Raw genomic sequence first — 69,804 nt, forward strand, 5'->3', positions numbered from 1 at the left:
TATGTTTTACTTTCACCAACCCTAAAATATAATATTATCCAAAAGATTTTTGCTTTCAAGAATACAGGCACGATAACGGCAGATTTAACTTTTCCTAAAATAGGGTTGCACTTTAAATATAAAAAATAAAGTTACAATTATTAAACAAAAGTTGAATAAATAAGATTTTAATAATTAATTTATTTTATTTTATTACCTGTTGAAGACTTAAAAATGGCAAGTAGTTAGGTAGCTAGAAGTTACCATATTTAGCAAAGACAAGCTCCACTAAATTTTACAATGTTGTGCCACTTTTTCTTTCAAAATGTATATATACCACCCTCAGGGACCCTGGACCTCCCAACCCACATATATCTCATAACTCTTACTACTTGAGCTATCATTTTGGATAAACACACATTTATTATATTTCATTTACTTATTTGTATTTATGTATAAATTATCAAAAAGATTATCTCTTCTTTAATTTTTTAAAAAGATTTACCAAGATTGACACAAGATTAACTCTTTTAAATTTGAAATAATGCAACTATCTCACTTTTCTAACTACTAGACCTCAACCACGATTTTTTAGCTTACATGGAGATATTTTATTTTACTTTTCACCTCATTTTTTTGACAACATAAACATATTTTATTGAAAAGCCTTAAAACAGACAAAGCAGAACAAACATCTGTTCAAAACCCACTCCTCAGGTGCGTACAAAACCCCTCATAATTTTTAAGCCTATTCTCCTAATTTTCACTATTTTTCCGATTTCAAAAATAAAATCTAAGGCTAAAAATTAATTTCCACACAACAACTACTACATCAACCAATCAAATTTTATCATAAGAAAATATTAACATTTTTTTATGAACACCATGTGTTTTAAGCATTTCTCATTAATTTCAACATAACAGCCACTAGTCTAACATCACAGGCACAGCAGCATTGACAGTCAACAATCCAGCAATGCATATTATTATTATAATAATATAAAATAATAGTAATATTTAATTTTAATTAAACCAAAATTGAGAGTGTTACAAGAGACATGTAAACTGACCCTTACCTGACAGTTTAAACTTTTGGGATAATTGATTATTTGACACTTATTTTTAATATTTACATTAGTACAAGTGACAAGTAAGTCACGTCGGCTTAGACGGATAAGTAGGTTATAACGCCGACTTTACCCTGTTAATTAGTCGACACTGATTTTCATTTTTCTTGTAGTGCAATATTTCAAAATAATTCCTTAGAATAAAATTAATTTTTGAAAGACACTTATTTATATATATATATATATATATCAAAAGTGATTTGTTTATTATTGAAATAAAACTAATTCTTTTGACTCACTTTTAAAATCAAACACAAATTAATTTTTGTTTTTGTCATAATTCCTTCTAAAGTAGTAATACTTTAACATCAACTATTTTAAAAATCATGTCTCAAAGTCATAATCTAATACAATTGAGGAATTGTTAGCGACATACAAGGAATATTTCAATGAGAGTGGGACTGACGAGCATAAAGTGACCTAGGAGTCAAAAACCAATTATAGAAGCTTACTAACCGCAAATTTAAAACATGTCGCAAGTGGAGTACTCCTTTTTTTAACTATTTAAATTAAAGGCCTTATTTTTTCAACAGCAATTTTTTTTTATTGAATAAGAAAGCTACAAAATAAATTTTGTATAGTTGAATTTTGATATTGAGAAATGAATATTTTCCTCATAATTAAATTGAAAAATCGTTTTTTGAAATTAATCAAATTGAAAAATCAAAAAGTAATATGATGAAATATTTACATTATATATCCATACATAACTATATTTGTGAGAAAAACTATTAAATAAGTTATGTTTTACTTTTAACAGATTTTTGCTTTCGCAGGCACGTTAACGACAGATTTAACTTTTCCTAAAATAGGGCTGCACTTTAAAATATAAAATATAAAGGTACAATTATTAAACAAAAGTTGAATAAATAAGATTTTAATAATTATATTTTATTACCTGTTGAAGACTTAAGAATGGCAAGTAGTCAGGTAGCTAGAAGCACTACAAAATATACGAGATTTAACGGCGGTTAATTTTGCCTTTAGCGGCGGTTCTAACCGCCGAACCGCCGCTAAAAGGAGCTAAAAACACATAGCGTCGGTTAAAAAAGCGACGTGAAATCTGGCGACGCTAAATTTTTTGCGGCGGTTCTGATAGCGTCGCCTCTAACCGCCGCTATATTTTACGTTGTGTTTTGGCGTCGGTTACAACCGCCGCTATATATAAAGCAGTGCTTTTTTATTTTTTCATCATTTAGTGGCGGTTTGAAGGGCCACTAAAGCCAAACTTTATTTTTTTGCGGATTTTAGACACGTTTTTTATATTTGATTTCTTTCTCTACCATTACATAAAAAATTAAATAGTTATACACATCATATATGATAAAATTGTAAATAAGACAACACTTTTTAATTGTAAATTAAATTTATATGGCAACATATGTATATATAGGTATCATTTAAGCACTGTTGCCAATACCTGATAAAAAAAATTCATTTTCAATCTAATCATACCTCTCACTCTCCCTATATATATATAACTATGTCAAGCAAAGAAAACCATCAAAGATGAACATCAAAGAAAAGGTTGCAAACTACGTTCCCTTATGTAAGGAATTTGGTAAAACAATCAAAGATGAATTTTTATTGTAAACAAGACTACTTGTAATTGTTACATATGATTCTGACATGGAGTAGATCAAAAGAAAAACTGAAATGCACAAGGTTCATAAAAGTAAAAAGACATTTCTACAGGAGACTTTAATTGGACTCACAGAGAGTGTCATTGACTTGAAACAGTATTTTTTGCGCCCAAAGCCTGTATTCTTCTGAAAGCTTCACCACCTAGCCATCTTTGCCTCCAACAATTAATTTTGAATGCTTGAGAGGATGATGAAGAGGTGAGAATCAACATCGATATAATCAAAAGAAAAGATACAGAAATTGGTGATGAGACCTCATAGACTTTGGCTCAAATGTTCTATACCTGGAAATAAAAAAATGGTATTAGTAGAATAAAAAGCAAAATTTGAGTAAATAGTGACTTTGGCTCAAACAGAAAAATCATGTTATTCTCACAAAATTTGAGTAAATACTAAATAGTAACTTACACCGGTACATGGGCATGGTAGGAACAGAAAGAAGCTTTTCAACGACAAGAGCACTAAAAACCTGAAAATTAGCCAGTCTAGGATATTGATATATCAATTTTCACAAAGTGACTTCATACATGTTTTTAAAATTGCAGCATGAGAAACCAAAGAGATTCTTATAGCTAACCTGTCATGCCAATTTGCTCATATAAGCCTTTCCAAGGAGTGAGTCCCCCTAATCAGATGAAGATACAAACTGACAATATTAAAAAAAAAAAGAGGCCCTTTACATTCGGTAGTTGTTCAACATGAGAAGCAGTTGCTACTTCTTTCATAAGTTTTCATTAAATAGGAAGCATATCTCCGTATATAGATTAACTACCTCTGATTTTCCAAATGTAAAGAAGTATGGTTCTCCTTCTGTAAGTTATATTACCAATTTCCACGCAACTGCCTTTGCAGAAATCCTAGAAATGACCAAACAAAATACCATCAGACTTCCACAAAAGCCATTTTACATTCTGGTGAGCATCAAGGTAACAAAAATTTGTTTTACCAAGCCTTTACTTCTTAAGGTTCTCTTAGAAATACCCAACCCTTCCCTTCACATACCTCCTGAATCAAAAGAGTCACTTGTTGAAGCATAATGTTATTCAAGTAGTAACCCTGTGTCATAAAAACCAAAAAAGAGGCCACTCATACTTGAAGAGATTTAAAAAGAACGTGAGATCAAAAGTCGTCAACATATATCGCTGACTTCAATTCATGCTTTAATTCCTTGTCTTACACCATGAGGGACCTTTGTTGAAATGTGCTGCTCTAATTCTAAACCAGTAAATAATCAATAAGCTGATAATCAAACAGAACAAAAACTAAGAGAACTACCAGAGGTCCAGAGCCTAGCAATGCAAAGAAAAGAGGAGCTCTTTGCTTCCTATCGCTACCTACAAAAATGAGGCAACAGAGCCCTTCCAATCAAACCAAGCAAAACACCATCCCTTTAAAAAAAAAACCCACAGACCCAAGGGACTAGTAAGATTAAGAGCCCTTGCAAACATATAAACACCAGCAAGCAACACAGCCTCAAAAGCCAAAAAAAACATTCCAGAATCTCATTAATCATTAAGAGGCCCTAACAAGACCAGCAAAACATCCACAAGAAAAAATAGGATAACAGCACCACGAGTCTCTCTTCCAGAAGCAAAACAGCACAACCCCAACATTCCAGACTTTGTAATGAACAGAGAGAAGAAAGGGCCTTAAACCTAAACGGCGTGCCAAACAACAGCAACTAACAAGTCAAGTAACAACGAACAAAGTCAAGGTCCAGAAGTGTTATTACCTGAGGAAGAAAACCCAGTGCAAATGGAAATTTTTTGGCGAGCAGAAACAAAGCTAGAACGGCGAACAAAGATGGAGCTCGAGGACATCGAATGGAAAACGAAGGAAGGGATCCGAGGGTAGTGATGAGGAACTGAGGAAGCTTTGAAGCCATGAAGACTCGACGAAGTTGTGAAGCGGTGAAGGAACTGGGAACATGGTGAAGCTGGTGCATCCTCTTGCTTGTCAACAACGAAAGGGGGTGAAGCAGGGGAGCAATGGAACGGTTTCAAGGAAATAGGGAATGTGGATTTGGAAATTTGGGGGAATAGGGTTTCAATTGTTTATTTTGAGAAGAGGGTCGATTGTTATCAAATTGGGGAAGGCGGGGATTTAAAATCGTGACCGCTGCTTGGAGCGAAATTTCGAGAAAAATTTAATATTACAACATAGCGGCGGCTTAAACCGCCGCTAAAATACAAACCTTAAAGTTAACTTGGTGTGCTAGCGGTGGCTACCCCAACCGCCACTAAAAAACCGCCGCTAAATTCCGTTTTTCTTGTAGTGAAGTTACCATATTTAGCAAAGACAAGCTCCATTAAACTACAATGTTGTGCTACTTTTTCTTTCAAATGTATAAAATAAAACATGCCCGAAAATGAATTTTTAAGAGTACTACAAAAGTGCACATGTGCATGCGAAAAAAGTTGATTCTGGCCAAATTAACTTATATTTGGTTGCTTGTTGTATATATACGTATTCATTAAAAAAAAATAACATAATTCTTATATTATGTTAAATTTTATTAAATTTTCATTTGACTAGTATCAAACACACATTTAGTTATGTACCTCTTATGACATTAGAACGTTATACACACATTTTTTTATCACATTTTATGGTCTTAAAGAATCATCACAAACAAACTGTATGTGTTGATTGAATGTCATAAAAATGAGATGCCCAACAAATACTTAATTTTTTATTAATTGTCAAAACACAATTAATAAAGGTTTTCAGTTCAGCTGGGAATGAATCTTCTCAATTTTATACAATGGAAATTTGTGGCAATTTCTAGCCGCCATAAATGTTGCCAATATTTCGCAATAACATTTGTGGCGGTCTGACAATATTTTGTGGCGGCTGTAAACCGCCAGGAATATCCATGATAGAAAATTATAAAAAATAAAATTGAGAGGATCTTCCAATTCGGCTAGACATCATTGGTTTATAAAAAATATTATATGCAGGAGAAGAAGAGTCATTTAATTAATTGAAATAGAAATAAAGAAAAGAAGCAGTACTGGAAGGGAAGTCGTTGTCAGTGGTCATAGTTTGTTCCTCGTTACAGAACAGACCCATGTATGTATAATGTGTACCCCCCACCTCCAAATGGAGGGTATTTGACGAACGAACGATCTTCCTCTTCCTGCTTAATCTCCATTCATGACCAGCAAGTAACCAGCTAATCAAATTTGTGTGCCTAATACGTGTACACTATGTGGCCTCATTTTCCATTTTATACTACAACTGTCTCAAACCCAAACCCCAACAATTTACTATATTAATTAATCAATTCAATTAACACAACACACACACACACACATAAAAGTCGTCCTCCCCGCGAGTTTTCCACGCTCCATCCCCTTTGGTCTACTCTTATTACCCTTTATATCGATTGTGACATTTTGTATCATTCAGTTTAATGATAAACAAGGTAGGATACGAGTTTAAATTTTAAAAAAGACATGTATTCATATGTTGAAAGGTAATTATATTTTGAACGAATAACGATATCTATATCTATCTGTAAAAGATAAAAAATATCTCACCCTTTATAGCACTAAAATTATATTATATTAATTAAAAGTATATATAAATACATGATTAATGTTTAAATTACAAGCAACAATTTGATTGATGATGAAAGAAGATTGGGGATCTCAAACCCTTTTTTATATATATACCCCCACTCAGCCGGTCCAACCTTAACTTTGATGCCTCCCACTAATCTCAATCACACTCACACACACAAACACTGTTTCTTTTCCTCTCTTTCTCTTTTTCACTCTCAGAGCCCTTAATCACCACTAACATAGCTAGCTAATCCCAACAACATTCATTCATTCATTCATTCTATGTGCCACATCTACATGGATAGCATTGGCAACAACCCTCCCTCTCCCCCTCAACCTCCACCTCCTATACAACTCCCATCTGTAAACACTCGTTTCTCCTCCTCCTCCTCAGTACCAACCACACCCTCATCTCCGTCACCGGGTGCTTTCCGCTACCGGGGAACCCGTTCCCGGAGCGGAAAGTGGGTGTCGGAGATAAGGGAGCCACTTAAAGCAAAGCGCATTTGGCTGGGCACATACCCCACGCCAGAAATGGCAGCCGCCGCGTACGATGTGGCTGCCCTTGCTTTAAAAGGACCAGACACCCCTCTCAACTTCCCCAATTCCATCCTCTCCTACCCCATTCCAGCTTCCTTGTCCGGAAAGGATATCCGTGCCGCCGCAGAAGCCGCCGCACACGCCAGGCTCGTGAACCAAACCACTGAGAGTCAACAACAGTTACAACAACAACAGCAAAACCCTTGCTCAAATTATCCTGTTGAGGGTTCTTCTTCGAGCGGTGGACAACTTACAAGTGGTGGTGGTTGTGAGCAGCAGTATATTGATGAGGATGAACTTCTGAACATGCCGAATCTGCTGGATGATATGGCGCGTGGAATGCAGGTTAGTCCACCCAGGATGACTTCCTATTCTTCTGAAGATTCACCTCCGAATTCTGATCAAGGAGATAACCTTTGGAGTTATAGATTTTGAGAAGCCCACGTTAGTTAATTTGTTGTTGATTTTGATTTGATTTTCAGTGTGTTTGTACGGCTTTTTTTGCCCTCTTTTACAGTAGGCACCACTGCTACTGTGTCTTCCATTGAAGGTTTGGGTTGCTCTTTCTGGTGTAATATAGTGTATAGGACCGTTAATTCAAGGTCACTATCATGTTGATGACACAGATTTTAGTGATTGATCTCTTGATCTGATGAAATCCGTAGTTCAGTTTGGGGCTCCTAGCTAGTACCTACATATGATTTCCTTTCCTTCCCTTGTAAACTCCTTTCTTGTACTTTTGGTCATTGGCATGTCCTCTCTATCAACATCTTTGATTATTCTGGATGTGGGTTTTTGCCCCTTTCTTTGTATTTTGCGGCTGATTTGTGTTCAATTAGTCGTTTGTTTAAGCTGGAAGTTGTAGATGTTTGTAGAAGCTAGCTAGTTTGAGGATGTTTCATATGTGTAAGCTCTTTTGTACATGATGGATGATCCTAAAAAAAATGGAACCTGTGTTATGTTTATGATATGATCAGTACAAGTTTCCAGATATTTCATGTTTCAAGAATGGCCATATAAGTAAAAGTGATCGGTGCATCTTCTTATCTCTTGAACTATAAATTACAACTTAATTACATGATTTTTGTGCTTATGGGAGTATTAGCTAGGCATGGTTGAGTTACTTCAGTTTGTTAAAACAAATTGTTAGTTAGTTATACATTTGCAGTTTTAACTAACTAACAATTAGTTTGTTAAAACTGAACTTACTAATATGAGTAACTGAACTAACTAATATTAGTTAGTATGACTTAAGGTTCATCAAATCAAACCATATATAAGAATGACCAGCATCAGCATGTTATAAGTTAGGAAATGGTTGATTCCAAACCAACTGACCTCTTTGAATGCTTCTCTATTATTTGATCAGAAGAGTTAATGATAGTACATGCTCTCCTTTTTCTTGGCTTTAAATGAAACCTGAACTCTGGAGGCTCTTCCGGGCCTGTGTTGGTGGAAACAAGAACATTTCTGAGCCTGGATAATTGATAATATTTAATATATAGTACATAGATTACAATGTAGCAGCTGCTGGTTTCTGCTTCAGATGCATTTTATCCATAAATAGAATAGACTTCATAAAATGCATCTATGACGAATCATCACAGATGGCGCGCAATTGCTCCATTTCTTTTGGCTTTCCTCCTCCTTATCGTCTGACCAACTAGCATGAGTGCCAAGAATTTTCTGGAGCATGCTATGTATAGATAACCAGATTTTACATGAATTAATGTAGAAATTGAATCATGGAATCAAGATATCTATACAGCACTCTTGTCTATGATTGTAAATTATTCTACATTTAGCTTTTGGAAGGATTCCCGTATCAACATTTGCCGACATGATGCAAAGTTTGTGCCGACGGTTATGGCAGAATGTTGATTATTGATCATACCAAGGAGCCTCTATTTGAACAGTGCTAACTGCTTTTCCTTTGCAGTCTGCAGATAAGTCTCATTTATTAATTCAAGTATGGTCATGTTTGAGTTTCTAGGACAGATTTACCAATTTATACATATCTGTTTGACAGTTTGTTTGAGTGTGAGAGATGAAAATGTAAATGTACTCTCTTATCTTATGATATGGTACGGTACAATTCTAGGGAGATTGATGTGATTTGTTAATCAACAATTCAAATTTGAGTTAGGGAGGTACTCTTAGAACTCTGGATTCTTTGATTCTCTACGGTGGTGCACGATCTTGAAAGGATATTGCACCATGGTGGTATGGTGTAGAGGTATATGCAAAGACACATGACCACTCAAATTACAAGCAGAGCAATGAGAGAATATCTTAAAATTATAGAAGAATAATGAAACCACAAATGAACAATCAAGCATGTATTTATAAGTGTGATAAATGTAACTCAAGACGCTGCGTCTTAATAAAGTATTTGCATAAGTCTTTTGAGTTGATGGTTGTTTTGTAAGCAACATTGCAATACCATTGTAATGTGCCACTCGAGTCCACTCAACTATAAGTTTGACGAGATGAAATTTACTTCTGGTCGTCTCTCAACTAACCATGGTGAGTCTACTTGGTTGCGGATCCTTTGGACCGCCTTTGTCAATATTGGACATAGACACCTTTTGGACCAACAAAAACCCATGCTATCGGAGATGCAAGAATAACAATAAATGTTTAATGACCCATTAGGCATGTGTGTTTGATTTGCACGTTATAAAGAATTTCAACGTATTCAAAACACGATTCCAAGGAGAATAGTAAATCTATATGAAATCCCTTGTTTACACTAGTTTAAATGTGCTTTGAAAAGTTCATTTCGACTTGAATACAAACACATCCTAAATTTAGCTAATTTTAGCTTCATTTGAATTAAGATTATTCTACATACTCCTGTGTGAGGAGAAGATCGAATATCATATATTTTTTCTTTTCCTTTTCACATTTTGTTTTTCAGATCTTCTTCATAATATGATAACAGAAATTAAGAATGCTGGTGTATTAGATCCATAGTTTAGGGGGGGGGGGAAGATTTTATGGGGGCAACAGGACCTTTAGTTATATTATAGGATATACAATCAATTTTATGTTTTAGAGAATATTGAAATGTCTACATCAAATGATATATGTGCACAAAAAGATATCTTAAAAAGACAGATAAGAATAATAATCTCATTATGATCATATCATAGTTATATGTTTTTTCTCAAATAAAAGTGTCATATTTATAATCTAATCTCAAAATGGTTTCAATAATTATTTGTTCACACCTCTAAATGAGGTGAAAAGAGGTGGGGAGGAGAGATAGGAAGAAAAGAAAAAGTAAGAGAGAAAGTATAAGATGTAATAGATGATAAGAGGAGAGAGATAAAAATAAAAATATGTGGAAATGAAATGTATAAATAAAAATGTGTGTTTATATCATTACTGAGAAATAAAATTTTGAATTTAATTGTTGGTTTACTTTAAATTATCCAACACTAGAAAAAGAACCTTAAAAAGATAAAAGGTTACAATGTGTTTTTTAATATTTGTGGAAGCTAATACAAACATACACTAATGAGAAAAAAATATTGGACTGACGGTGTAAAGTTTTTTTTACATCGTCAACCAATCAAATTATAAGGATGTGCAACGTCAATTAATGAAATTAAATTAAAAAATAGATTTTCTTACATCTTAAAATATGATTGGTTGAAGGTGTAAAAAAACTATACACTGTCAGTGCATAAAAATTAAACTATACACCAATATAAGCAGGTATCCAAACATCATGATATAAGTTGCCGCTTCAGCAAAAAAAAAAAAAAATGTATCAGAATGTGTTATTTTTTTATTTTCATATTTTTAACTGGTATCCAAATGTATACTATATTACATGATTTAAAGTTGGGCAAAACTTAGATACAGTACCTTATGTACTGTTACTACTGTTGTCCAACCAAATTATTACACTTGGACACTTTTTTCCATGTCATCATCATCAACCATCTTTCCCCTTTCCCTTAACCTATGCGCCCCCTTTCCCCCTTAACTTCTGCGCACTGGAATTTTTAATTGATGGAGAAAAAACCATTTCTATGGAATTGGTTATGCAATTTCACCATTTACGGTGACAATTGCCAATCAAAGGTTCCACCCTCTATGTCCGGCTACTTTTTATGTGCACCGGCAAAGTAAATACCTAATTTTGTGGCCATGTGCCTTCTCCTCACTATTATGGATCTCCAACGTCTCATTACTTGTCATGTATGGGTGTGGGTGTTGAGTAGTTTTCAGAACCATGAATGGAGGTTGGGTGCAGAGTTTTGTCCAATTTAATCTTCAATTTCATGATTAAAAATCCCAAAAGTAGCGAAAAGTGTCACAGGGGAAGAAAGTCGAGTGTATATCTTGGAAAAACAGATTTAATCGCTTCACAGGTAGTCTTGAACGCTGCTCCAGAAGTATTTTTCTGGTGCAACAAAATGCGTCCTAATTGAAGATGGTTGGTAGTGGTGATGATGTGGAAAAAGAATCCATGTGTCTTTTTTTTATTTGAAAACAGTAAATACTAAATACAGTAGGTATGGAACTGTAGGTAAGTTTTGCCCTTTAAAGTTGTGTTAATTTGTTTTTTTTCTAACTTGGTCAACACTTAAATAAATATTGAGGAATCCATCATAGCTTACATTGAAAATTTACAACTACAATTTATTTAAGAAGCTGAAGAGTGTTCAAGATAATCTTGCATCAACAAAGTAAATAAAAAATATATTTATCCTTTTTATATTTTTATTTATATTTTATTACTGCATTTATCTAAACAAATAAGTTTTATATTCTTATGTTCTTATTTTTAAAATATTTTTAATAAATTTTACATTATAAGAGTAGTGGACGTACTCCACTGTTTTAATTGGGTTTTTTTTCCTATTGGGTTTTTCTAGTAAGATTTTGACGAGAGTCACTTCTCTCGGTTATCCTCCAGGAACTTCAGTTTATTGTCACTTTCTCCTACCACATATGAGAGGGTTTGTTGTCATAGTTCTTTATCTTTCATCAATAAGATTGTTTTTGTTTTGAACAAAAAAGAGTAGTTGACGTACTTATATAACACAGATCAATTGGCTAGTGTTTTTGAAACAAAAGAGGACAAGATTAAAGGCCAAAGTCGGGCAATCCCTTTATGAAATATCTTACATAAGATCGGTGTTCGATTATGGAGATCCAAAAATCTGAACACTTGATTATGAAAGGCATGTGAAAACTTGTCTTATATAATTCATCTGATGCATGTTCAGAAGTGAAGTCCTCTTAAAATGATCATTGTTGAGGAAAATACAATGAATTGTTTCAGATTTCCCAACTCCGGGTGCACTATTTTGGAATAATGGTAATGATAGGGGTACATCAATTGACTCGGTTAGGCTAAATGCATGTTTGTTTTTACATTTTGTCCCAATATTTTCTTTTTTGTTAATACTTGAATTAAAATTTAAAATAAAGATATGGACCCACAAAAGATAGACAGAACCTCCTATTGTTTATGGGTCACACTCTGTCCGTTTGAAGGTGCAACGACACTTACATTACATAACACTACTTCTAATGGGCAACATAAAATTTATTTATTATTTTTATCATATCCATTATCACATTTTTCTCATCACTTTTTATCAATCACACTTCATTATTTTATATTACTTCGATTTCTATTTAACTATTCGGATAGATAAGAAACACATATATTAAGTAGTGCAATTAATTTTATTAATTTTCGTAAAGTATTATTTGTTTTTTTACTTTACCTTTTAAAATGTGGGTTATCTTTTCTCATTTATTGCTCCTACAAGGCACTATTAGAAAAAATATCATTTAATTTTATATTTTTTTTTGTCTTTACTAAAGTATCATCACAGCCGACAGCCGTGAGACTAATCTCTCGCCCCACGGTCAGCGCACAATTATATATATATATATATGATGTATCATATGAGAAATATATTCTTATGTGAGAACATGAGAATAAATCATGACCGTTATATCATATTATGAACGGTCCAGATTAAAACAATTTAATGCTCACATAACCACCTAAAAAAGTCATGTGACTTTCTTAAAAACTCACATGACTTAATGTTTTAATCTGGACTGTTCATGATTAAATCTTACGATTATTATTAATTTTCATGTTCTCACATAAGAATACATTTCTCATATGATACATCTTCTATATATATATGGACATTTTTTTTCCTTTTTCTTAGAAATGAACATTTAATAAGTAACAAAGATAATACATAATTACATAATTATACATCTTCAATTCCCGCACCAACAATGATATATACACACCTCATTTTTTAAACACTTCATTTTCACCTAATTTAATTTTTGTTTCTATCTCTCTCATCTTATCATCTATCACATGTCATACTTTCTATCTCATATTTTTTCTTTTCTTTCTATCTCTCTCATTATTCCACTTCTCTTCACCTCTATAAGAGGTGTGAAGAGAACATTATTCTCAATTGACATATACAAAATCTCAATGGTCTAACCTGCAATGGGTTCAGAACATACCCCCTTAAAAGGAGTTATGTCATGGCCTTTTCATGCTGTCAGAATTGGAGTGTAGATATATTTGGAGAATATCTTTGCGTTTGTCCTCTAGTGCTTTAGCTAGTTTATAGTATCTAACAATATCGGTTAAATGGTAGGCTTGAAAAAGGTAGAAATTGTTGCATAAGCCAACCTAAATCTTTGACCATATTAATTAGACGCGCCCAAGATTAATAAACTAGTTATTGGTATATCATTAATGAGTTATCATTAATTGTATCCCTTGAAAAATTGTTTTCATCAAATTGAATACTTATTTTTAGTGTTTTTTATAGGATATGGTGATATACATTGCCATGTTACTATATTTTATGAGTTTAATATGTCTGTCAAAAAATTATACAATTATTCAATTACAGCCAATTCCAATTAAGTATCCATATAAATAAATTTGAGTAAAACAATTTTTAAATGAAAAGTTTTTTTTTGTGCATCGAAAAAGTAACAAGACAAAAACAAGACTAAGGGATTACTAGATAATCACTCAATAGGAGGACCTATAGCTATGAGAAGGGGATGTCTACAGCAGAAACCCCAATCAACTGCCTTGTTCTGATCTCTGCTTATCTTGGCAAGTCTCGTTCGCCAACTTCTGTTTAAGAGTTCACGAATCTCATGCAGCAGCAGCCCATGGACGTGGAAGTGACAGCTACTGGAATTCGACAGGAACCTCACCAGATCAGCGCTGTCAACTTCACATAAGACGTTCCTGAGGCTTAAGTTCCACGCCATGCTCAGCCCTTCTCGGAGAACTGTTGCTTCGATCAGGAAAGGATCACCACCCACACTGGTTCAAAGAAAGCCACGAATCCACTTCCACATGGCATGTGATTAAATTTAAGTGTAAAATTATTTACAATACATATAAATTAAATCCGTGAGTATTCGTAAGTGTGACATGGCATGTGGTTCCATTAGATCCTGGACCACATATCTATGGTTGTTTGGACTTTATGAAATGGTATCACTGGGAGGTGATGAGATGAGAGGGTTGGCCGACTAGGAAGAAATTAATTAAAAGATTTGTTGATAAAGGCCTGGTTGGTGCTGCTGCTCATATCACGGCCATATATGTATAGATTTGCAATGAAAGGATCAACCTTGAAATAAGTAGCTACTACCCACCACTTAACTAGCTAACGACATATAAACACTACTGTTCCTAATGCGGCTATATACCTCCAAAAGGGATTCCTCCCTGACCTCTCTGTCTTCATAAAGTTGAAATGAAAACTAAGGTTCCTTCATAAAATGGATTATTGGTTGATTTTGGAAAAGCTAGCTAGTTCAGTCAATGCGTTACAGTCAAAATTGCAACAAAAATTGTCTGTTTTAATGCTAAAAAAAATCATAAATTAGGGTTGGATGCCGGTGCTAATTTTTCTTTGATTTCGACCAAACTGATGCAAAACTGATGTAAAATATTGATTTTAAAATTATGGTCCATTAAACAATAGCATAGTCTTAGTTGACAATAAATAGTGGTACGTAGTTCTCCATTATTAGTGGTGTGAGGTTCCTAGCTGACGTTAAAGTTCCTGATTAATACAGCGCTTGTCTGTCGTTCATTAGTGGTGGTTCATAGCCGATGCAAAATTCATCGACCAACTAACGCTAAGGTGATCCAACCAGTCTATATTAGGCATGTAGGTTAGCAATTGCACTGGCTTGGCCAATGCTAACCTTCAATGATTTCTATGCCCGGTCGACTTTAGAAGCCTCATATTCTCCCCATAAAACTCTAACACTTACACTCTCCCTCTATAAACCCATACGCCCTTACACTCTCTCTATAAACCCTAATGCTATCTACTGCTGCCTCGTCGCCCGCCGATCCGCCACCCCGCCCTTGCTCTAATTAATTTCTTGTTCCTCATATAATGGAAAGGGAAATAGCATTGATCATAGAGTCAATGTATGCGACCGAATTCAAAGCCCTCAATAACGATACATAGACTACATGTATATATATCTGAATGTCAAAATAACTCACCTAGAGAAACAATTGAGAAATAAACAAGGAATATATATAGAGGAATTACCAATCTGAACTTAATTTTGGATTTGATTTTTTGAATTTTCTAGTGCAAGATGAAGATTTGTTAAATTTGATAATGTGGGAGGAGGCATGATATGCCACCTCTTCGGTGTAAGTTGATGAAGATGATATGAGATGGATCACTTGTTGTTTTTATGGTTTTTCCATCCAGTGGAGGATGTAACCCTTCATTTGGGTGTGCCCCTCATTTTTTCATCAGAGGATCGATGTAATAATTTTTTTGTTGAGTTTTTGGTTTTTCTCTTTATTTGAGCGTGCCCCGTTTTGGGCAAGTGTTTGCATTTGTGTTTAGGTGAGATTGACTAGTGTGGAGGTTGAGTTTCTGGGATTAAATTTTTTTTTAAGTGAGGGTTTTGATATGAATTTTGTGGATTTTATTTATAAAGATTAAAGATGAAGATTGATAGGGACGAGTGATTACAAATTAATCATTTCAGTTTATAACTTTTTATTAATTACCCACATGTAATTTAATTTTTATTGAAATTACATGTAGATGCCACATAATCTCATTAAATAACGTGTACCATGTCGTATAAGATCACTTCATCGAACACGTATGCTCATCCACCTCCGGTGATGACTATGATCAAGAATTTCAAAGACCTAGATGCAATTTTATTCTGATGATAAGACTAAATTCGGTAGTCAATATAGTTAGAATAATGACAAAAACATATTTAATCCACAATGTTCTAAAGTTTAACTAAAGTAATGTTCAAGGAAAAGAAAATTTGAAACCAGAGTTGCTATATTTTATCTATCATACGAATAATAAAGAGGGTCGTAGCAATGGACCTTTGGTCGGGCGTATTTCCGACATACTAGATCCTTATGAAGATGCAAGTGTGTAGAGCATATTTTATATCTTTAAGAGCCATCTTCTTTGGGTCTTAAAGATCTATGCATAATAATAATAATTAGGTTTTCAAAAAGAAATTAACTTTTTTTAGAAAGACTTGCTTATTAACACAGGCTTATATTATCCATGACCCATGAGTATGAAACTTGATGTCTTGCAAATGAGGAGAAGAACTCTTTGAATAGACAAGGAAGTTCAAATACAACAAAATACATAGCATCGTCATTTATGTCAACAACATTATAGTGAATGCTTACATCTGCACTCTACATTATTCCTGTTGTATGTATGTATGTATGCATACGAGCTATATGTTGTGAGAATTATGCTTTTATATAACAATATGAGAATAAGTTGCGAATATTAAAAAGGATATAGAAGTCATGTCAAGAAAAATAGAGGAGTGAATAAAGCTATACAGCAACCCTGAGACAGGAGTTGCAGTGCAGTGCACCTGGGCTATTTCCTGAAAGGCTTAAATAAGTTTTTCGTCCCTAACCTTTCCATAATACCTGGTTTTCGTCCCTCGCCGGAGCAAAGGTGGGGTTTAGTCCCTAACCTTTGCCAAAACGTTTGGTTTTCGTCCCTCCGGAGCTCTGGGTCAACGCCGGAGCTCCGGTGGCTCATGTGGCAATGCCACATAGGATTAGTCAGGCCACGTGTTATTATTATTATTATTGTTAAATTTTGGATCTCATCCTCATGTATAAAATTGAATTTGGTTTTAGTCCCTGGAATAGTAATCATGATTTGGCATGCATCCTTACATAGAATATTGATCTGTGTTTTGGTCTCTTATTGGACATTAAAAGGCTACTTAGGAAGAAAAAACGTGTTAAAGTATGACAATTGCTAAGGCCACAACATAATTTAATGCATAAGTCAAAATATTCTTACAAAATGATAGTGGTCCATCCACAAAGACATAAATTGCACAAGTGGCTTAACTTGGCTACATCAATAAAAATAGTGGTCCATCCACATTAGCACGCACAGGAGCAAGCTGGAATGTGACAAATCCTCAAGAACCAGCACAAGAGCAAGCTGGAAACCAGGCACCAACAACAGCTCCAACCCCTCCAGTAAGTTTTCACCATTGACTTATGCATGAAATTATGTTGTGGCATTTGCAATTGTCATACGTTAACACGTTTTTTCTTCCTAAGTAGCCTTTTAATGTCCAATAGGGGACCAAAACACAGATCAATATTCTATGTAAGGATGCATGCCAAATCATGATTACTATTCCAGGGACTAAAACCAAATTCAATTTTATACATGAGGATGAGATCCAAAATTTAACAATAATAATAATAATAACATGTGGCCTCACTAATCCTATGTGGCATTGCCACATGGGCCACCGGAGCTCCGGCGTTTACCCAGAGCTCCGGAGGAACGAAAACCAAACGTTTTGGCAAAGGTTAGGGATTAAACCCCACCTTTACTCCGGCGAGGGACGAAAACCAGGTATTATGGAAATGTTAGGGACGAAAAACTTATTTAAGCCTTCATGAAATTTTGCGGCTTCTAGTAAAAAAATTGGCCCACCTGGCACCTATTTTTCTTGGTCTTGGTCATGGTCTTGATTTGGTTATAGCCTCAATATTCTTATCTTGATAAAAGGCCCCAAGTGAATGGACTTTTGGAGCCTATTTTCTGCAACCGCCAGTCACTTTCACATTCTGTTGTTTGTTTGTTTGTCAATAAAATCAGCAGCGTTCCCATGTGTTGCTGTTATTTTGGAAATGAGCTAAATTTAATAATGTCTTTAGAGATTTTACCTTGACCAATAATAAAAGAGATTTTACCATCATCAATATTCAATTCTTTTTAAAATAAATGATGCATATTGAAAAGAATATCTGAATTTAACAAGCGTGTAATCAAATGAGCAACATTGATCTTGAACATTTGAATTTTGAAGGTCAAATTGTAATGTGGCACTAGCTAGTGACAGTGGGATTGAAAGAGACAACACCACAAGGTGCATGGAAATAGTAGTCATTGAAAATATATAAGGTGGGCCCATCAGGTGAGATAGTTGAATGAGTCTTGTGGGAGCCCATAGCTTTTTGTTTTGGTGAGGGAGGAAAAACAAATACACGTACTCTACGCGTTTGGGCAACAAATATCCAAATTCAGAGAATACTATTACTTGATTGGATTTATTTAAATAAGATAAAGATGAGTACTATATCTTAAAAAAAAGAAAGGACGGTTATTAACTGTAAACCGTGTTTTGGTGGAAAGAGTGTGGGGAGTTGTAAGATTGAGCAAAAGACACACAAGTCAAACAAACTACCTCACTTCACTCAACTGCCACCGTCCCAAACTATATATTGACAAAAGCCTCAGCCCCAACATATATATGAACCTTCCTTTTTCTATTCTTTGGGCTCCAGTTTTGGGCCAAGCCTAAAACAAACAATATACTTAGACCCGAAAAGAAATCAAATGTTTGACAAGAAACTAAATGTTATTTTACACTCTTACCAAACATTAAAACTAGAACATCACATGGTTATATATATGTGAAACTAAACTTATAATTTTATTCTAATGAAGTTTGTGTGTCATGGAATTATCAAACACAATATCATTGTTTTAATTCACTATGTTATACTATGTTTATGTTTATGTTCATGTTCATTTACAAATACTACCTAATGATAACATTTTAAAAAATTACACGACGGACAAAATCATCTCCATTACTCCACTCCCTAACTTGTTAGGAAAGTGTGAGGTGAATATACAAATATATTTTCCAAATCCAACTTAGCTTCTTACATCCATTAGCATTTTAACCTTATAATGTGTGCGAACAGACTTAGAGGAGGAAGCCAATGAAGATACATATGGCCTAATTAAGTTAGGCATAGAAAACTTGTGGAACAATTCTATTTTAATAAGAATTAAAAAATTGAACTAGTAACCACACTGGCCATATAAAAGAAAAAGAAAAAAGCCCACTTATGAGTCATATGCATGCATGGATGGATTACTCGAAATAGAATTATTGAAAACGTACTTGTACTCTTTGAACATGTGCTTACGAAATTTCTACACTAAGCATGAGTTGTCTATAATCCAAAATATCAATCCCCACGCGCAAATCCAGCTTATCATAACACATCATGGTGCACTTAAAATAATCTTAACCATCTCTATCAAAACACTAATTAGGGGCGAGTTGTACCATTTTACGTCGCCTAAAACCGGTATAATACCCTCAAAACCAATTAATCAATAAGACAAAACCCCAAAACCCTTTGACCATGACTGACACACAGATTCAACTTGACAACTTTTCTTTCTCTCTCTGCCACGCACTTGACTCACACACACTGCCCCTTCTTCTTCTCTTCTTCCTCTTTCCTTTTCAAGTCAAATTTCCCTTATCCAAATTTCATAATCTAGAAAAGGTTCCCATCTAGGGAAACAAAATCACACACGTGTTGTACATACAGATCCTGACAAGTACCACAACAAGTAGCCATGCCCCACTTTCAATTCCTTAACCATAGTCCATACCGTGGCTAACCCCAAACTTAGCTGGCTCCTCTTCATTCACTCACCACTTTGACACTTTCCTTCAACATGCTCCCTAACTAGTCATCACTCTTTATATAAACCTATAAATATCTACCATCTTTCAATTCCATGTTCCAACTTTCCCTCTCAAAACTACAACACAAATCAAACTCAACACCAAATCACAACACAACACAAACCAACCCAAAAACACAAACAACAACAACTTCTAGTAACTACTAGCTAGCTAACCCTTTTGTGTACACTGTTCCATTCAGTCTAATAACTTCAAAGAACGAAACTAGCTTTTTCCTCATTGACATGTTTACCCTCAATCAATTTCCCGACCAGGATAACTCTGAGGTATTTTTGGCGGCAAGCAACCCGAAGAAGCGAGCAGGGAGGAAGAAGTTCAGGGAGACGCGCCACCCGGTGTACCGGGGAGTGAGGTGGAGAGACTCCGGCAAGTGGGTGTGTGAGGTCAGGGAGCCTAACAAGAAGACCAGGATTTGGCTAGGGACGTTCCCAACGCCGGAGATGGCGGCGCGTGCGCATGACGTGGCGGCTATTGCGCTTAGGGGGAGGTCAGCCTGCCTCAACTTCGCGGACTCTGCTTGGAGGCTGCCGGTTCCGGCCACGAAGGATGCTAGGGGTATCCGGAAGGCTGCTGTGGAGGCAGCTGAGGCCTTCCGTCCGGTGGTGGAGACGGAGACCGGTGAGGGGAGGAAGGGTGGTGAGTCGTCGGAGACGGTGCCGGCGTTGACGGTGAAAGTGGACCAAGAGGAAGAGGCGGTGCCGGAGTTTCTGAGAAACATGGCGCTGATGTCACCGACACATTGCTGGGGGAGTGAGTATGGTGCTGCTGACGTGGAATTTCTAGATGCTGAAGTTTCATTGTGGAGTTTTTCAATTTAGTTTATTTTATTACATTAAAAAAAAGAATAGTTTATTAGTTTAATTTTTTTCTTAATTATTTGAGGAATAAAGAGGTTGATTAGGGTGGAAATTAGGGAGTAGTGTCCGTACTTGTGTGTTTTTTCAATAGTACGGATACTGATTAGGGTGGATATTAGAAAAATCAACACAACAATGATATATACACACATTATTTTCTAAACACTTCATTTTCACTCATTTTTATTTCTATCTCTCTCATCTTATCATCTATCACATCTCATACTTTCTCTTTCTTACTTTTTCTTTTCTTCCTATTTCTCTCCTCCTCCACCTCTCTCCACCTCATTTTAGAGGTGTCAACATAACATTATTCTTAGAAAAATGCTTAGAGATATTTTCAGGTTTATGATTTTGTCTATTTTCAATCTGTAATTATACTATAATGTGATGTAGTGACTTACATACAGTTTGAAATTTCATCAAGACGAAGCAAATAAAGAGAATATAATTGGCATATTCCCTTTGAGTCTTTTTACAAGACTTCCTCATTCTTCTTTCATTCTTTCATTTTTGTTAATTTTGACAGCATTTGTTAATTATCTCTGTTCAATTCCTGAATTACCTCTGCTACTGACACTAACTTGCAACATCACAGTACATTGTTGTCTTAATCTTATATAAGTAACACTAACCATGATCATTAATATATATAATTTCTAGTCAATATATATGGTGAAAACAAGCACAAGAAGGAAGTACTCTCTTTTGGGACAGTTAAGATTAAGAACACACAAAAGCTCAAGGTATCTTATTCACTATCCTGCATATGTAACCATTTTTCTAATTGACTATGTGGGGTAACTCGCTTCCTGACTAACATTTCAACTGTAGGACATACTCTCTTTCTCCCTCCCCTGGCCCTGGACCCTGACCTGAATTGTCGGTCAGCTTCTTCAAAATCCCCCTGTATGAAGGAAATATAAATGAGTACATCAATGCTAAGAACAAGCTACAACTTGTTAGAAAATGTTTTACATGACTATAGAAAGGAAAAGTAACTTACAAGGGTAAAAACATGTTTGCCAGTTTGTTCATGATTATCTCTCACGTGTTTGTAAGCAAATCTCATGCCACAATCAGGAAACCCACACACAAATGGTTTTTCTTTAAGGTGCACAGCCTTCTCATGCGTTGGAAGATTAGGTTTCTGTTGATGTATAATCACAATGCAATAAAAAATTAGAATAAGGTTCAAATTGCAACCAGCTTGGGAATTCAATTAGAATGTATGTATGGTATGCAATTTGAAGACTAAGGAGTCTTACTGATGAGAATGTGCAGTCACAACCCTGAAATTCACATCGAAACACCTCTGATGAACTGCCTGCTTCATGTGCGCGGAGGTGCCTCTTAATATTCTTCTTAAGTTGCTTACTCCCACAAGTGTCACAAGTCACATATTGATGGCAGGACTTCACATGGTTTCTAAGACACTGGGCATTAGTGAAATGTTTCATGCAACCAGGCTCTAAGCACACTACATCTACAGACTCCAGCTTAACTGCAAAACAAAGGCTTTCTTCAAAATTGTGCCATCACCTTTTAAATAAAGGACCAGTCTATAACATTCAATTGGAAAATTTCCCAATTCATACAGAAAATTGAAACAAAGGAAACTTGCCATGAGAATCTTCATGCTTTCGTAGCTTTGATGCATATCTGAAAACCTTTCCACAGCCGATTTCTGGACACACATGGTGCTTCTGACTTTCAACACTAGTAGAGGTACAATTGTTATCATGAATCTCATTGACATGTCTTTTCAAATTGCTTTGTAAAGAGAAGTCACGGTTGCAATTCTCAATAGGACACTTAAAAGTTTTCCCTTGATGCTGCGAAAGGTGGCGAGTCAAGTGGTCCTTTCTTTTGTAACTTGCTCGACAATCATCGACAGTACACACATACGGCCTCTGGAACCATCACAAAAAGTGTTAAAGCTCGAACCAGGAAAAAAAGTAACAAATATTATCAGCATTGACACGAACAGGACACACGCGAACAAACTGCCAACCTCATTTTAAACAAAGCGTGACTGAGGCATCCTTAATGGAGCTTCGCAGGAGGTCTCCCTACCTGATACTAATCCATCAAGTGAAAACACGTTGCCTCGCGCATTTTGGAGGGATCCAATGCTTCACACTATAACATCCATAATTTTTTAGATGATTTAGTGTCTTATAAATCACTTTCCTGCAAAAATATGTATCTTCAGTTGATGCAACCAATAATAGGATCAAGGGTAATCATCATTAAGCAATTACCTCAATTGAATGACTTTGCATGTGTTGCAACAAGTAGGCATGTTTTTTGAAACTAGCACCACATTCCTCACATGTTTTGGGTTTTGAAGCCTCTGATTCAGAGTCTCTTTCAACTGTTTTTTCCACCTCCTCCTAAATTACATCAAAATTAAACAACAAAGTCACAAATAGTTACACATGATACTAACTTAAGCATAGAATGTTGTACAAGAAAAAAAAAAACACAAAACAAAACCAGGAACAGCAAGCATGCCTATTCAAAATTTAAGGTACCTTGTGGTGTGAATTGATGTGAGTGGTGATGAGGGTTTTTTTGGACCTGCAAATGCCACAGTATTCACAGAAATAGCGTCTAATATCTCTGTATTTTGGTATTTCTTCATATTCCTCAGGTTCAACCATCGTTGATGATTGGGCTCTCTTTGGGATGCTGAGAATGCAAACGCGAGGCTAGGGTTGGTGGTGATCGAGAAACATATAGTACAGTGCAGTGCAGCAGAAGTGAGTGAAACCTGCCCCAGCCAAGTGAGAAGAAGTGAGTGAGTGACAAATATTTTTCCAGAGCCCAGAAGTGAATACCCTGACAGGCAAGCCCAGAAGTTAAAAAAAAAAACTTGAGTAGTCCCGGGGCCAGTCCACTCTCAACTCGCCAATCCGACAAGTTAAAACGGGGCGGGTTACACGGGTTGATGGATTACATATTTCAGATCAACTAAAAAGGATGGTTCGGTAGGTTGGGTTCAAATTGTCACCCCAATGTTAAGGTTGGGTTCAAATTGGCTCCACGGTAGACTTTGCCGAAAGTTTCGTGCATGGTCTTCTTCTATCTTTCATCAATTGTGGTTCTTTTGTTTGCACTAATAGTTGATTTTTTGGACTTTTTAGAAAGTTATCCATCTACAGCTCCAACAGAGACGGTTAGGCTTGAAAGTGAAGTTCTGATATGGAAGAAGTTTTTGTTTCTAGGCGGTAGACTAGAGTGAAAGCTTTGGTGTTGTTTATGGTGGTTTTTTTGTTTTTTAAGTAGTTGTAATGTTTTAATTTTTGAGTGAAATTGTTTTATGGTGATGCATTGTAGATCACCCCATTAAAGGTTGTAAGTGTTGTTTGGTTTGGTTGGTCTTGTGCTCTGTTGAATCTTACCTTTAAAAAAAAAAACTAGGTTGCAAGCCACATTTCCAAGGTACCCTTCAACCCTAGTATTCATTTTGTATTTAGGATCAATTGATATTATCAGCCAAGCATCAAACATATTCAATTTATTTACTTATTCACTTGTATTTTTAAGATTATATGATCTTGCCTCATCAAATGAGGATAGAAAATAATCAAATAAATGAGGGGCCAATATCTGTTGGCACATATGTGGCCGTCAGGACTTAGGTTTGAGTCTCACTCTAGGGTGAGTTCAAAACTCCTATTCAGGGAGATTCTCTAGCTACCATTTTTTGTAAAAAAAATTAGTATATTTCATAACTCAAATATACTACTATCATCCGTTATAGATTGTAAAACCACATGATTGTCATAAAAAATAACGTTAGATTACACACCCATGAGTCATTTCACTTTTTACGACATACACCCACGGCTCCTCTAGTTCCACAGATTCTTGATGATGTCATCGCTTGATGAACCAAGTAGCATTAATATTGCATGTATAACTTTTAGGTTGAACTTGACCCAACAATCGCCAAATGGAAGGACTAAAGTGCTTTCATAAAGAAAGAACAAGGTAGTGAAACATCCTCAAGAAGGTGCATAGAGGATATTACAAACCAATTATTCCGTGTTATTGTAGCATTTCATGCTTCAAATTCTGTTTCAAAGTTTGGCTGTCAATGTTTGGAGTATATAAAAGAAAGAAAGATCACACATAATTGCTTCCACAACTTTTGAGTTTTGCATATATGGTCAATCAGAAAAGGATGATGACAGTATATCATCCTTACAGCATCCTTTTCTGATATAATGGTCAATGTTGGAAAAGAAAACCAGAGCCATCAGGTTCCATAAACGACTGTTATACTCAGGGTGTACATTCACTACATTGTATAATTATACCATAATAATCTAATTCCAAAATTGCAAACAAGTTCCTTAACAGGTAATACCGGAGTGCATTGTCAACCTCCAATAAAAAAAAATGATTACAAGAATCGTAGTCTGAACAAACAATTGTACAAATACCAAAATTTCCATTAACTTACTAGAAGATAGTGCACCACAGCCAATAAAAATACTCGGTGTGAACTGTAAGCAAAGCTTCAACTCCTGATGGACCTTTTTCCTTGCGTTCTTCATACAAGTTACATTACTTTGAAGTGAGACTGAGACCAGCCGCTTCCTCAAGCAATAAACGCTCTTTTAGGGAATCTAGCTTCTCCTGGTTCTTGGCTCCAATCTCTGGTGAAACCTTCTCTCTATAACCTGGAGCATTCATGATCTTCTCTAATCTTTCTATTTGCCTGCATAATATAAACACCAATCTTTTAAGCAATTCAACTAAAAAAAGGTTTTTGCAACTTCATCATTCTTTACTACTAGTACTAGCTATGTTAAAATGTACTCTAAAAATCAGGATAGATAAACATACTTGTTCAGCTCATCTATCTTCTTCTTCTTTGCTTCCTCTAGTTCTGCAGAACTAGCTCCTTGAAGCTCTAGATAAACAGAAAGGCTTTCATTTACAACAGCATCAACATATCCAGATGGAACAGCTTCATTTTCAGTGACCTGCGAATCATAACATCATTACAAATTTACAATCAAGTGATGTGAACATGAGATGCATGATTAATGACAAAATTGCTGAACAAACTACATAAATGCATTAGATGAGAACACAAACAGCAACTTCTCCAACTTACAGTCAAAGAGGATAGATTAGCTAGTGTTACAATCTCCAGTTGATGGCTGTTCATAATCTCTGTAACCACCGGTGTTCGGCAGAGAACAAAAGCCGCCCGCCTAGAAAGTGTCAATTTTGGAATCAGTAAAACATATAAGACTAGATAGCATCTAATTAGCAGGGAAAATTATATTTGTCATAAAAAAATACAAAAGTACTATACAGAGGTCACAGCTTCCCAAATGTTCGATGTTCTATTTCCTTGGTCTTGTTGTTTGGGTATCATAGAACATTCTTATCCTCATTCAAGCAAATCTTTCTTTTTAACTCATCCCCCCTCTCCTCCAAAATAAAAACAAAACAGAGAAGAAACCTGAGGGTAGTGGAACAGCAAATGTAGCTTACCTGTCACGTCTTTCTTTTGCCAGTGACCTGAGAGACTTAACAGTAGACTCAACAAGGTCCATCTCATTCTCCACCTTTTCATTATTCCAACTCTGATAAATAAAATAATTTAATTAAAAAACAAACCAAACAAAAAAATGTTATATTCATCATAGTCAAAGCATGTTTAACATAACAAATCATTTGGATTTGCTTCTTTAAAGTGAATTTGTTAGTAAAGTGAGAAAGTAAGGCTGTTTCCACCACAGATTTATTTGAAGAACTTCATAATCATAACTCAAAGTCCAAGGGTGGATACACCCTTACTTTAAAGGAGCTGTTGGGGGGGGGGGGGGGGATTAACAGAAATACTTTTTATTCTGAAGAGCAAAATCCGAAACTAACCTCTACAGTTGATGGATAGTCGCATATCATGATAGATTCTGCTCTCTTACATTCCTTGGACGAAGGAAGGCGCTGCCACAATTCTTCCGTGACAAAAGGCATAAAGGGATGAAGCAACCGCAGCCCATTGTCCAGACAAAACCACAAAGTATCTTGTGCAAAGCGTCTCTCAGAAGCATACTTGAGATCATTACCAGCAGTGAAGTAAGGCTTGATGGCTTCAATAAATACATCACACAATTGATACTGCCACCATGAATATACAGCAGTGGTAGCTTGTGAGAACTCAGATGATTCTAGAGAATTCACTGTTTTGGATATGGTTTTATTCAACACAGAGAGTATCCACTGGCAGCTGAATGGGAGAATATCTGGATTCAAATTTGCAGGAGGAATATAATCATCTCCAAGCTTGCTCATAGCAAATCGAACAGCATTCCACAGTTTATTACACCATTGGCGATACCCAACCACCCTTTGAATATCTAGGTTAATTTTGTCGGACTGAAATGAACGAAAACATCAGAAAAGTTAACTAAATTGGTGAGAGTTAAAGAAAGTCGCATAAACATTGGTATGAGATTGACACCTGAGCTGTATATGAGACTAGTGCAAAACGGAGAGCATCAGCACCACATTCCTCAATACCAGTTGGAAAGTCCTTCTTCTGACCCTCTATGGCAATAGCTAGTTCTCTGGGGTCAAGATTACCTTCTTCTAACCTTTTGTGCAGACCTTGCAGTGATATCCCATTTATCACTTCAATGGGATCAATAACATTCCCCAAGGACTTGGACATCTTGCGCCCATGTGCATCGCGAATCATTGGGTGCAAATAAATCTGCATAAGATTGTAAGTACACCGTGAGAAGCCCATTGATTAAAATATCTTAAGCATGCATGACGGAATGATTAGACCAGATTTCATTGATGCTTTCTTTGTTCTCCCTGTGAAGTTTAAGAGAGGCTCTCTAATCCTCATCTCTTCATAGTCAGTCTTCTTCCCTATCTTAATGAAGTTCATGTTATACTAAAGAAAAAGAAAAATCTAAGGCACGCATGAGCATAACTCAGTTCAAATTTACTATATGAGAAGTTGAGAACAACTCTAAGTATCACAAAAAAAAAAATCGTTATGCATGTACAAGTATAAAGCTCTCCCCAAATGATCAGCACAATATAGTAATCTCACCTTTCTAAAAGGCAAGTCACCACCCAACTTCATTCCTAACATCACCATCCGAGCAACCCAGAAAAATAGGATATCATGGCCAGTTTCCAAAACAGATGTTGGATAGAATGCCTTCAGGTCTTCTGTGTCATCAGGCCATCCCAGCACAGATAACGGAAACAAACCAGAAGAAAACCATGTATCAAGAACATCAGGGTCCTGGCCTATTTGAAACTTCTTTCCATTATACCTTTGGCTAGCCTCCTCTCGGGCCTCCTCTTCGTTTCTTGCCACTACCCAATGATCATTGTAAGCGCCAAATTCTTGCAGTATGTCATCCTCTAAAGTCACATACCATGCAGGTATTTGGTGACCCCACCATAGCTGACGTGAAATGCACCAATCACGTATATTTTCTAGCCATCTGCAAAACATTGCCCATTAATTAAGACATGTTAATTTTGTATAATAATAAAAGCAAGAAGGCACATGAGAAGAAAACTAGATGAAGAGCATGCCAATTTCCCAACCACAACTTTGTGTTTAATTTAAAATTAATCCATTCTGAATCCATTTTAACTAACAGCATCTTTCAGCAATTTGCCCAACACTCAGTTGACTGTAAATATTGAAATTATGAGATTTAGGTAAAGAAGGAAAGAGAAAGCAAACTTTGAATAATAAAATGTAATATTGATATGTTACAAAAAACAATACACTAGCCCTTATTTCTACTAATAATAGACTCCAAATACTAACGAAATAAGGAAGCAAATATGAAATATAATTAAACATGGAAACCTCTCATAAGATATCTAAGATACTTGAAAACATTTTATGGTAAGATAATAATTGAGTTGATCATATTTCTCAATGTTTCATCGGCCTCGGATTCAATCTTAACTCTTAGGCTCTACAAAGCATAGCCAAAGTCAATCTCAAAACTCTCACTAACAATTACAAACATAATGATACTATTAATGGAACTCGAGAAATGTGGTTTAAATGGTAGACCATATTTCAGAGGACTGCTCTGGAAAATAAGTTTCGAAATTGTTTATTGTAAGATATAGCTAAAGGAAAACAAAGAATATATAAGCACCTCTTCCAATCAGCTAAATATTGTTTTGGAATAATCTCTAGCTTTTTATTTTCTTCATCCACGGCAGCATGAAGAGCTTGTTTAGCCATATCATTGCAATTGACATACCACTGTGGCTTTATCATGGGCTCAATAACATCATTGCTTCTTGAACAGACACCGAGGCGCATCTCATTGTTTTCAGAACCTCTATAAAGCCCCTATATGAAAGAAGAAAACAAATGAAAATGAAATTGGAGATACCTGAAGTTGAGTGTTTCATCACACACGGACAATTTCTCACCTAGATTGAGATAAATACAAGTATCATGGCTACAACCCCTAGCATAATCACACAAGGTAGAAAATAATAGATAAATAAGGTGCCAACAGATTTCACATGCAGCATTAAAAGGGGGGGTGGGGGGGGGGGGACTGGTGCTATAAAGCTCCTGCTATGCGCGAGGTTCAGTGAGGGGCCGGATCCACTTTGTGGATCTAATGTAGGCACCCTTACCTAGCAATCATCAATTAGACTCTATATAATTTTGGTTAGGGTTAACTCTATCATAAAAGATAGCTCACGAGTCATGAGATGAGAAGTGCCCTATAAGCTCTACTATAGCTATATCTTTACTCTCTAGTTTACGTGGGATCTAAAGACATCCCCTCATGCCCAGGATTGGACATCTGGACTGATTTTTTTACTCACTGAAAATCAGCAAGGCCATGTTCATTTTTGGACGGCGGTGGGTGGCCCAATATCGGATCTAAAATAAGCACTACTACCAACTTGAGGGTATATTCGAAGAATACAATATTGATTTACTGTGTATACTAGAGTGCTTAATCCACACTTAGCTGAATGAAACACACACACAAATGATACAATTTACAAGAGAATGAATTAAGCTAAAACTTTTCCTAGTGTATTAAGCTATGCAATGAACAAAGTGAATTGGAAACTGAGATAATTAATATATTATACGTCCAACAGATTCCACACAGATGCATGCGTACTTTTGATACAAAGTTGTCACCTAACAATAACATATTTGTTGCTACGCACCAAAGATTTCATAACACAGAATATTCTTCAACAATACCTTCTTTTCTAAGGCTTCTTTTACTGCTTCTCGAAGTTTAAAACGTGGCATACCCAAAAACTCAGAGCCTCCATTAGAATTTATCTTGCCATCATCAGTGAAAACATTAATGAATTCAAGGTTGTGACGTTTTCCCACCTCAAAATCATTTGCATCATGGGCGGGTGTAATCTGCAAGGAATAAAAAAGTAACATAACATGTACAATCACTTGAAAATAATTTCAACGGAACTTTCAGCCATAAATATAGACAATACCTTAACAGCACCCGTCCCAAATTCTGGATCAACAAGAACAGCATCACAAATTATAGGAAGTTTTCTGCCGTTAAATGGATGAACAACAAACTTTCCATGAAAGTGCTTGTATCTGCCATCTTCAGGATGTACGGCAATTGCAGTGTCACCAAGCATAGTTTCTATTCTAGTTGTGGCAACAACAATTTCACCTAGGTTACCATCCAAAGGGTAAGCAAATTTTGTTAGAACTCCAAATTCCACCGGTTTGTCATATCCTGGAACCTTTAGTAGGGTCCTTTCTTTTATATCAATATAATCCACCTGCATGCAGCAAGCACTTACATTACATGTGCAATACAATATATCACATGAAGCAGCAAAGCAGATTCATTGTGTACCTCAATATCAGATATTGCGGTTCGTAGCGCACAATCCCAATTCACTAAACGGAGGTCCCTGCAATGATGACAACAAAAGTAATATTTCTGTAAAATAGTAACTTAAAAGACATATAATGGGCATAACAGAAAGTATATATCATTATCTAAGAAGTTGAGAACTTGGGGAGCACTCAAAGGGTTGTAAACAGAATCAAGTCAGTATGACATTCTTTTAATTTTAATCCACATAAATATAGATGGTATGATGTACCATCTAGCATTTTTCACATAAGTTTATCTTACTATTCAGTTTCCAAAAATTCATCAAGGGATATAAGAACAACACATACTTTTATCATAGACTGCAATATCATAGTTAAATTTATGATTCAACAGAACCACTGCTGGTCAATATGTTCCGAAGTACACTGCATATATTTGAGTGTACACTTATGATTCAGTGAACTCAATCTCATATTTCCAAAATATAGGCCTTACCCCATGTGACTCTTGTTTTGGCTTTTTGGCTTTAGATTCCCACATGTAACCCGAAGTTTATCTAAAAGAATCACACCTATAGCCTTTAACTTGCATGTGTGTAATTGAGCAACATCATACAGAAACTAGATCTAAGACATATAGTTGAATTTGCTGTATGTAAATAGTATCACCTATAGCTAATACTTATCAAGCATCCTATATTGTTTCAAATAGCACTTTAAACTAAAATTTTCCATAATCTAATCAAGAACATTTATAAATTCATATTTTAGTACAGAATTAAAAAACTGAATCAGCTTCATTGCATCAATGAAGAACATTAATTCAGAAATTATGAATAAAAGAATTACATTAAAGACATACATATTGCCGATATTCACCATACCTGTAGATAAGCTTTTGATTGTAAAGCCTCACAAAAGCCTCTGTCACAGCCTTAGATCTTTTTTCATCCATAGTGAAGCACTGGAAAGAGAATATGAGGCACAGATAAGTGTCAAAGGGTTTCTACGTAGGACATGCAACAGTAGTGATTTTTTTAAGCTCATTTTTTCTTAAATAGATTTTCCTTCCCTCACCCTGGTCTACATAAATAATAGAGATATCTAACACTGGTCATAACACTAACTAGGTTAGCCTGGTTAGGTTAGATATTTACCTCACGAGACCAATCCAGAGAGGCTCCTAATCTGCGTAGCTGTTGTAATATTGTGCCCCCATATTTGTTTTTCCATTCCCAAACCTATTTTTGCCAATATTAGCCAAATGGGTTAGAACAGACAAATAGAAGTCATCAAATTGTTAAGAACTTTGACTTAAAAAAATTATTTCCAAAACATACCTCAGAGACAAATTTCTCACGGCCCAGATCATGTCTGGTTAATTTTCTTTCACGCATTATCTTTTTCTCCACAACCACCTGTGGCATAAAAATCACAATTACTATCTTAACATCATCTCCACTCCACATAAAAGACAAGCTGAAGACAGAAACTTAAGATTAATTTCATTAAAGAGCATTAAGATTAATTTCATTAAAGAGCAACACCTAGTACATGTACAACATAACTAAAATTGACATGTAGAAAAAGCTTCTATCTATATGCTGTTGTAGACTTGTAGCTGCCCTTAACTATGAGGCAAAAGAACTAGAAAATGTAATTGTGTCTTAGAAGCTACGATTTTATGACAATCCTATCACATAGTAAGCAAAAACTACTATTGCTAGAAATATAAGACGTAAAAAACATGTTTGATATGATCTGTTTTCAAAAATTAGTTCATAAAAACATTTCTTTTTAGTTTTTAAACTAAAATTCCAAAACATCTCACAGGTCTCAACGTTGTAAAACATCTCGTTGTAAGTTGCACCAGTTTTTTTTCTTTTCTTCTTTTGAACAAGAGGTTTTAAAAATTGTTTCTGAAAATATTTTAGATACAACAAAAAATAAGAAGGGAATCAAGCAAGCTCAATGTGCATAGGCAAGTGAACAAGCGGTTTCTAGAATAAGTATTTCTTAAAACATCGTATAAATGAAAAAATTATCCTTAAAAAAATGATTAAGTCATGTTTATCAGAATGAGTCCATTATGCAAGCTTTAGCCACATAAGTAGAAACTTTTCCAATACACAATAACATCCATAAAAAATAATAAATTACATGAAAGCTAAGAACCACATGAAATCTTCACAATTTGAAAATAGAACCTGTGTGGCAATCCCAGCATGATCCATACCAGGCACCCACAAAGCATTGTATCCAGACATTCTTCGCCACCGAATCATCATGTCCTGCAAGCAACAAATCACATTCAGATTTACCATTTTGAACACCGAAACTAAATAGTGAAAATGGTTTATATAAGATACCTCTATTGCAGCTGTTAGGGCATGACCTATATGGAGAGCACCAGTCACATTCGGTGGAGGCAAAACCTAAAATACAGCACAATCAGATTCTCAAACTATAAAATAAAAAAGGGAATAACAAAAAGGAGACTTTCATGTATCATTTGAAAAAAAAAATCTATACTCTTTCAAAATTAAAACAAGAGCAAGGCACTATATTTCATTTCAAATCCAAATACGACTGCTACTGACTAATTGCATAAAATTTGAGAATCTATTTGTGGAATGTCATCCAGTGTCATAAAAAACGAATGTAATATATTGGAATTCTGAGAAACTTAAAAATGGAGCATTAGATTTTCAGTTTTTCATTTTTTATTTGAAGGATCTAAGAAATTGATAAGAACCACTACCTATGCAGCAAAAGGTTAACAGTCCATAAACCACATGTGAATTTGTTCGCACAAGTAAATCTCCAATCACATAAAACCATCTAAGTATAATGAGTATACACAATTGGTTTTTACTCTAATGTAGAAAAATTGAAGCAAAGTCAACTTCATATGGCATTAGAAATAGAAACCAACATATATAAGTTCAAAAAGACACTCACAATAACAAAAGGTGGTTTGGAGCTGTTAGCATCTGCCACAAAAAAATTTGATTTCTCCCACCACTCGTACCACCTAAATTATGGCAAACATAAAAGGTAAGCATTTCACAAAACTGAAGAGTAACAAGCAGAAAAAATGGAATTAACACCCACGATTTCTCCACTGCAGCTGGGCTATACTGTTTCGCCAGTTGCTGAGACATACGCTTCTTATCACCCACTGGAGTCTCAGGATCAACGTAATCTTCAGGATTCTCATCCTGTGCGCCACCACGCTTCACAGTTTTCTTTTCACTCTTTTTAGAAGCATTGGATGGCTGTTGCACTTGTTGCTGCCAACACCAAAAGCAAGAAAATGAGAAGCATAGATTCCAAAATCACTCACAAGGTAAAAAATAATGATATTAATAAAATCAAACACTGCAAATGGCTGGCAGGAAATCAATAACACTAGTCACACACCTGAGCTTGCTTTTGAAGAAATTTCTGTTTCTTCAATTCCTTCTCCCTAGCCTGACACATAGCCATAGAATTGCCACATGAGAAAAAAGAATCAGCAACCTTTTCATAGTAGCATTTCACTCAAATGGCTTAAAAATGAAATTAAGTTAGAGATTAAGAAATCATATTTTTTCAGATGCCCATTAATGCAAATCTCAATTCATACAAGAATCTGGATAAAAACTTTGCAGAACTGACAACAATGTAAGAGGAAGATGAAGATGATGATGATGGGAAATACCTTTTCTTCCTTCTTCTTTTTCTTTTCAGGGTCTTCAATTGCGGGTGGCACTTGCTCTTTCTTGTTGTCAGAGGATGACTCCATTGGTGAACAGTGAAGATTGTTCGAGGTATGAAATCTGCGCAGAAGGCAAAGCCAGAAACGGCTCTAGCAGAATGAAGAAGTAGTGACAGTATCAGAAAGCACAACAAAACCCTAGTAACGGTTGTAAAGTAACAAAACAAAGTTACTACGTTGTTGTTGTTTCTAGGTTTGGATCGGGTTGTGATTTTTGTGACCCGATTCGGATAATAATATTTTGGGTCGGGTTTTGTTGATGGTTCTGTGCGTTAAAAAATGGGGGGGAGAGAACTGTGAATTGTAGAGAGGAGTGAACACTCACTGTGGAGGTTGCAGTTGCGAGTCGACGGTGGCTGAGACTGAGAGGTGTGAAGATCGACGGTGATGCGGTGGTGATTCGGCGGAGCTGAGAGTGAGAGCGAGAGTGAGAGCTTGAGAGGCGCAGTATAAGACGCATACGGAGGTTCATTCTCGTTAATAAACACTTCGCCAATATTTATAAGAAAAATAAATTGCATATTTTTCACTCAATAATAAGGTAAAAGTTGTACCAAAAAAAAAAGTAAAAGAAAATTAGAGAAGCACTCTAACAACAATTTCACTCTCTAATTAAACCACATCATCACTTATTAATTACCTAAATCTTTTTTCAATTTTATAATTTATCTTTCATTCACGTGTTTTTTTTAATTTTAATTTTTCAATTATAGTTTTTTCATTCTCTAAAATGTCTCGTTTAATCAGTTTTTAAAATTATTTTTATTTTTTTGAAATTCAAAATAATAGAAGTTAATCATCTAATCTAGTTTTTAGACTTTATCTTTAATTCTTATCTACTTTATTTGTTTTAAAATTTAGTCTTATATATACTTTAAAAAAATTTAGTCTTGATGCAGCAGAAAGATGAGTCTCTCACTGATTTCCTTCCTTGATTTCTTAAGGTAGTGGTTGTAATCTCACAATTGGGGACAAAAGAAATCTTGGAATTGGTAACTCATACGGTTGCACAGAACGTCGTTTCATGCTACCTTAATAAGTATAAGAATATGTTTAAAAAATCATTTATTTTCAAATTTTAGTGTATTTACTATCAAACATGGTATTTTACTATCGGACATTTTAAATACTCACTAATGGGGCCAAAACACTATGCAATGCTTGCGATGTTTGCTACAAGTCCGGCCGCAAGCTAAACACATCACTTAAGACATTTTGTTGGGAGAGACATGCAATTATTTCATAACAGGTGACGACATCCGTTATTCAAAAAGAAGATAACTTTTTTTTGTCAAAAGAAGATAACTCATTATTCAAGGTGACACCAGCATGCACATAGTTCTTTTGAGAATGGTTCATCATATCCATCTCCTATGCATGGTGATAGTTTACTGCATAAAATAGTCAGGTCAATTCTGGTACATTTACAAAACATCCTTCAACTCCTCTCAATTGAACCAACGTATAATTCAACACATTAATTTACAAATCATTTCAAAGCATTTCAATTACATCAAGATAACTGAAGTAGTATAAAAATACAACTAACATGAGACGGCAAATGAAAGAAACACAACAACAGTGAGCACTGCACACCATCTTCAAACGACCACAAAATCTAAACCACTCCCATCAGCCATAATGAAAATTCAGGAAACATGTACAATATGTTAGGCAGGCAAAATTTTCACCAGTACGTCGAATTCAGGCACCAGATCAAGCTTTCATCTGTCCCGGAATCTATTTTCAAAAGACAAGAGATGATCTTGGTGATGTAGGAAGCTGTGTGCATGATAACCAACGGATAACTGATTCAGTCACCCCAAGATCAAGTTGCTCACTCTCACCAAGTCCAATAGTCCGGTTTCTCTTGCTGTGGAATCCCAATGCTCTATTACCATTTGCTCCACATACCCTTTTAGCCTCTACAGGCTCAAGTCCCATTTCTTTGACATTGTGTACAACGCAAAGGCGAGAATCTGGTAGTAGAAGCAATAATATATCACATTAAAGAGCTAAACAAAAATACTAATAATAAATATCAGTTTACATGAAATATTCTATACAAACCTCCAGCAATTGTATTTCCTTCTAACGTGTTTGTTGAGACATCTAATATACAATTCTCTTGCTCAACAACAGACCTGGGGCTGAGAAATGCAAAGCTAGGCATTGAGGGTAAAGGAGAAGAAAATTCCAAATCAATGGAACCCCCTGAGCTCAGAAATGAAAACCCACCAGAAACAGAGAAAGGCGTCACTGGTTCCACGAAAATGGAAGAAAATGAAGATTTGCATGTGAATGTAGGTGAATGGGCATCACATGTAGGTGAGCCAGCACCAAAGCTGATGTCCTGTTTCCTGGACATAAACGAGGCAGAGAATGAGTTGCCACCAACATCCCACTCTTCACAACTTTCAATTTTATAGTCACTTAGTTGTTCAGTATTTGTTTGATTGCTTTCCATCCAGCAATGGTCTACAAAGGGAAAGTTCAAATAAAGATTAGACAATAGAATTTTGGGTCCTGATTTCTTTTCAGTGCTTCGTTATGCATAGGGATTAACCAATCATTGAATTAGGAATCTTCATCTGATTAATTTAAGCAATTGCTACAGTAACAATTAAACCAACATAAATGATAGCTTTGAAGATCATCTAAGAACGAGCTCAAAACCAGAACAATAAAGCCACCAAGTTCAGCTAAACATATGACATAAACTTGAATAGAAATATAATATAAAACCATTCAAATTTCTTCAACCAACAACTTAAACTTCTGGATAGTTAGTTTATGACATGGTATCAGAATCTCTATGACTAGAGCCGTTTGGATTTCAATCCTTGTTGCCCCCCATTATTCTAATATAAAATTGAATTTAAGCACAAGGTAGGTGATTCTGTGCATTTTCCACAAACACATCATGTATTTTTCACTCTTTACCCATTAGCTTATAGAGCTGGGTAATAGCTAATTCAACAGGTGTTATTTATATACCACTCAAATATTAGGTTATAGAGCATAAAAGGGCTGTCAAACAAGGAAATTTGACAAATGAAAAATATTGCTAGGAGTTCTCTAGAGATATTGCTAGGAGTCTTTTAAAAAATACACCATTATTTGTATCCAATGGTGTAGTAATATTACTTTTGATGTTCAGTTATTAAGTAATAATCGGTATCTCAAATGATCTGTCATTATAGTGTCTCAACAACTCCTTTTTTCCATGAAACAGTTGCAAATATGAATCAAATGGCTTCAGACTTCAGTAGATACACATTAACAGCAAAAGAAAAACACAGTGAAGTGAGTGAACTTACTCAAGACCTCCTGAGCAGTTAGCCTTAGAGAAGGTTCTGTGCAGAGCATTCCCCTAATCAAATCCTTAGCAGATTCACTAATGTGATCCCAAGGTTCAGACGGGAACCTCAAATCAGCAGCCTTGACAGCTTCAAAAATTCGTGACTTTGTCTTTCCCCAAAATGGAGGCATCCCACTCAGTAGAATGTAAAGAATAACCCCTGCACTCCAAATATCAGCAGCCTGGTTATATGCACCTCTCAGTACCTCTGGAGCTATATAAAATGGACTCCCAACTAATCCATGCAAACTCTGTCCTGCTTAAACAAACCCAATATTTGAAGATCAAAACCAGTCATTTTTCAGTGGAGAAATGGAAATTGCAAAGAAGATTAAAGGAATCAAAGAAAGGAAGTACCAGGCTTGATGTAGGTTGCAAGCCCAAAGTCTGCCAGTTTAATTGGAGATGAGGAGGATCTAGTAACTAAGAGAATGTTCTCAGGCTTCAAATCTCTATGAACAACCCCATTTTCATGACAATACGAAACCATCTGCATGAGATGCCTAAAGAGAATCTTGCCTTCATATTCAGAAAACCTTCCTTGCTTCTCTAACAGGTGAAATAGCTCTCCTCCAGCACAAAGCTCCATCACCAAATGAACATGATGTTCCTCTTCATAAACAGCCTTGAGATCTACAACATTTGGGTGCCCGGATAACTTGGCCATTATCTCAATCTCAAGTTTAACACTCTGCATATCATCCGAAGTAACCAACCTATCTTTAGCAATTGATTTGCACGCGAAGACCTCTCCGGTCAGTTTGTCAGAACATACTCTTATGACACCAAACTGCCCCCAACCCAGCTGCTCCCCAAGAACATACCGATCTTTTAAATTAGAAGTTTGTTTCGTGTCTAATATGGTTTCAGTCAACCTTGCTTCTTTGTAACAAGTGTATGAAGTTGAAGGTTCGCCACTGCTGTTGCCAGCAACAGCCATAACAATTTTCTTATCCCTCAACAAACCCAAAAATATCAATAACAGGCAAACTACCCTGAGAACTCTCTTGCTTAAAGATCTTTTAGAGAGATAGGGACTACCGCTTTGACACAATTAGATAACTTAAGTGTGAAACTTGATCTTCTAGTTTAATCAGTCACCCACCAAAAGCCCTGCTTAGGTCAAAACCCTTGTAGAAGCTCAATTTGCTTGATGCAGATTGACTAAGGAACAGAATGCCATGAACATGAAGTATTGGAGAGAAGAAGTTGAGCCCTAAGAACACTCCCCCTCCCCTTCAAAATCAGCTGATCTGCAAAACAATGACAATGAATATCATTTTACACACTGCATAATAGCTGATTCAGGTAAACTTCAAAAACATGTAGCAAATAAAAACCCAGAGTGGTAACTTCTGAGTCAGATCAGAAGCTAATCATAAGAGATTTGAGCTTCCCCAACTACTTCAAATTTCACAAAATGACTGAAAACTGATTGTATCATATCCCTATAAGAAATTATACAAAAACTTCCAAGATTTTCGACCAGAATTATTGATAGGGACATGGACGATCCTTCAAAAACTCGAAAGCAAACACCGGAAAAATAATTTAGAAGCTATAAATCAAAGAAAACAACTGAAAACAGCACAAACCCATCAAAATTCAGCTGATATTAAACAACCCCAGATCCCATAACAAATTTCACCGGTGGCGAAAGAAATAGAGCTGGAAATAAGGGGTGAGAGAGGTACCTGGGGAGAGGAAGAACAGAGAAGACCGTTGGAGGAGGAGTGGTGGCTGAGCTCCCGGAGAACCAAACAAAACCCGAAACGTTGCTTAGTTTGTCATGTTGTGTTCTGTCTTTTCAAAATCAAACGCAGAATGAATGAAACCCTGTCTCTCAAGAACAATAATAATGCATTTATTTCTAAACCACTAGAATACTTTATCAATTTATTCATGGACATGCATCTACCGTAGTTCAATTAGTCAAGTTTCTTTTTAAAAAAGTTACATATTAATCTTCTAATTATTTTTTTATACATCGGAAAATAATCTTCTAATTATTATTTACAACTGTTTAATATAGTTAATTTTTAATTAAAAAAAATAAATATCTCATTTAAGTGAATAGTTAATTCAATGAGTATGGATTAATTATCTTCTCATGTTGTATTCAACTTAAAGTAAGTAATGATTTTTTATCGTAATCAAAATGCTAAGTTTCTTAAACATTTAGCTTAGGGTTCAATCTCTAAATGATATGTGTTAAGAAAAAGAAATTATTGAAAGATGCATATTTACTTAATTTGATTTCTCGAGTTTCGAAAAGATTAATCTCATAACTAATAATTGTGTGGATAACTTAAAACATAGCATTAGATAAACTCCTAAAATTGGACCTTTGTAAGGTTTATTAAAGAAGCCAATCAAGTTGGTTCCCAATTGCTCATGTTGCCAAAAGAGTAAAGACAATGAACTGCATTGTTTTTGGTCGAAAATGAACTTGCATGGAAGTGGATAGGAATCAAAAGCACTTTCCATTTATGAAAAGTTAGAGAATGTATCTCGTTAAAGTTAGCTGTAAAGGTTCAAAACACGCGTTATAACACAACTGGATGCTGATATATACAATTGTCACTATTTTTTTCTGGGTCAAATACATACATTTGTCAATTATGAGTGGCTGGGAAAGATTCCTTGGGTGCATTCGGTAAGAACTCGCATGCTAGAGAGGCCCAAGGTTTGTGAACGCAAGCCCAAATGCTAGTCTCTAGAGTTTGCTATCACCGGATGCTAGAGAGGCCCAAAGTTTGTTAGCGCAGGCCCAAAATCTGGTCTCTACAATTTGCCCAAACCAACAATGTGTAGCACAACTGGTAGATAGTGGAGTTTCTTAAGCATTTAGTCAATGGTTTAATCATTGAGTAGTGTGTATGAATAAATATTTGTTGGTATAGGCTTACTCACTTAACGTGATCTCAGAGCCTCGGAAGATAAGTCTTATGACTTCTGGCTGTGGGGGTTACCTTTGAACTAAACAAGTAAATAGTTGCCCCCTACCTGCTGCTAGAATATGCTTATGTGGAACCTCAGCATCTATACCTTCATTCGTTGTCTCAACCACCACTTAGAACCTTTGTCTGCAGCCGCCAACAACCATCATTCTCCTTTAGTCTTGCGCTATTGTGCTCTTCATCTCTATCCAGCGTGCTCGCCCTCTAGCTGCTCTTCTCTGCTCATGTTGTGATCGTGCTTCATTTGCGCCATTTGTTGATGATGTTCATGTTGAAGGTGATTTTTCTGTGGTTCCTGATATAGGCTTGGAATTAGAAGAAGCCACACGAAAATTGTAAACTTAAAATTTCACTTTAAGAAGTAGCAGATAAAAAATTGGGTGAGATTTGAGAGTTTGCCATTGGTTGTGGGTTTGTTAGATCTTGTTTCTATTTGAGATTATGTCTACACACTGTTTTAAGAATATTAGAGCATGCTAATTTCTTCTGTAACATGTACTTGTTGTGCAACGTTGTGAGTGCTCTTTCTAGGGTTTGATATCCCTTAATTTGTAAGTGGTGTTTGGCTTGGGTTATGTCTTTTTTACTTACTTTGACAAAAAAAAAAACATATGCTTCTTGGAAACAATCACATTCGTTTTGTGAATATGATAAGAGATAAAATAACATAATATGATCATACCATTGTGTACTCATATTTTGTCACGATAGTTAGCGTTTAGTAATTTTAATAAATGACGATAATTTCTTTGGTATAAACTCAAAATGGAGGATTTCACAATATTTCTAACTTATTTCTACCAAACCTTTGCCCTCTTAAATCTCGTGGCTATCTCACGTCCCTGTGTCACGTCCAACCTAATTAACAACACACTTGCTTTGTACTCAACTTTCTGCTATATATGTTTCTTTTCATTGATCCAATGAATGATGGATCAACATAATACTTGCTGCTGAAGTTAATAAACATTGAAAATGCATGCCCATAAGTCCCAGACAAGGAAGAATGAAGAATCAGTATTTTCTTTTGCCTTTTAATAAGTATTTAGTACTACACCACCTACATTCTTTCCGAGACCTATATACATATATAGTGTATATTAACATGGCTACAGTTTGCACTTAAAAATTCGGTGCCAAATGCCTTTTGCTTTTAACTTTTTTTCCTTTGATAATACAATAAACTCATATGAATTGGTCAAGATTGCCCCACACGCCTCGTACCCCAGCGCAAGTCCAAGTCTTCTCCCACTAATTTTGGTCCCGTGAATTGACATTGTGTTTCTCATGTTACCTTCACTAGCTCTCACCCATTTTGTGGGTTGGTTAGTTTATCTAGTTTTCTAGCTTACAACCATACATTTATCATAAAATAATAAAGCTCAGAAATTGTAATTATGTGTTTTAATTAAAGAGTGGGGAAAGAGAACCGGAGTATATAACAAAAATCAATGCAAATTAGGTAATTATGTATGTCTTCTCTGATTTTGGTTTTCCTTCTTCTTTTCTCAAAATCCCATTCCTGCACGCAAATTTAATTTTGTGCTATATTAATTAATCAATCATTTACATGTTACGTTTGATCGTATATATGGCCCTAAAAAATAGCATTATGTGATATACATACATATCTCTCGCTTGCTCCATTTCTTTTGTTCTCTTTAATTTCCAACCTCACTTTATGCTGATAAAATTGTTGGAATATCACTTTGTTTTGATCGATAATTTTGTAATTAATTAAGCAATTCCAGCTCAAATAAAATGAATGAAACAGTGGATATATTGTATTGAGAAATTAAGCATTTGAAGGGAGGCTGTGACATATATTCCCCTATGACACATTCAAAGGGACTTACAATTTGCTTATATATATTCTTCTTGACGTTACAATTTGTGTTAACCAACAGTATTAATAGGACTTATCAACAATAACGCTTTTATATATAGAACCAGAAATGGACACCTTTGTTGACCAACTATGTTTCTCGAATTATTGTTATTCTTTAATCAACCCTCTCGAATTATTTTGCTAATTAAACAATCAGGCACCAATATTGATTGATTGATTATATGTACATTCATTTTGCAAGTAGAAGATGTATTATTCTTAATTAATTAATCCCTAATCTAATATTTCCATCATTCTCAAGTTGAGCCACTTTAGCAGCCACCACAATCATGGGGCGGTTGGATGAACGAACGTGTTATATCAGGTGGAACTAATACAAGACCACGTGTCAAACATCCGAACTCAGTGCACACGATTGCTCACACACACTCAGCAATCCTATTTCCCGCACTTCTATTTCTTCACTCAACTCCAAATTTCCACAATCCCATAATTCTAGCCCTCCTTATCCACTCCACAATAATCAACTAAACCCCCAATCAACACCAAACTCATTGCGTATTAAGAAAGTATAAGCCATTTTATATCATAATTAACATATAACAATAACGTCGATATTGTTACTAAAGACATACCACGTGCTTCCTCTTAGAAGATTGTACGTTTAAGTTTCATCGCCAATGTGATGGTTTTGTGTTGTTGTTGGGTGATCAGTAAGTAACTCTGTAAACAACTTATAGTCTTAGAGGCATGCTCTGACTCACTATGCCGACTGAAACTAAACTCCTAAACCAACCCAAAATTTAATTCATCGAAAGTTAAATATATTTTTAGTCCATGCAAAATAGGGAATTAATATTTTTGATCCCTTGAAAAAAATCTTTAAAATGTATCATCATCTTTTGGAAAAACACGTGTTTGACAATTTGAGTCCAATGACAAATACCCATAAATTTTAATTTTCAAAATTGTATTTGTTATTCTTGAAATTTTGTAGGAGACTTATTAATTTTAATTTTCAAAATTGATTTGTAATTGTGGCTCGAACATATGTATTTCCATAAATTTTAAAAAATTTCAATGAAAAGTTTTAGAGGGGCTAAAATAATATTCACTATTGTATAGGGACAAAAAGCAATTTTACAAAAAAAAAAGATATAATAAAAGAGCTTCAATCAAAAAACGATAAACGACAAAAGGTGATGTCGTTGAATACAACTCCCCTCTCCCCCAACGCCAACGGCAGAACACTATTTACACATGACACATAGTACTCAATCCTAACCAATGTAACAAACATAGTTTTTCATACTTATATATATATATATATATATATAGTGAAGGTGTTGTTTCCTCAGACAGTCAGACTCATATTCAATTTGTTTTAACATAAACATGGGTTTCTCTACTGCAACAAGAAAGAGCAGAACAGATTCAGCATCATGGTTCTGTGCCATGGTGTTGTTGGGAATTATACTATTGGGTTCCATAAAGGAAAGCACAAGTAATACTTCTGATGGTGATGAAGTGAGAGGGAACAACCTCCGTGACAGGGCGTGCGATGAGATATACGTGGTGGGAGAAGGAGAGACCCTGAACACCATCAGTGACAAGTGCGGCGACCCCTTTATCGTGGAGCGGAACCCACATATTCATGACCCAGATGATGTCTTCCCTGGCCTTGTCATCAGAATTATCACCCCCATGGTCAATAATCGGAAGTTGTTGAAGAGGTAGAAGAGAGAGCTTAATCAATTAGTCTAGTGCTTGCATGCTTTTGTTGAATTGTTTTCTTGATTGTATAAAGGTTTTCTCATGAAAGAGAGATATAGATATTAGATACAAGAAAATTAAACAAAAATTGTTATAGCGATGGAGTTTCTTCATCTTCGGTTCTTTCTGCCATGGATTGTTCTAGGTGGAATTTCTTGTTTTTTTTTTATGTTTGGCAGGGCAGGGCAATTGTCTCAACTACTGATATCATCATCTAGTTGGTCAAAGGTTTTTTTTATGTTTGATTATTGTTGTGAGTTAAAGCTTGAAATAATGTTAATTATAATATTGAAACAAGATAATTTTAAAGAGAAAAACATTTCTATCATCTTTTGAGGATCAACTAGAAGTTGAGGTTAAAGATTGTAATTAAGAGGTGATCTCATCTCTGAAAAAGCAGCAATATTTTTTTAAGTTAATACTATGGCTCTTCATTGGACTATTGGGGTGAAAATTAAAACAAGGGATAAGAATTTGCAGAGTAAAAGTGGGAGGATAAATTAGAAATTCCCTTGTTTGGTAAAGAATATAAAATGGGCTTTATTTTTTTCCTTCATACAAAGTGAAGAAAACAGAACAGGGGAGAAACTGCCCTAATCTCCTGGATTGTGCTTTTCTTTAAATTCCATCGTGCAGCTTCATCTTGTTGGTGCCGTATTCTGTTTTCTTACAAGAACATAGTGGTGTACGTGGAGGATACCCACTACGTACCATCCCTTTTACCATTTCCAGCATATATATTACCAAGAAGGCTATTCACTTGTAAAGATGCAACCTCATTCCTTAACCGACCATCACCAAGAATAAGAAAAGAAGGAAACTAACTTGTAGAGTTGTTATTTCGACTATTTGGTACAAAATGTAGGGTTGTCTAAATGACCCGCAGTGAAATTTGGGTTAAATAACCCATGGTCTAGGTGGACCAATCACATTTAAGATAAATTGGTTAAATTTCTTATATTTTATTTATTAATTTATTTAGGTTAAATGTGTTTTTAGTCCCTAACTTATACACACAAATATAAAATAGTACCTAAAAAACACAAAAGTTTTAGTCTTGAATTTTTTTATTTAATCTAAAATGGTCCTTATAATGTCATAAAATGTATGTGACAATTTCGGTCCCTCTAAAATTTCTTCCATCAAATTTAGTCATTCTTCCTTTATAATCATTTCAAAACCCACAAATTTATATAGAAATCCATAAATTCATCCAATAAAGAGGAAGAATATGAAACACATCAAATTCGATTTTATATCATTTGCAAGTAACTGTTGAAGGATATATCTCAAGCTCAAAACATGAGAAGATTTGATTTTATAGAGATCTACATGAAGCAAAGCAAACATGAATTCACGAAACATAAAAATCATTTGCCAAATTCATTATTCTATATTTCAATTTTAAGAACACAACAACATGAAACCAAGTGAGCTAAGAATCTCATGGCTGCATTCTTTGAGTTTTGGGTGAGATATAAATTTCTAGGTTTTGAAATAACTATAAGGAGAGAAGACTAAAATTTAATGAAATAAATTTTGGAGGCACCGAAATAGATGTGAAAATTAATTTTAAAGACTAAAACCTGTGTTTTTTTTTTCAGGTACCATTTTAGATTTATTTATATAAATCAGGGATCAGAAACATATTTAACCCTAAATCAATTAATAAATAGAATTTAAAAAATTCAATAAATTTATCTTAAATGTGATTGATCCACCTAGATAATGGGTTATTTAACCCAAATTTTACATGAGTCATTTAGACAACCCCACAATGTATAATCATGCTGCTAGTGAGAAACTGTTGTGTACGTACGCAGGGGATTGCGGCATTGCACATGATTCTCAAACTAAAATTAATTGAATTAAACAATACTAGATGGGAAGTCAATTCAATATTGGATGGTCACGGCAATCTTTCATTTACTGTTTGCAAATCATGATGTATATCATTTTTACTACAGCTACTTCTCAAGAGGCGTTGTGAATTTCAGAAATTAATTCTATTTCTGAGCTTGCTTTTGGCCAGAAAATCAAATCATCATTAGTCGACAAGTTTTCAGCTCTGTTGTAGTCCAAATGAGTATAGTCCAAGTATCGTTGAGGTAACTAAGGGGTTGTTAAGCCAAAATTACAAGCATTACAATTATCGACACCATGGTACAAAAAATGGTTTCTCGACAGAAGGGGTTGGGCGAAGCCGGCAACTCAGCACACGATGTCCCTCAAGGACAAGTTAGTAAAAGCCATAACTCGACACACTCAGAAGATGAAGAAATCTCGATCACCTTAATGGAAGAGGCAGTTACCGAATAACAAGCGATTACAAGCACGTGCGTACACCCACGATGCCACGAATAGCAACGGTTGCCCACGACTCAGAACCACCCACGTGGCAATAGAGTCACGTGCGCGAAGACCATCGGCTAAACGTGGGGTATGGCGCCAAAATTCAAAACCCACGAAGCCATCGTGCATCCAAGGAAAACCGCCAAGAACATGGGCAGAAAGAACAATATAAATAGAGGAAGCAGCAGCAGAAGAGGGGGTTCCCAACTAGAAAACTCTGAAAACTCACTAAAAGCTCTAAACGTCCGCATCAATGAGACTTCGAGAGCAGAACGTGATGATGGAGGAGTATGTTGCAGAACCAACGCTTTAATTTCCTTGCATTTCAGTTTGTTAATTCCCAGTTCTTATGTGTAGCTTGTTTTGTCGAAATTTGCTTTCATGTTATTTTGGTTTGCTTAACTATTTTGTAATCGACTCATATTCAATAAAATCCAGTTTCGTTTGAAGTTGTTTATTGTTGTCGAAAACACATCCGTCCACACACTACACTTTGGCAAAACATTTTCTCAAAAGGACCCTGAAATCTAAACTTCCTTTAGTCGAACTAAGAGGATATTTGTTTACCAAAAATCCGTGTAAACAAATTGGCACGCCCGGTGGGACAGTTTTTGTGAAAACTAAGTTTTACAGAAGTGTTTTGTGTGTTTTGTTTGCTGCATGCTATTTGGTATTTGCTACTTGCCTTGATTGTGATTTATATGCATCTGAGAAGTGGTAAGAGTTTGAGTATGGCAAGCAATCGAGGAAGAACCTCCCCTCAAGGATCTAACGTGGGTAATCAGAGTAGTCCCGGGGGAAGTAGTGGTAATAATAATGAAGAAGTGTCTACTGGAATGGGGCATGGCACCAGTATGCCAACCCAGAACGTGGCAATTTCTGCAGTTGCAGAAATGCCTGTATCTACATCAGTACAGGCACAAATTGTTCCAACGATTACGAGGGACATGCCTTATGGTATGCCTACATCTATGATGCAAGGCATACAAGGCACGTATTCGACGTTCCCTGAAAATGTTCCCCCATTCAGCATACCCCCTTTTAGGGCAAATGAAACAATGTTAAACCTGGGAAGTCGCGTTAGTCCCCCTATTCCTGGATCTAGTTCACAAATTTATTTATCTACAGGTATGAATAATGGTTCACTTCAAGCCATTAGGCAGCAAGTAGATGATAGTAACCATGAAATGGTTAACATGCTATCTCGACAGATAGGTGAGCTAATCAACCCTGTGCTCCAAAATAATAATGCCAATAATCAGCATTTGGCACGACAGATGGATCGTTTGGCGACAGCCCTGGGGGCACCGGTCGAAATCCAACCGGCACCAGGGATTAACCAAGTCCCGTTGCCTAACCATGTCCCTGCCCCGGTGCGCTATCAGGCGCCGCAACACCAAGAGATGAGGGCAAACCCTTTGTACGAGGCAGTGCAGCCACCATTGCAAAATGTGTATATGGTAAACAGGGAAGAACACGCTGATGGTGTGCTAGAAAGAATTCGACACCAGAACGCTGGGGGGCAACAAAATGTTGCTGCTGTGGTGGAGCAATTGTTGAACCAACATGGTTTCAACGTGGGTTTCGCGAATAGACCCCATTTTGTGTCAGCCTTTACAGAGGCGGTTCTCGAATCAGAACTTCCTCGAGGCTGGAAGGTCCCCAAATTCACTAAGTTCTCAGGGGATTCAGGAGAGTCCACGGTAGAACACATAGCCAGGTACCAAATCGAAGCAGGAGACTTAGCCATCAATGAGAATTTGAAAATGAAGTACTTCCCGAGTTCTCTAACCAAAAATGCATTTACCTGGTTCACCACCCTCGCTCCTAGGTCAGTCCATACATGGGCCCAGTTGGAAAGAATTTTCCATGAACAGTTCTTTAGGGGAGAGTGCAAAGTAAGTTTGAAGGACCTGGCTAGTGTCAAAAGAAAGCCAGCAGAGTCTATTGATGATTACCTAAACAGGTTTAGGATGCTTAAATCTCGATGCTTCACCCATGTTCCTGAACACGAGCTAGTTGTCTTAGCCGCTGGTGGTCTAGAGTATTCTATTAGAAAGAAGATCGACACTCAGTATATTCGAGATATGTCTTTGCTCGCAGATAGAGTGAGGCACATCGAATTGCTAAAGGCCGAAAAGTCAGAGGAAAGGGCCAAGACTACTAAGTGGCCAAAGAGGGAGAAGGTAGCGTATATAGATGCGGATTCAGTAGGTCAGAGTCCATGTGTCTATCGAGAAGTCCCTGCGGACGTCGATTTGAATGACGTCAATCTGGCTGAACTTCAGCCAGGGGATCCTTATGTGTGTAAAGCATTGAAACCACGTGAAAACAAACTTGGGGAGGAAAATCCCAAGAACACGATTCCTGCTGTAAAAACTTATACTTTTGATGTGGCCAAATGTGATGCAATCTATGATATACTTGTGTCTGATGGTTTGCTTGTGGTCCCCAAAGACCAAAAACTTCCTTCTCCTGAACAAAGGAAAGGGAAGAAGTATTGCAAATATCATAACTTTTTTGGTCATTGGACCTCACAATGTGTTCGTTTCAGGGACCTCGTGCAGGGGGCATTGGACTCAGGAAGGCTCAAGTATGACGAAAAAGCCAAAAGTCAAATGAAGATTGACTCCGACCCACTGCAGGTAGCTGAAGCCAACTACGTGGAACCTTTCTACATTGGCATGGTTGACATTTCCGAGAAGCTGAATCTGGGCCTGACACTCGAGGAGGCAAAGGAGGAAAACACGGCTGTCGAAGAACCAGACGTCGTGAAAGAAGTGAACTTGGAAGAGGTTTACCCCAAGGCTGGAGAAACCCTTGTCGAGTTTCTATCCCGCAGCAAAGATGGCGAGAAAGAAGTTATGCTGTGCCCTCGATGCAGCGCTGTTTTCGACAAATCCGCAGCCAAGGCCTATCAAGATTCAGAAATGAAAAAGGCATTATCAGAGGAAGGCTCCTGTATCCAGGAGACTGAAGTACCCTCACGAGGAGTGGGTCGAAAGAGACCAGGAACTCGATGGCCATAAAGGCCAGAAAACAAGCAGTAAAGACAAAACTTACCTCCCCAATGCTGGATTGCCAAGAAACCAATGGTTCAGGCCAACGCCTCCAAGGCCAAAACCATACCCTAAGTGGCAGAAAATCGACTTAGGCCAGGGATCCTCTTACATCAACAATTCTCGTGTGTCACGAAGCTACTCCTATGGCTCTGAGAACTACTATGCTCCCGAACAGATGACCAGGACTCAGTTCAGGCGTTTTTTGAGGAAAAGGAAAGCTGAGAGGGAAAGAGGTGGCAAGTTCCGTTCACTATGGGACATAAAGCCAGAAGACAACTCTCGCAATGAACCTAGTGTGGCGTCGATGATCAACCAGCTGGATCACGCCATCAAACAGGGAACAACCATACCACCAAATCCAGCTAAGGAAAAAGGGAAGGATGTCGTCGAGGATGAGGATGAAGACATGCTCGAAGATTTCGACGACAGTGAGGGAGAAGAGCTCAACATCATCTGCATCGTGTCCATCCTACCTGCAGAATTCGATAGAATCTCAGAGGTCACTGAAAGCGAGGAAGACTACTATGTCGACGACGAACCAGATGACAATCCTTTGTGTTATTATGTGATGCAGAGAGGATCCGTCGAAGATGAAAGAGCTATCTTCCAAAGGCCAACCGAGCAAATGAAGAGCCATTTGAAACCGCTATTTGTTTGGGCCAGAGTCGAGGAGAAGGGTGTTAACAAAGTCCTTGTCGACGGGGGAGCTGCAATTAACCTCATGCCCGGATTTATGCTCAAGAAGTTAGGAAAAACTGAAGCGGATCTAATCTCACATGACATGGTGCTTTCCGATTATGAAGGAAAGACAGGTTCTTCCCTAGGGGCAATCATGTTGAACATAACCGTAGGAACAGTAGCCCGTTCCACATTGTTCATTGTGGTCCCTTCAAAGGCCAATTACAATTTGCTGCTGGGAAGAGAATGGATTCATGGCGTGGGGGCAGTGCCTTCGACCTTACACCAACGTATATCCATTTGGAAAGCTGATGGAGTTGTCGAAAATGTACAAGCAGATCAAAGCTACTATTTAGCAGAAACAAGCTACGTTGGTAAGAAGAATTTCGAGAAGAGTTTAGCCACAATTGCTCCTTTAGACACAGTGGCTAGCCAGTACTTCAACCCCTACTCAGAGTACTCAGTAACGTTGGATCCCATCCGGGGCCTAAACCTCAATGAAGCATGTAAACCTGATGCCATGAGTGGATGGCACAGTGATGAAGAGAAAGATGCCACTGATGGGTGGCAAGCCAATGATAAAGATGATTAATTCGAGCATGGCTCGAATTTCGGCTTACGCAGCCGAAAACAAAATAAGAACGGCCTTGGAGGCCGAGAGGATAGCCAAAGAAATGGCTATAGACGAAGCTAATGTCTCAATCCTGCCTGTCGAATTGACACCTCAGGAGGAGGCAACAATAAATAAGGATGACACGTGCATAGAAATAAACGAGCGGAGTGCTGAGGAATGCGGATTCGAGGACCTTTGCAATCTGAGGCTAGATTGCATCTATGATGACGACCCATTAGGCTTCGAGAAGCCAGTGGTCGAATTTTCCAAGAGAATGGAAGCGCAAGACCCTTTAGAAGAAGTAGACCTGGGTGATGGCTTAGAAAAGAGGCCAACGTATATTAGTGCTCTCATTGACCCGGAGCTAAAAGACAGGATGGTGAAATTACTCAAGGAATTCAAAGACTGTTTCGCTTGGGATTACGATGAAATGCCTGGCCTCAGTCGAGAAGTGGTGGAATTGAAGTTACCCATCAAAGAAAACAAGAAACCAGTCAAGCAACTGCCCAGGAGGTTCCATCCAGATGTGTTGGTGAAAATCAAGGAAGAAATCGAAAGGCTCCTCAGGTGTAAATTTATCAGAACAGCTCGATATGTGGACTGGTTAGCCAACGTGGTTCCAGTAATCAAGAAGAATGGAAAGATGAGAGTTTGCATAGATTTCCGAGATCTTAACGCCGCCACTCCAAAAGACGAGTATCACATGCCTATTGCTGAGATGATGGTGGATTCAGCTGCAGGTCATGAATACTTAAGCTTGTTGGATGGTTACTCAGGCTACAACCAAATCTTCATAGCAGAAGAGGACGTGTCGAAAACAGCTTTTCGATGTCCCGGTGCCTTGGGGACGTACGAGTGGGTGGTCATGTCATTTGGGTTGAAAAACGCTGGCGCGACCTACCAAAGGGTAATGAATACCATTTTTCATGATTTTATAGAAACCTTCATGCAGGTTTATATTGATGACATTGTGGTGAAATCCCCATCAAGGGATGACCATTTGTTGCATCTAAGGAAATCCTTTGAGAGGATGAGAAAATATGGCTTGAAGATGAATCCCCTTAAATGTGCCTTTGGTGTTATTGCAGGTGATTTTTTGGGTTTTGTGGTGCATAAAAAGGGCATCGAGATTAACAAGAACAAAGCTAAAGCCATTCTCGACACTAGTCCACCAACTAGCAAGAAACAACTGCAATCACTATTGGGAAAGATTAACTTCCTAAGGAGATTCATTGCTAACCTCAGTGAGAAGACCAAGTCATTTTCCCCACTTCTTCGACTTAAAAAGGAAGATGCGTTCCGCTGGGAAGCAGAGCATCAAAAAGCGTTCGATGAACTCAGAGTGTACTTGTCTAGCCCACCTATAATGGCACCACCCATAAGAGGAAAGCCAATGAAGCTGTACATCTCTGCCACGGATGGAACCATCGGAAGCATGTTGGCTCAAGAAGATGAAGATAGCAAAGAAAGAGCCATATTTTACTTAAGCAGGGTGTTAAATGATGCAGAAACTCGATACACCATGATCGAGAAATTATGTTTATGCTTGTACTTCTCTTGTGTAAAGCTGAAATATTATATAAAGCCAATCGATGTAATGGTTTTTTCTCATTATGATATAATAAAGCACATGTTATCCAAACCTATCTTGCATAGTCGAATTGGTAAATGGGCTTTAGCCCTAACCGAGTATTCACTAACTTATGCCCCACTAAAGGCAGTTAAGGGACAAGCAATTGCTGACTTCCTGGCAGACCATACTTTGCCTCAAGAAATCATAACTTACGTAGGCATCCAACCTTGGAAACTATTTTTCGACGGTTCTAGCCATAAGAATGGCACTGGGATCGGGATGTTCATCGTATCCCCAAGGGGCATCCCCATGAAATTCAAGTTTAGGATTAAGAGTAACTGCTCAAACAATGAGGCTGAGTATGAGGCATTAACATCAGGCCTCGAGATCTTGATAGCCCTCGGGGCAAAGAATGTCGTCGTAAAAGGGGACTCTGAGTTGGTAATAAAGCAACTTACCAAGGAATACAAGTGCATTAGGGAAAATCTAGCTAGGTATTACACGAAAGCTAGTAATTTGTTGACCAAGTTCGACGAAGCTAGGCTAGGTCACGTTTCCAGAGTGGACAATCAAGAAGCCAATGAATTGGCACAAATCGCATCAGGATATATGGTCGATAAATGTAGGTTAAAAGAGCTTATCGAGGTCAAAGAAAAACTAAACCCCTCTAACCTCGACATCCTGGTCATTGACAATATGGCACCTAATGATTGGAGAAAGCCAATTGTCGATTACTTGCAAAATCCTGTGGGTACTACAGATAGAAAGACAAAATACAGGGCAATGAGCTATGTCATCATGGGAAACGAGCTATTCAAGAAAAACGTCGACGGAACACTACTGAAGTGTTTAAGTGAAGACGACGTGTTCATAGCGATCTCGGCCGTTCACGACGGGCTATGTGGTGCACACCAGGCAGGAATCAAGATGAAGTGGATCCTATTTCGACAAGGGATGTATTGGCCTACTATTATGAAAGATTGTATGGAGTATGCCAAGATTGTCAGAGACACGCGGGGATACAACATGTGCCAGCAAGTGAACTACACTCGATCATTAAGCCTTGGCCATTCAGGGGTTGGGCTTTAGACCTAATTGGCGAAATTAACCCATGTTCTTCTAGGCAGCATAAGTACATCATAGTGGCTATAGATTACTTTACCAAGTGGGTAGAGGCAATTCCTCTACAAAATGTGACCCAGGACACGGTGATCGAGTTCATTCAGAATCACATAGTGTACCGCTTTGGGCTACCTGAGTCACTTACTACAGACCAAGGCACAGTGTTTGTAGGCCAAAAGGTAGCATCATTCGCAGAATCTTGGGGTATAAAACTCCTAACCTCGACCCCTTATTATGCTCAAGCGAATGGTCAAGTCGAAGCGGCCAACAAAACGTTGATCTCCTTGATTAAAAAACATGTTGGTCGAAAACCTAAAAACTGACATCAAACGTTAGGCCAAGTGCTTTGGGCTTACAGGAATTCACCTAAGGAATCTACCGGAGCAACGCCTTTTCGACTAGCATATGGTCAAGAAGCGGTACTACCAGTAGAAGTATATTTACAGTCATGCAGAATTCAAAGGCAAGAGGAAATTCCAAGTGAAGATTATTGGAGTATGATGCTTGACGAATTAGTCAATCTCGACGAAGAAAGACTATTGGTGTTGGATACCTTAACCAGGCAAAAGGATCGCATTGCTAAAGCTTATAACAAAAAGGTTAGAGCTAAATCTTTTATGCTTGGTGATTACGTATGGAAGGTCGTCTTACCAATTGATAAAAAAGATAAACGTTACGGAAAATGGTCCCCAAACTGGGAAGGCCCTTTTTCAGTCGAGAAAGTACTTTTAAACAACGCTTATTCGATTAAGGAATTAGGAGGTAATCGACAAATGACGATAAATGGCAAATATTTAAAAACGTATAAGCCAACATTGCATGAGATAAACATCGAATAAAGAAGTAAAAGAGAATCAATTGCCAAATGCGAATGTTTTATTGAATAAAATAGAGCATTACAACTATGGCAAAGAAATTTTAAAAAGGAGGGTTGGCCCTACAACTATTGTATCTGGCCCTAAGAGGCTCCATGCGCCTCAAGACATCTTCTTGTTGGGATTCCAGTCGCGATTTCTCCTGTCGAATATCCAGCTCTTCACGGGCAGTAGAAGAAAGCTTGTCCACCAAGGGTTTCAGAGCTCCCACATTCCCCTCGAGTTTCGCCTGGCTAAGAGCAGCCTTCAACTCTTCATACTCCTCCATCTTCTCATCAATCTGGTGCTCAGCAAAGAACACTCGAGCAGTAAGCTCCCGGTGTTCTTCATATAGAGGTACAGCTTCGTGCAGGAGGCCCAAGAACTCCTGAAGAGGAATTCTTACCGAGGCAATAATATTCCTCGAAAGAAGTTGGTTAATGAGCCCCGTAAGCTCTTCAGCCAAAGGGAGGAAAGAGTGCAACTCCCAGAATAAGTCTTGATCAAAAGCCAAGTTCCGGATCTGGTTAAGAACACGACGGCTAGCCATGACTGAAGGGAGTTATGAAAGCAGGAAAAGAATTCTGGAAAAGAAACAAGGGAGAGTTTGGAGAAGTTACTGAAAAGGAGTAACCAAAAACGCTCCATTTATAGGGTAACAACCAAGGAATGCATTAATTAGTAGCAATCAGTTGCCAACTCTTCATCTTACGGTTATAGGCCATGCAGATTACCACCACCATCGTGAATAGCTTTGGCTTTTAATGAACAAAGACTTGCATTGAATAAAGAAAACGTGGTATAAGATTGCAATAAATTGGTTCATTCCCCAGAAACAAAGCGACGACTGTGTGAGGGGGTGCAAGGAAGTTTGAGCGATGCAACAATAAACGAATAGCCTTGCTGTAAGGAGAGAAACTGGAACGGTAGTGTTTCAGCTCGAGAAACATGGTAAAGTACTTCCTGAAGTCCGCTTCGAAACTCGACGCATCATAAGCAGGGGTCAGGGTCTCGAGCCTATGGGCATCAATCCTGGTGTTAGAAGCAGTTAGAGGATTATCTTGTACCGGCAGAAGAGATTCGAAGACTGCATTCAACCAAAGTTGAAACAGCCAAAGTGGTCCAGCCGCATTCAGAGAGACGGTCTTGGTGTTCCGGATATCCTCGACAGCTTCATTCAGCATTTGATACAGGTTGCCAAGGACGAGCCTAGCCATAGCAAGTTGTCGACCCTCGTGAAGCAGATTGGCTAAAGGCAAAAGTTTGGCGGGTATGCGCAAAGATTTGGTGCAAAAGACATAAGCAGACAGCCAATACAGCAAGAAAGCGACATGCTCAGCATCAGACACCTCACCACTCTCGACATAATGGTCCTTAATGAATCGACTAAACGAAATGTTGTCAGTAGGAATCGAGATGGGTTTAACAGGAGCAGGTGCAGAATGATAATCATCACCAATGGGCCACAATCCGGTGATAGCAGCAACATCCAAAAGGGTGGGGGTGATCATACCAAAGGGAACATGAAGGCAATTAGTGGACCTCTCCCAGAAATAAAGTGCACTCAACAACATAGCAGGGTTATACGAGATTGGAGATCTCGACAACTGAATCAAGTCGAAAATCCCTACATCCTTCCAGTGTTGTTTCTTATCTCCCTCAACCCTATCTAACCATTTCAGGTAGGCCTTGTCGTTAGCAGAAGGGTTAGGAGGGGCCGAACGAAAGGCTCGTTTCGGGTCAGAAAGAAATGGCATACGGTAAGAGGGTTGAAATGCCAAAATGAGCTCCTCTCCCCTAACGCTAGGATGAAATGATTCATGTTCTTCAGGGAGACTATTGGGCCTATCATGCTTCACTACTTTCAAAGGGCCCAAAATGGCGCGTAAAGTACCATTAACAGAGAAAGGAATGAGTACCTAGGATTTCCAGATAGCTCTCTTCTCTGCTTCGTTGGGAGGTTCTGGGATTGGCACGCGTTTGGACTCATCCAGCTTAAGCTCGGTGGCCAACGGAATGGTTTGCTCAGGATTGGAAGCCATTGAAGGACGCAGCAAGTGTTTCAGAGAAGACGGAAGAAGATGAAGTGATGAAGTCTGGAAGAAGAAGTTGCAGGTTGGATGAAAGAGTAAAGCTTGAACAAGGAATACCAAGAGGGTATTTATAAACGGAAGGGGAAACGAAACCCAAGCCGCATTGAGCAGCAATTTATAAAAACTTTGGGTTCCAAGCGATTATTTTATTAATTAATTCATGTCACCTCTCAGCTTTTTGGCATAGGTGAAATCATGGCCCTAAAAAGGCTATAACTGTCAGCTAGTGGAGAAGTCACCAGACGTTATGGCTGCCGATTGGACTTGAAGATCGAATGGTCGAGAGCACAAAACATTTGAATCGTTGGAATTGAACGGCTGCGATAAGGAAAAATGCTTGGTGTCTTTGAGCTAAAGCAGTCGACAACCAACATTTTTGGGGGGCAACTGTTAAGCCAAAATTACAAGCATTACAATTATCGACACCATGGTACAAAAAATGGTTTCTCGACAGAAGGGGTTGGGCGAAGCCGGCAACTCAGCACACGATGTCCCTCAAGGACAAGTTAGTAAAAGCCATAACTCGACACACTCAGAAGATGAAGAAATCTCGATCACCTTAATGGAAGAGGCAGTTACCGAATAACAAGCGATTACAAGCACGTGCGTACACCCACGATGCCACGAATAGCAACGGTTGCCCACGACTCAGAACCACCCACGTGGCAATAGAGTCACGTGCGCGAAGACCATCGGCTAAACGTGGGGTATGGCGCCAAAATTCAAAACCCACGAAGCCATCGTGCATCCAAGGAAAACCGCCAAGAACATGGGCAGAAAGAACAATATAAATAGAGGAAGCAGCAGCAGAAGAGGGGTTCCCAACTAGAAAACTCTGAAAACTCACTAAAAGCTCTAAACGTCCGCATCAATGAGACTTCGAGAGCAGAACGTGATGATGGAGGAGTATGTTGCAGAACCAACGCTTTAATTTCCTTGCATTTCAGTTTGTTAATTCCCAGTTCTTATGTGTAGCTTGTTTTGTCGAAATTTGCTTTCATGTTATTTTGGTTTGCTTAACTATTTTGTAATCGACTCATATTCAATAAAATCCAGTTTCGTTTGAAGTTGTTTATTGTTGTCGAAAACACATCCGTCCACACACTACACTTTGGCAAAACGTTTTCTCAAAAGGACCCTGAAATCTAAACTTCCTTTAGTCGAACTAAGAGGATATTTGTTTACCAAAAATCCGTGTAAACAGGGGTGTAATAGCCGTAAATAACTATCATAAATATTTGGGTCTTTCCACTATACATATTGCTTCGCTCTGCTACAACGAACAAACTAAAGACCATCGACGTGTTCGTCTTTCAAAAGCTATCCTATCCCTCAGATTGAAGTCTCAAATATTTAATTTTGTTGAAAATTGTGTTTGGAAGAAGCTAAAAATGTGAAAGGAAAAAACGCTTTATAGAGTGGGTGTGGAGGTTTTGATTAAGTGTCTTTCTTCGCGCGCACAATATTTGTTCGTAAATTGAAGATATGTTTAGTAAATTCTTTTGGAGCAGAGATGTTAATAGGAGGAGTATTCATCAGGGTAAAATGGTCTAATTTGTGCAAGTTCGGGGGTTGGTTTATGAAATTTTTAGGCTTTCAATTGTGCTCGTGTGACAAAGGTTGTCCTATCCGAATTTGGATCCCCTCATGTGTTAATCTCACATGATCATGTCATGTGAAGATCTGAACCTTTAATTCCATTTTAATGAAATCTAGGCCCTTAATGGATATATGGAAAGAGAAAATTAAAATTGTGCGAGAAATAATACTAACCATAAGATTTTATTTAAAAAAAAAAAATTAATGGTCCAAATCTTTCACATGACATGGTCATGTGAAATTAACACATGATGGGATCTAAATCCGTCCTATCTAGGAAGCTAAGAGAGAGTATGGGCCAAGTTATGTTTACATTATTTGGATTTTAAAGAAGGTTGCTTATGGAGGATTGAGAATGGATCTCATGTTCAGGTTTGGCAAAATAATTGGCTTCATTTGGGACCGCCTAATTTGGTAGATGCTTGATAGTATTTTCGATATCACATTTGTTTAGATTTAATCACTCCCGATCATGTATGGAACTCATATATGATCTCTTCCGTGTGTTTGTCTAGAGGTTGCTTGATGGGAGGATCATCTTTATCTCAACCTCATTTTTTACATATGCAACTTAAGCTTAGTAACCAAGTTTTCTATATGGTCGTTATACCCCAAAATCTAGGTATTCTTTCAATATGAATCGCTAAGGTTCTCTCGTGGCTTCAACGTCTATTGTTGCTCCCTTGTCACAACATCTTTGGCAGTTTGTTTTGAAAGCTAAGTTCATTCCTCACTCAAAGGAACTTATGTGGTGGGCATCCAAAGGTATTATGTGACAGCCTAAGCTGACGAGGGTGGGAGTGATTGGTGTAATGAGAAGGCATGAACAAGAGGCGGCTACTAGCAAAGCTTCTACGCGAATGCACACATGAATGAACCAATCTTGCACCAGAACGAGAGGAATTTCAAGACTATAAAGGTATGAGGCTATACATTTAAGGAGAGCTTATAAGATTTGGTTGGTACTACGCATAACAACAAGATGCATCATCTTTTTTAAAGTCTAACTCATAAAAACTCTAAAAGTGTGTTATCTTGTCTCAGAAAATGAATCGTATTATTACTGTGATAACAAATATCCATACATATCGAAATCGAAGCCTTTGATTCTTGTCAAATTTATATATCCATTTGTCAAGTTTTCCAATCATACATATACAATTTTTTAAGACTCAACAATAAACTCTTTATGCAGGCCATTTATTTATAAAAATAAAATCTACTTGTTGTGATTGTTTAAATATAATGAGTTATAATTCTATTTTATTACAAAATTGAACATTCAAAGAAAAAAAATGAATGTATAAGTCACTCTAGTTATGACAATGCGTGTCATGTGAATGAACAAATTTGGCGCTGAAGCAACGTTTTGTGCAATCTGACGATCTGATCAATCCAAGGGCTGATACTTGTCTCGTGTTGTGCTGGACGGAGATTGAGGATCCGGACTGACACTGTAACCTCCTCGCCGCCGTCGCAATTAAGATCCATGTGGTTGTGAAGCGGAGCAGCCGCAAGGCAGAAGAGGCCGTCATCGTCAACGTGATCTTCGATCCAACAACCCACCAGAGATCCAATCCAAATCGCTCGCTGGAATTCAATCAATCAATTTCATTCACAATCCAGCTACTTCTTCCTCCTGCTGCTGCTGCTGGCTGCTTCTTCTCTACTCCCTTCCTTCCAGAGGAAGGAATTGCTTGCAGGTATTGGACCAAATCCCTAGTTATACTGATCTTAGTGGCGTCAACGCTCAATGCAGGAAATGATGAAGAATTCGCCTAATTCTAATCTCGAATTTTTGCTATTGGTATCATTTTCCACCTCTTACTGTGTTTGCATGTTTGATTCTGTCAGTTTCTACTGTTTCTTAGAAGAATTCAATCACCGCTCTCTTTGCATGTTGTACATTTCTCATGATCTGAACAAATTGAACAATTAGGATTGGTACTAGTGGAAGTTGGATTAGGATTGCTATTTAGGAGTTTTCATTTCAGGATGAAATTGTATACTAGATTAAGTCTGAGGAAAATTGGTAGTACTAGGGTTGAGTTGTACACTACATTGATTTGAAACATTGTTTAGTATTGTGCTGTGTGTGCTTCTTTGATGGATAAATTTGTATGTGCATTTTCTTGTAGATGTTGTAGCTAAGTTCGAAGCTAGCCGATGCAGGACTGGTGATGTAGAGTCACTCAGCCGAGATGGCGTTCGTAACTAAGATTAAATGGGTTGTTCTTTCTGTGGTCACTTTATCTGTGGCTTCTATCATCATTCATCTGTCTTTGGCAAAGCTATGGACTGTTAACATGGTGCAGTATAGAGCAATGCCTGTTCTTCATGAAGATTTTGCTTCCACGTTGGGAAGACAGGTTGCTTTTTTGTTATATTTATACATGTATCCGCTGCTTGTGCGTGGCCAAGTGTTTTTTGTTTCACTTAAGTTATTTTGACTGTATTTGCTTGAAATGCTGCAGGGTGTAAGGAATAAAAAGCTGTGGGATTCCATAAAGTCTTTGGAGGGATTGCAGCCAAACGCCAATGCAAGAAGCAATTATTCTGGTAAAATATTATCACTCATATTTCTTACCTCTCCATTCGGGTATGACATAAAACACTACTTCAGTGTAAACAATTTGCATCTTATCATGTGCCTTTTGTTTTCACTTACATATGAGTAAGCTACTTAATACAGCATATGCCCATTTACAATTGACAAGGAATCATCAATAAACCAGATTCTAGATTACGGAAATCTGTGCTCCATGATATCGTGGAGATCGTTAATATTTTAAATAGAAATGGCTTCATATTTCAAGAGATCTGTAAAATAAGATTTTGATTCTAATCTATTTTGAAGCATTCTTCATTTATGAGTGTAGCTTAAGTAGCAGAGCAATGATTTGTGGCATAACTTTGAGTTGACTAATACTATCACTGTTTTCTCTAGTTTTTCTAAGAATGTAACTAATTGAGCTACTATTATTTGTGATTTTGATCTTTGACAAATTTTAACAGAGAGCTGTTATACTCACCACAGTAACGACTATATATATTTCTTCATTTGGCATATTATACCTGTGTCATTTTAATCTTCTCCATCTTCCACTTCAAGTTTTGTGCTTCTTTTCTTGGCAGTTCCAAAAGAACAGAGTAATGGTTTCATTTATGCCAAAGTTTATGGTGGGTTTGCAAATATAAGATCATCGGTAAGATCCATCAAATGTGTCAAAGTCTTAAAAATCAATTTTTATTATTGTTTGTTATTTAACAATAGTGTTCTTGATTTTATAGATCTGTGATCTTGTTGCCATATCTAGGCTTTTGAATGCTACTCTTGTCATTCCAGAAATTCAAGAAAGTACTCGCTCAAAAGGAATTAGGTATGTGCTTCAACTTCTGTGCTCTATGCTATTAATATTTTCTTGCTGTGAAGCGTGAATAACATGTTTGTACAATTTTATTCAGCTCAAAGTTCAAGAGTTTTTCCTATCTTTATAATGAGGAGCAGTTCATAGCATATCTCAAAAATGATCTAATTATTACAAAGAGCCTGCCTGAAAGTTTGATAGAAAGAAGAAAAAGAAATGAGTTTCCTACATTTAAGCCCACAAGTTCAGCGTCTCCAAACTTCTATGTCAAAGAAGTCTTACCAAAGTTAAAGAAATCGAAGGTTGTTGGAATAATTATTGCCAGTGGTGGAGCTCTGCAGGTATTAAATTGTCAATTAACGTTTTTTTCCCTTTTTCAAATTGCAATCTGGTAGATGCTGTTGTATACTCCAGGTAGCGTCTGACTTCTGTTATTTGTGTATAGCAAATATTATCCATATAGAAGAAAGTTCGTAAAATAGTTCATCTTTACTGAAAGTATTTAACTCTAGCAGGGTTATTAATCCTGGATAGCGGCGTGCAGTGGCCGATCCCAAAAACACTATGCATGATAGCAGATAACCGGGATGTCTGCTATTCTCAAATTTTTACAAAGATTAGATAATTTATACTATGTAAATATAAATGCTCAATTCCTCTTTTAAAAGAATACTTAACACAAAAAAAGATAACCAAAAAAAAGAAGAGGGCAGAGAGAACAAGATAAACATGTGGGGAAAGTGAGATAAAAGTGAAAAGTAAAAGCACATGGTCATGGCCGAAAAAGTCACCAAAGAGAAATAGGTTGTGTAGTAATAGGCCGGAAAACTCAGATCTGATGACATTGTGTAGGCTGTTTGGGAAACATCACATTGTGGTGGGAAAGTTGCCGATTTCCGGAATGAATCCCTCTTCTAACTATCCTTTCCTTTTACAAGAAAGGTGACTGACCCAAGGGAATTGCTTCATTTCTGTGCTTTGAACTTCTTAGATACTTGAATTACTATTCTTACAAGTTTTGTTTGTGAATATGAATTTCTGACTAACTTGCTAAGGTTAACTTGAGAACGATATACACTTTTGCAGTCAGCACTCCCACCTACCATGGCGGAGATTCAGCGGCTAAGATGCAGGGTTGCTTTCCATGCCCTTCAATTTCGTCCAGAAATTCAAATGCTTGGCCATCGGATGATTCACAAGTATGAACTGCATTTTCTTTATTATCGCATAGATTACTCCCTTGTTTTTTTGCACCGGCTCTTTTCCCTTGTCTTTAAAATCCATAATTCTGTGTGCTTCTGATATCCAATATAAGAAAACGAGAGTGTGGTTTATATTAGGACAGAAAAGAAGGGAAAATTGTGGAGTAGACAGAACATTATGGACTATGGAGTAGAGTTTGTTTTATGTTGCTGACCCCACTTAGTGGGAAAAGGCTTAGACGATGATGTAGAGAAGGGAAACTTAGTAAGTGAGACGCAGAGCAATTAGCTAGATAGATAATGGGAATTAGATTGCAAGGGTAGATGGAATAAAGGATCTTTGATAGGTTCCAGAAATTAACAACTAGAAAACTGAATGTATTATTGATGTAGAACCCTAATTCCCTAACTGCTCAATGTAGCCAGGACTTAGGAGAAATCCGTCTAAGAGATATAAGGTTGTTGGGACTTTTATGAGGCTCAACTCTCTCCCTGAACTTAATTCGATTTCCAGAACGATTCCCTCTTCTAACTAACCTTTCCTTTTATAAGAAAGGTAACTGTCCAGCTGTTATAACTTATAACTTCCCCTAACTAATTGACAGCTGGCACACTAACCCACTAACTGGCAAAAACCGTCTAACTGATTCAGCTCATTTACTAACAAGCTGACTAATACAATGATATGTTAAGATCCTCCCTCCCCCATGTTCAGTCAAATAGTTAAGCTCAGACCCAGGCTCATTAGTTGGCCTAATATCTATTTCTATCAACCATTCAGATTTATTAGTAATGAGTAAACAGAGCCCCCATGGCTCTTCTGCAAGGAGAAACATTTGGAGGAGAGATCTTTCTCCTTGTTCTTTTCATTTTCAGTCAAGCAGTAAAATCAATCCTTTCTTTCTCTATTTTCAATGTGGGTTTGCCTTGAGTTTATATTGATTTTCTTTCTGGTGGTCTTGGAGTTGATGTGTAAGACATTTCTGCTGTGTATTTTTAAGGTTAAGAGGGTTGGGGCAACCGTTCCTAGTATACCATCCTGGCTTACTGAGAGAAACGTTGGCATACAATGGTTGTGGAGAACTTTTTCAGGTTTGCGCTATTTTCCTCCTTTGTATCATCATTCCGTATTGTTAATGCCTCAATGGATCTGTTATTCTACTTCTACGGTGCATATATGTTTAAGCAGTATTTGTAACATTAGAATTTGATAATATTTGAGTTAATTCAACTCCAACCATGTTTATCCTTTCCCTCACCCCCTTTCCTCCTTATATTTTTGTTCGATTACTTTATGAAGGTTTTGTTTTGTTAGGATGTACACACTGAACTCATCCAACATCGAAGGGCTGAAATGATAAAGGAAGGAATTCTTAAGGAGGAATTGAATGTGGATTCATACTTGCGAAGAGATAAAGGTCTATGTCCCATCATGCCTGAAGAGGTATGCTAAATTTCCCGATAGGGTATCCCGGTGGTGATGATGTGGTTCTTGTCCTATTTTTAGTTAAAATTGCTCTCACTCACTTCTGAAGGTTTTTTAAAAAATAACCTTTTCCCCTAGAAGACAAGGACCTAAACAATCCTGATTCCATTTTACAGTATCCTGGATGGATACCCTGCTTGTATGACAAGTCTTAGCATCTGTATATGGGGAATGATTTTACTAATAAATAGTCAATTTTTTTTTTCCACAGAAACTGTTGGTTTGGGTATAATTTCTTAATATTAGCAATAATTGTAAAATGTTAATGTCATTTGGGCCGTTCCAAAAAATAGGATACTCAATTTGTTAATAGTAGATGCTGCAAGTCACGGTTGAGGGGAGCCCATAAAATTATGATTATCACATAACTTTCTTTATAGTAAACTGATAAAATGCCTAGTGAACTTGTCTAGTACATTGCAAGTAATTCAATCAAGTATATCTACTTTGAAATGCAGAGTTATGCTATTGTTTTTATGATTAACTTACTCAAAGAGTAAGTTGTGGATCTATCTATAAAAATGAATTCATTTACTTTGGAGTCATTGGAAGAACTGTTAAAATTATTATAGCATTCTCTTAGCTGATTTTCAATTTTATGCATTGTGCATAGAAATATATGAGATAAGGTGAGTTATCCTTATATGTGGTTTTTGTTGCAAAGCTACAAATAATATAATATAATATATGATTGAACTAAAATATTTAAGTAACAGTCGAGTTGAAGTAGCCCTGTGGAGAGAGAAAAAAGTGATGATTGAAGGTTTCAGAAATAATAGTATTTAGTATACTAAATACTTTGTCTGAGTAAAATTGGGGATTAGAGTTATTTCAATCAAGAACTTTAGACCTTTCTTAAGATGCTAATGGCTCCCAGAATGAGAAGTGTATGTGGGATCTCAGCCTCTGCTGAGGCCAACCAATTTTACAATTAAAATATAATTTGGTCTTTTGGGAACACTGCTTCTATCTTTATGAATAAATACTGTTTTTCTTTTGGAAATTTGAAATTTTATTGTACAAAGGTTATATGTTGTTTTTTTATTGTTTCAACTTTGCAGGTTGGCATTCTCCTTCGAGTAATGGGTTATCCTTCCAAAACAATCATATACCTGGCTGGCTCTGAAACATTTGGAGGTCAACGTGCTTTGATTCCTTTACGGTCCATGTTTATCAATACCCTGGATCGCACTTCCTTGTGCAGTGACAAAGAGTTGTCTGACTTGTTTGGACCTGAAAGTCCTCTTCCGCAAAATAGTTCTTGGCCACCTCCTGCAAGAAGTGAGGCAGAACTTAAAGAAGAATGGAAGAGGGCTGGTCCTCGGCCTAGGCCTCTTCCTCCACCTCCAGATAGACCAATCTACCAGCATGAAAAAGAAGGCTGGTATGGTTGGATCACTGAGACCCCTACAGAGCCTGATCCTTCACCTATGGATTTGAGGATGAGAGCACACAGGTTACTTTGGGATGCGCTTGATTACATTGTTGCTCTGGAAGCAGATGCATTCTTTCCTGGATTTAACAATGATGGTAGTGGATGGCCAGATTTTTCAAGCCTTGTCATGGGACATCGACTGTACGAGACTGCTTCTTCTAGAACATATCGACCGGACAGGTAAAATGCTTTTGGGAGTTTGAATTAGTTTATTAATGTTCTTTAAGGAAGCATGATTTATATAGATTTCATTAAAAGTATTAAATTCCCTTTTTTTGTTAGGGAATTAAATTTGGCTTGGGTTTTGAATAAGTTGTAAAAGATGGCTCAGTTCCGGGATCTTTTGCCTTTTGGGTTGCAGCCTGGTGGGGGAAGGGGTAAATATGTAGGGAAGACAAGCCACATTTATACCTTTTACTCCACTCAAACAATTAACAACTCTTCCAGATAGATTGAACATTTCGTGTTGACTATTTATCCGACAAACACAACTTTCTTACCACTGTTTCAGACATCCTTACATGTTGCAATTGGTTGCTGGTGTTTCTAACAAGTTGAAATCTTTGTGGTCATGCTATCCATAGATATATCCTAAATTATATATTTTATTTTGACACTTCTTTATCTGGTCTTTCACAGGAAAGTTGTTGCGGAGCTTTTCAACATGACCCGTGAGAATTTGTACCATCCTAAACGCAATTGGACAATGTTAGTGCAGGAACATCTTAACAAGAGTACAACTGAAGAAGGCTTCATTAAGCAATCTCTCTTGTCAAAACCAGTAATGTTCCTTTCACATCCACTTCCAGAATGCTCTTGTAGAATGTCTTCTGCCAAGGCTGCTAAACTTGTCAAAGGTGAGGGTGGCCAATTTCTATATGGAGGTGAAGACATATGCCCCAAGTGGATGCAGCATGCTAAGGAGGCAGGTTCATTGGGTAAAGAAAGTGCCAAATCCGAAGACGATGGGCTGCCAGATTATGAAAGCAATGATTTTCTTAACGAGTCCGAGGATGACAAAAATGGTGGCAAAATCAATCAGACTTCACTTTGGGAGCAAGATGAGGAAATGGATCCAAATGACTAAAAGCGGATGTGCATATCATAACCATAGTTTATACAGCATCCAATTTTCCCGTAATTTAAGAGGTATAGATACATGCTCCAGCGACATACATGTCTCAATGCTATCTTTGCTGGGCATATGGGTGTTCAAATCTATTCTTTCATTGATTTTAGGTTATTTTTCCATGGACAAAGGGAACATAATTCTTTTTTTTTAATCTTTATCTTTTTTTTCACTTTATACTTAACACTTCCACTGGAATTTTTGTTGTAACATACACATTATAAAAAGAAGAAAAAAAATAGATCAGTCACCGGCTTAACTGGAGCACAACAGATGAAGTTCGAAGAAGATTATGTGTTTAGAGTTTACTTGTGGTATATATGGCTGCGGTTCAATTGCTTTTGTTCTGGACAATATCTCATAACATCTCCTATTTTTCAGTAATGTAGATGTATGTACATTGTCAGTCACCTTAGAACTATGATGCACAGGTGCGGTTCGTGGTACGACATTTTCAAAAAATTCTAGGTACAGGTATGTTAATATTATATATATATATATATTAAAGTAAAAAAGAATAGATATCAAATAATCTATCTTACACAATATTATTGGTTACAAATCAAATTTCACAATGCTCACATATTTTGCATATAATAATAATAATAATTAAACAATTCAAAGGATTTTGGCTTTCTGCCAAACACGTGGTAAATTATAGAACATCCATGGATCTAAAAAATTGATCCTTATGATAGCAAAAAGGTGAGGGAAGGAAACAAGAGAAACAGAGATTTCAAAGACAACAAAACCATTCAAAATAAATAAGAAAAATCAGAGCTTTCAAAGAGAAACACAAGCAGTGAGAGGAAGGAGCGAAGGAAGGTCAGAGGAACAATGATAGAACGGAGGCGGAGCGCCGGCAGAACAGGGCCACAAAGGTGTGCAATGTGAGAAAGTGAAAGAAAATAGTGAATACCGTGTTTAAGTTTGGAGGAAATGAACTTGAGTTGATTTTCTATATTCTGGAAATGCCCCCAAACACACCGAACGTACCCGAATTTTTATTTTTGGTAAACACATTCTGGTACGCACCCATAGCGTACTCAACGCGTACCCGTACCCGGTGCAGGTTCGTGACCAGTTTCAAAGTACCGGTGCTTCTCAGACTTAGAACATTTCTCTTCTATCCACAAATTTTTTGATAAAAGTTTATATCAACATCTATTTTTTAAAATCAATTATGAAATTCAGAAACTATTTACATGACCTTTTTCCTAAGGTTGTTTATCTTTGTTATGAATTCTAGAACGATTTTCAAGCATGGTCTAACATGGGCTCCCCAAGTCTTACCATACATTTATTGAAGTACATGCTAATCAAAATATATCTAAAACTAGATATATTTATTCACAGTTAATAAACAAGTTCATTTTATGCCAAATGGTTAAATTATTGGTACTTTGGTAGCTTAAGCCCAAAAGCGAGACAAGAATTTTACTGGCATCACAAAAAGTAATTCCGTACGTTTTTTTATTTTTTTATTTTACTAACATTTGCCTATAAAAAAAACAAAAATGTTTTTGTAATTGTCAAATGTCCTTCGGCTACATTTTAAACTCCATGTGATTTCTTTCTTAACCCATAAGTCATCATTATGAATTGAACCTGTACATTTTACCCAAACAATTTGTCCTTCAATTACTTAACCTCAAGAGTTTTGAGAGTTTATATAAATCATTTTTGGTTCATGTGATAAAGCAATGGGGTCTCAATGCTAAATATAAGTTATTTTGAACAATAATTTCCCATTGAGTTTAAGAGGTCTGTTTGATGTCACAGTCGTCACACATTCAACAAGTTTCAAGAACACTGAATCTTTGTATGTGCAAGAGCAGAGGGTGAGACTTCAATTTTCTGGTTATAATATTACATAAAAGGGCAGCAATTGAGCTTTGATTCGTTGAGGAGAGACCCTGCAAATTGTTCCAGCTTCTAAAGACTCCAAGATATACATCAATGGGTTGGTTACAAGTGCAATTTATATGTGCATTTCTTGCTGGAAGCATATTCTTCAATGCCTTATCTTATTCTGGTAAAGGTAATGCTTTGTTGTGAAATTTGAAGAACTAGTTTTCATTTTGAAATTTTTGCAAATAGTTCCTTTGTTATTATTACCAAGTTGATTCTAGGAAGAACCACTTCCCCTCATAACATTATGTGTTCGACTCTCATTGCCAATGACATGATTGTGTTGGTGGGCGATCTGCCCTGATTCGTGGCAGTGATCTAAGCCGAATCCATCTAATCTTTTATTCATTGAAAAAAAAAGTTGATTCCATCATTAGTTCTAATCTTTTGTTTAAAATATTTTTAATCAAAGACTTGAGTAGTTTCTTTTGATATCTTCCTTTTCTATGTGTCTATGCAGCTCCAAATTATTCATTTGTGAAAGAAGCAACATCTGCTCCACCAATCTTATCTTATGACTACATAGTAATTGGTGGAGGATCATGTGGGTGTCCACTAGCAGCAACTCTCTCACAAGGTGCAAGAGTTTTGCTCCTTGAGAGAGGATGCTCTCCTTACACAAACCCAGAGAAAATTGACATGAAGAACTATGTCAATTCACTCTCTGACATGACTCCTTCATCATTTGCCCAGCAATTCATATCCAAGGATGGGGTCCTCAATGCCAGGGCTAAGGTTCTTGGTGGTGGCTCTGTCTTGAATGCAGGGTTCTACTCAAGGGCTAGCTCCAGCTACATAAGAGATGCTGGTTGGAATGAAAGTTTGGCTAAGAACTCATATGAATGGGTGGAAAAGAAAGTGGTTTTTGAGCCTCCAATGCTGCAATGGCAATCAGCAGTGAGGGATG

General features: G+C 36.9%; 9 protein-coding genes across 27 annotated transcripts in view; 5 read left to right on the top strand and 4 right to left on the bottom strand.

Moving 5' to 3' along the window:
• Positions 1 to 2,665: 2,665 nt before the first annotated feature.
• LOC130721365 (uncharacterized) lies at positions 2,666 to 5,933 on the bottom strand. Of its 16 annotated transcripts, XM_057572155.1 has the most exons (7): positions 4,482 to 4,831; positions 4,025 to 4,083; positions 3,752 to 3,805; positions 3,522 to 3,606; positions 3,327 to 3,374; positions 3,158 to 3,234; positions 2,666 to 3,033 (listed from the first exon to the last, which is right to left on the bottom strand). In XM_057572155.1, the coding sequence occupies exons 1-7, from the start codon at positions 4,567 to 4,569 to the stop codon at positions 3,028 to 3,030; spliced, it is 417 nt and encodes a 138-aa protein (XP_057428138.1). In that variant the 5' UTR covers positions 4,570 to 4,831; the 3' UTR covers positions 2,666 to 3,027. The 16 variants fall into 16 exon arrangements, 3 of the variants coding, with proteins under 3 accessions (XP_057428138.1, XP_057428136.1, XP_057428137.1); XR_009013425.1 differs by lacking the exons at positions 4,025 to 4,083; positions 4,482 to 4,831 and adding an exon at positions 5,764 to 5,933 and having other exon boundaries at positions 3,158 to 3,218; positions 3,327 to 3,395; positions 3,696 to 3,805; XR_009013414.1 differs by lacking the exon at positions 4,025 to 4,083 and having other exon boundaries at positions 3,158 to 3,218.
• A 496-nt stretch (positions 5,934 to 6,429) lies between these two features.
• On the top strand, positions 6,430 to 7,848 carry LOC130721194 (ethylene-responsive transcription factor ERF027). The gene has a single exon (XM_057571945.1). It carries the CDS (start codon positions 6,598 to 6,600, stop codon positions 7,288 to 7,290), a length of 693 nt encoding a protein of 230 aa, XP_057427928.1. The 5' UTR covers positions 6,430 to 6,597; the 3' UTR covers positions 7,291 to 7,848.
• Positions 7,849 to 19,934: 12,086 nt separating this feature from the next.
• On the top strand, positions 19,935 to 20,999 carry LOC130720196 (dehydration-responsive element-binding protein 1E-like). The gene has a single exon (XM_057570816.1). It carries the CDS (start codon positions 20,202 to 20,204, stop codon positions 20,793 to 20,795), a length of 594 nt encoding a protein of 197 aa, XP_057426799.1. The 5' UTR covers positions 19,935 to 20,201; the 3' UTR covers positions 20,796 to 20,999.
• Positions 21,000 to 21,477: 478 nt separating this feature from the next.
• Positions 21,478 to 23,731, bottom strand: LOC130720195 (transcription factor IIIA-like). Its single transcript, XM_057570815.1, has 6 exons — positions 23,372 to 23,731; positions 23,099 to 23,230; positions 22,459 to 22,747; positions 22,103 to 22,338; positions 21,841 to 21,984; positions 21,478 to 21,741 (listed from the first exon to the last, which is right to left on the bottom strand). The coding sequence occupies exons 1-6, from the start codon at positions 23,498 to 23,500 to the stop codon at positions 21,586 to 21,588; spliced, it is 1,086 nt and encodes a 361-aa protein (XP_057426798.1). The 5' UTR covers positions 23,501 to 23,731; the 3' UTR covers positions 21,478 to 21,585.
• A 1,375-nt stretch (positions 23,732 to 25,106) lies between these two features.
• LOC130720194 (valine--tRNA ligase, mitochondrial 1) lies at positions 25,107 to 34,949 on the bottom strand. Of its 2 annotated transcripts, none has more exons than XM_057570813.1 (21): positions 34,803 to 34,949; positions 34,421 to 34,567; positions 34,141 to 34,191; positions 33,832 to 34,010; positions 33,679 to 33,751; positions 33,087 to 33,152; positions 32,925 to 33,008; positions 32,058 to 32,135; positions 31,875 to 31,958; positions 31,602 to 31,681; positions 30,734 to 30,791; positions 30,354 to 30,656; positions 30,097 to 30,267; positions 29,012 to 29,211; positions 27,931 to 28,333; positions 27,328 to 27,579; positions 26,739 to 27,242; positions 26,355 to 26,446; positions 25,969 to 26,068; positions 25,695 to 25,834; positions 25,107 to 25,566 (listed from the first exon to the last, which is right to left on the bottom strand). In XM_057570813.1, the coding sequence occupies exons 1-21, from the start codon at positions 34,947 to 34,949 to the stop codon at positions 25,413 to 25,415; spliced, it is 3,366 nt and encodes a 1,121-aa protein (XP_057426796.1). In that variant the 3' UTR covers positions 25,107 to 25,412. The 2 variants fall into 2 exon arrangements, with proteins under 2 accessions (XP_057426796.1, XP_057426797.1); XM_057570814.1 differs by having other exon boundaries at positions 34,421 to 34,538; positions 34,803 to 34,934.
• A 951-nt stretch (positions 34,950 to 35,900) lies between these two features.
• On the bottom strand, positions 35,901 to 39,695 carry LOC130717732 (calcium-dependent protein kinase 26-like). Of its 2 annotated transcripts, none has more exons than XM_057568078.1 (5): positions 39,533 to 39,695; positions 38,196 to 39,091; positions 37,798 to 38,094; positions 36,548 to 36,955; positions 35,901 to 36,456 (listed from the first exon to the last, which is right to left on the bottom strand). In XM_057568078.1, the coding sequence occupies exons 2-5, from the start codon at positions 38,776 to 38,778 to the stop codon at positions 36,224 to 36,226; spliced, it is 1,521 nt and encodes a 506-aa protein (XP_057424061.1). In that variant the 5' UTR covers positions 38,779 to 39,091; positions 39,533 to 39,695; the 3' UTR covers positions 35,901 to 36,223. The 2 variants fall into 2 exon arrangements, with proteins under 2 accessions (XP_057424061.1, XP_057424060.1); XM_057568077.1 differs by having other exon boundaries at positions 37,798 to 38,097.
• A 4,273-nt stretch (positions 39,696 to 43,968) lies between these two features.
• On the top strand, positions 43,969 to 44,658 carry LOC130718072 (uncharacterized). Its single transcript, XM_057568528.1, has one exon. It carries the CDS (start codon positions 44,043 to 44,045, stop codon positions 44,382 to 44,384), a length of 342 nt encoding a protein of 113 aa, XP_057424511.1. The 5' UTR covers positions 43,969 to 44,042; the 3' UTR covers positions 44,385 to 44,658.
• A 15,043-nt stretch (positions 44,659 to 59,701) lies between these two features.
• LOC130717064 (protein EMBRYO SAC DEVELOPMENT ARREST 30) lies at positions 59,702 to 67,333 on the top strand. The gene is made up of 11 exons (XM_057567168.1): positions 59,702 to 60,069; positions 60,505 to 60,735; positions 60,841 to 60,925; positions 61,502 to 61,572; positions 61,658 to 61,746; positions 61,832 to 62,075; positions 62,821 to 62,933; positions 63,938 to 64,028; positions 64,252 to 64,380; positions 65,484 to 66,037; positions 66,497 to 67,333. Exons 2-11 carry the CDS (start codon positions 60,568 to 60,570, stop codon positions 66,942 to 66,944), a joined length of 1,992 nt encoding a protein of 663 aa, XP_057423151.1. The 5' UTR covers positions 59,702 to 60,069; positions 60,505 to 60,567; the 3' UTR covers positions 66,945 to 67,333.
• A 359-nt stretch (positions 67,334 to 67,692) lies between these two features.
• LOC130717065 (protein HOTHEAD-like) overlaps positions 67,693 to 69,804 on the top strand; it is a 3,986-nt gene continuing 1,874 nt past the window's right edge. Inside the window, exons 1-3 of one of the 2 annotated variants that reach the window (XM_057567170.1) lie at positions 67,693 to 68,058; positions 68,769 to 69,027; positions 69,358 to 69,804. The exon at positions 69,358 to 69,804 is cut by the window's right edge and continues 198 nt beyond it. In XM_057567170.1, coding sequence (XP_057423153.1) covers positions 68,946 to 69,027; positions 69,358 to 69,804 — 529 coding nt within the window. In that variant the 5' untranslated portion in view covers positions 67,693 to 68,058; positions 68,769 to 68,945. The remainder of the gene's footprint in view (positions 68,059 to 68,768; positions 69,028 to 69,357) is intronic. The other variant, XM_057567171.1, reaches the window with a different exon arrangement.

This window comes from Lotus japonicus, chromosome 5, assembly GCF_012489685.1.
Source record: "Lotus japonicus ecotype B-129 chromosome 5, LjGifu_v1.2".
NCBI classification, from domain to species: domain Eukaryota; kingdom Viridiplantae; phylum Streptophyta; class Magnoliopsida; order Fabales; family Fabaceae; genus Lotus; species Lotus japonicus.

Bases quoted from the DNA above. Each gene is read 5' to 3' on its own strand.
- LOC130721365 (XM_057572153.1), bottom strand. From the start codon at position 4,694: ATGCACCAGCTTCACCATGTTCCCAGTTCCTTCACCGCTTCACAACTT. The intron at 3,375-3,521 runs GTAGTTAATCTA...TCATCTGATTAG, and splicing joins TTACATTTGGAAAATCAGAG to GGGGACTCACTCCTTGGAAA. The intron at 3,235-3,326 runs GTTAGCTATAAG...TCAATATCCTAG, and splicing joins TGAGCAAATTGGCATGACAG to ACTGGCTAATTTTCAGGTTT.
- LOC130721194 (XM_057571945.1), top strand. From the start codon at position 6,598: ATGTGCCACATCTACATGGATAGCATTGGCAACAACCCTCCCTCTCCC.
- LOC130720196 (XM_057570816.1), top strand. From the start codon at position 20,202: ATGTTTACCCTCAATCAATTTCCCGACCAGGATAACTCTGAGGTATTT.
- LOC130720195 (XM_057570815.1), bottom strand. From the start codon at position 23,500: ATGGTTGAACCTGAGGAATATGAAGAAATACCAAAATACAGAGATATT. The intron at 23,231-23,371 runs GTACCTTAAATT...GATGTAATTTAG, and splicing joins ACATCAATTCACACCACAAG to GAGGAGGTGGAAAAAACAGT. The intron at 21,742-21,840 runs GTAAGTTACTTT...TCCTTCATACAG, and splicing joins GCAAACATGTTTTTACCCTT to GGGGATTTTGAAGAAGCTGA.
- LOC130720194 (XM_057570813.1), bottom strand. From the start codon at position 34,949: ATGAACCTCCGTATGCGTCTTATACTGCGCCTCTCAAGCTCTCACTCT. The intron at 25,835-25,968 runs GTAAGTTGGAGA...TATGATTCGCAG, and splicing joins CTAATCTATCCTCTTTGACT to GTCACTGAAAATGAAGCTGT. The intron at 25,567-25,694 runs GTATGTTTATCT...TATATTATGCAG, and splicing joins AAGATAGATGAGCTGAACAA to GCAAATAGAAAGATTAGAGA.
- LOC130717732 (XM_057568077.1), bottom strand. From the start codon at position 38,778: ATGGCTGTTGCTGGCAACAGCAGTGGCGAACCTTCAACTTCATACACT. The intron at 38,098-38,195 runs GTACTTCCTTTC...GGTTTGTTTAAG, and splicing joins TGCAACCTACATCAAGCCTG to CAGGACAGAGTTTGCATGGA. The intron at 36,457-36,547 runs GTTTGTATAGAA...TTCTACTACCAG, and splicing joins AGGAAATACAATTGCTGGAG to ATTCTCGCCTTTGCGTTGTA.
- LOC130718072 (XM_057568528.1), top strand. From the start codon at position 44,043: ATGGGTTTCTCTACTGCAACAAGAAAGAGCAGAACAGATTCAGCATCA.
- LOC130717064 (XM_057567168.1), top strand. From the start codon at position 60,568: ATGGCGTTCGTAACTAAGATTAAATGGGTTGTTCTTTCTGTGGTCACT. The intron at 60,926-61,501 runs GTAAAATATTAT...TTTTCTTGGCAG, and splicing joins TGCAAGAAGCAATTATTCTG to TTCCAAAAGAACAGAGTAAT. The intron at 61,573-61,657 runs GTAAGATCCATC...TTGATTTTATAG, and splicing joins TTGCAAATATAAGATCATCG to ATCTGTGATCTTGTTGCCAT.